Source organism: Pinus tabuliformis, chromosome 9 (genome assembly GCF_031772625.1).
Source record: "Pinus tabuliformis cultivar Carrire ecotype Pingquan chromosome 9, CPIR1, whole genome shotgun sequence".
In the NCBI taxonomy this organism is placed as follows: Eukaryota; Viridiplantae; Streptophyta; class Pinopsida; order Pinales; family Pinaceae; genus Pinus; species Pinus tabuliformis.
In genome coordinates this window covers 1,143,113,597-1,143,185,685 of record NC_142307.1, presented here as the reverse complement: position 1 = coordinate 1,143,185,685, position 72,089 = coordinate 1,143,113,597, and positions in this window count along the sequence as shown.

Genomic DNA, 72,089 nt, shown 5'->3' with positions numbered 1-72,089 from the left:
GACACTTTCACTCCATCACCATGATTGCGTCAGGTTGGGTTATTCCATTCACCGGTCATATCGCCATTGGTCCTCCATACAATCCATCTTTTGGGGCTAACGCTACAAATCCATCTCAGTGTTGCTGATATGTTTAGGAGAAGTCATTCAGAGAATTCACCATCCAGTCAATGCCTCATCCACTGCAATACTTTCACCCTCCATTTTTCATGACCACCATTCCTGAACCTTGTATCATCAGATTGTTTTCACCTCCAAAAAATCATTTTCTTCATTTCAAGTCATAGATGTGGGATACATTAAGGCTCTTCTATGACGGGTCACTTCTTGTCGACATCAACTCATTATCTAACAAGTTGACTTAGAAACAACCCTTTCAGTACTTTGAAGCTTTCATGCCTCAATGGAAAGTTTCTCACTTTCGCTGACAGGTTTACATCAATGGCCTTCGACCGAAAGATTTTGCGTGGTGTTCGACATCGGATCATATATTCACACCACATGAATTGTATTGTAGTACCTTGATGGTCATTATCATTATCGGTGATTCCTCTTGTGCTTGTTAACAGCTTACATTATTGGCTGGTAATCAGGCGATGTCCTTCCATGTTCGAATTCAAGACATATTTTCACATGGATCGACTTGTACATCGAGCGAAGATGGAATGAGTTTTGAAGACCCCGGATCTGGTTTCATCCATCTGGGTTGCGATATATTCAGGAACATAAAGACATCAAATGTACACAGAAGCTGCACCGATAGTCATCTAAGATAAGGAAGATGACTCTTCATATGAAGAGTCACCAGTCTGCAACTGCAAATGATTATCTGTCCTATGTACATGAAAATGAGTTTATAAAGTTGAGCACGGGAATGCCTGCCTTAGCTAGATCATGAAAATAATATGATGATGATGTATAGTATTGTATCTTATGCAGATCACCTTCCAGTTCGAATACCGCGGATCCTCATGATAAAGCATTTCACCCGTCATCAAAATATTTACAACTTCATGCTTTAGAGGGCAACTTTTATAGACATATTTGGGCACTACAGCCCCAATATTATATGTCGATAAACCAAGGGCTCTTTAACCCATAAAAGTTTTTTTTCATACCCTAAATGACTATGGTCAACTGATTACATCATTCCCCAAAAGCTCCACCTGAAAAACCACTCAGAACTGGCCAAAACTGGACCATATTAACTGCTCCAATGTCAGGGTGAGATGCATACTGACTTCTACACTAGCAAGGCGCAATGCATACTGAAGAGGCCTTCTATGGGGTGCGATGAGTGAGGATGGACAAATGTCTGAGACAATTTGCTAAGTGGAAGCTCATGGAATCTTCCAGAAGCTTCTCCTATGACACTTGCCTCTCTGAATTTGCTCAGGGATGAGTAAGAGATCCAAGAAATCTCCAAGTGGAACCAAGAACAACAAGTGGAATGTCACTAATCAAAAACCTAGAGATGACTCATGCCCTTGCAGACATCTATAAATGGATCCCTCATCTGAGAGAGCTAGAGGCTGCAATTTTGTAATTTGTAAGGAAGCACTGATAGTTTGTCATTGAAAAATAGCATTGTATTGTTGGGTGATTTTGCTTTTCATGAGGTGAAGAGGGCTTTGATGCTGGGAGGATGATGTTGGATCAGACAGCTGGGTTGTAATTCTCCCTTCTATTTTAATAAAGTTCTTTGAGTTTTCCTCCATACAATTGTGTATTTATGAATGCTATTGTATGTTCAATGTATTTCTGATTCTGCATTGTTTATGATATAATAGATTGAGATGCTTTGATGGTGTTTTGTTACTTTGTTTCTACAAGTATTCTCTAAGCGGGACAAGTAGGAGAGGAGTTGCAAGCTCTATAAAGGGGGAGAGAAATCAAGCAAGGAGTCAAACAGAAGATCCAGGTTGGTCCCTTTGCTTCTCTCTTATCTATCATACATAGAGGAAATCGCAAATTACTTTGATTGTTTGTTTCTAGGATAGCTGCCAATCCTAGTGGGACTAGCAGATCGAAAAGACACTAGATTTCCCGGAAACAATATGGATTTCAATTTTGCATTAGAGAAAAGGAAGAGATATTTGTCAATGAATAAAAGCATGAAAAATTCATATTTAATGGGATGCATGCAATCTACATTGTCAGGTTATGATTATCATGTTGGGTCTTTATTGATCTGTAGAAAGGATTTCAAAATGTTTCATTCAATGGGTAATTTTCTTCTGTCAAGAATCCAAGAAAATTTGGAAAAGGTTCCCACATTTTATTCAGAAGTACGTCATAAATGATAGTTTGGGCCATTATCAAATACTGCAATGTCATGGATGAAAGATTTTTTTTTCAAAGCATAGAGAGTATATGCCAAATAGAGAGACAATACATATTCCAGATAATTTCTCAAGATGAGAAATATACAACTTAATAAAGAATATGCAGAAGGTGCTGAGGGACATGGTCGATTGATTACATATCAATATTTTGTGAAGGTATGGAAGAAATAATTCAACAATGTTTGTATTCCTAAGAAGACAAGGATGGGTATTTGCAATACACGTGCTTCTCTTAAATCAAAAAGGGATAAATGTTAAGGGTCAGAAAGAGGTAATCATTCATAACTTTAACTTTTAAAATTGCATAGTCATCAACTGTGAAAACATATTTCTTAATGACTTTCTTTTATGTTGTGTAGATTCCATTGTCAAAGAACTTCAAGAGCATCGCAAACAACAAACAAGTGAAAGGAAAAGGTTTTACAAGCATTGAAAAAAGTGTTATGATAATCCAAATAAATATTTGGGTTTGATAATTGATGGTATGGACAAGAATAAAACACTTTTACCACATTTTGTTCGCACACCCAAAAATTTATAGGAGGAAAATTTTATTCAGCATCACTTGGTCAGTTGTATGGTCTTCAATGGGAAAATGTTTCTAAGGGTGTACTACACAGCTCCAAATATTCATAATGATGCAAATTGGACAATAACCATAATTCATGATGTGCTTTCTCATTGATCTGGTAATCTTCCTAAAGTTTTGTATCACATTGAGGAGGAAGGAAGTTGGGAGCTTGCCATCATTAATTGAATGTATTAAGAAATCATACATGCCAGATCCTACTTTTGATGTATTGGAAGAAAACGTTGACATGTCAAGGTTTATTTTGGGATCACATGGTGAGGAGAAATGCATTGAACAACTTAATGACATTAGCTTCCAACATCAATTTCGTATCAAAAAAATTGATGGGAAAACACTAATATGGGGCAAGAAGTATTCAACTACTATAGAATAGGCACCATTGTTAGGTTTGGAATTTTTGAAGTTCATTCCAGATCATCTAATATTTGCATCAAATATATTGTTATTACAATCAATTGTTAAAGTTCATAATGCACACATACAAGATAGAGATATAAATTACTCTGACTACCTAGAACAAATTAAAAAATGTATTAGATATACATATGACTACTTTGATATTGCTAATTCAGTTTGGTGGTAGTCTTTTTTCATAAAATAAAAGTGATATCATTTCAAGAACAACAAATGAAGATATACCTTTGAAAAATCCATTTATTTGGCCACAAAATGTGTCAAATGAACATGAGGAAAGAAACATTATTGAACATCAGCAATCAAAAGGAATTATTAATTCATCGTAGGCAGAGGAAAGAGAGATGTATATTCGTTCTAGAAGATCTCATGCACAATGTGAAGCCATGGAAGGCCTTTACAGGGGTTCAATACAAGATATTAAGGAGGGTTGCATGATCATAGTGCTAGCAGATGGAGATCCCAATGGCTAACCATTATGGGTTTCTAAGGTTATAAAGTTCATTACAGAAAATGAAGATGTTATAGGTGTTGAAGTACACTGGTATGCCAGAAATACACACCCATTCAATGGCATGTATAAGCCAGAGATGGTAGTTGATAAAAAAAATTGGCGAAAAGAGAAAAAAAAAGTGTACAAATATAAATCGTCGCTGCACAAACCTCTTAAAATTGGAGGATGTTGACATACTTGTCTATGACTCCAATTTAACAAAGAGAGGAACTCTTTGCTTCCAGATGATAGAGATTCTGAAAAGGTTGTTACTAAAAGGAACAGTATTGAGATCAGAGTCTGTTGAAACCAGTTGTAGATCTAGAAGAATTTTGATACCTAAAATGGTGGGCATGCATGTGGACATAGATGGGGCACTAGTTGATGAAATAGAAGAATATGGAACATCTTCATCTACATCCAGTCATTCATCTGAAGATGTGAATTTTGATGGTGTGCAAGAAAATATGAGTGATTTTGAATAATTGTCTAAGACGGTTTATATAACTGATGTTTGCATCGTATCTTGAAATAAAAATTTTGATTTCCATATGGTGTTAAATCAAAAGTTATGAGTCATTTGTATGTTTGTTGGATTATATGTTTTAATTATGATGATTTTTATTATTTATAATATCTACAATGCAACAATAACTTAGAGATATAATGTATGTTTCATTCAATCTACAAATAAAGACATTTTGATTAATTTAGTCATGTAATTTGTTCTTAATGTCATGATTTTTTAATTTTATGGTTGAAAAATTTCCAATTTATTTTGTATCTTTAATGTTATGGTTGAAAACAATTAAAATTTTAGCGATCTTTAGTGTCATGTTATTATATGTTTAACAACATGGATGAAAACTAATAGAATTTTAATGTGTTTCAGATCCCATTATTTGATCTTTATCGTCATTACTAAAACATGTTGAAATTATACTTAGGAAACAAAAACGTTATTCTACCAAAAACATTAGTGTGTTTTTTCGTCAAAAACAATTGTTTTTTTCCACGTAAAAATTCGGTTTTACTGCCATTTTTTAAAAATGTTGAAAATTGACCCTAAAAAAAAACCATCGTTCCAGTATCAACACTTTTCATTTTCAAGGTGTTTTTTGAACAATGTTTGCACAAAAAAATCGTTTTCACTGCCATTTTTAAAACATGTTCAAAATTGACCCTAAAAAAAAACATTGTTCTAGTATACACACTTTTCATGTTTAACATTGTTTTTCATGTTTTTTGTAGGTTTTTTGGGCCAGAGTTCCTGTTTTGAGTTGATAGTTCCTGTTTCAAAGTTTACATTGTTATTCCATGATCAAGACAACAAAGAAAATGTGGTCTTGGAGAGAGTCCACTTTGATGTTTGTGTATCATTCTTGATAGCCTCCATTGCTAGACATAAGTACTATGTTATTTTTATTAGTGATTTCTCAAGAAAGTGTTGGATCTTCTTCATGCAGAAGAAGGACGAGACATTCTCAAAATTTGTAGAATTTAAGGCACTAGTTGAGAAAGATACTGGAAAGAAGGTGAAGGCGCTTAGGAGTGACAATGGAGATGAGTATGTTTTGAATGACTTGAAGGATTTTTGTGAGAGATACGACATTTGAAGCGAGATCATAACACTCCATAACCCACAACATAATGGGGTAGCTGAGAGGAAGAACCAAAGCAATGTGGGACCTGCGATAGCTATGCTACATGACCAAGGCTTGCCACCTCATTTGTGGACATAGGCATGTAACACAACAATGTACTTGCAAAGCCAAAATCCTCATCGGATTCTTGGTATTATTATATTGGAGGAGGATTTCTGAGGGAGAAAGACATATGTGTTCATTTTATCATTTTTGGAGCCTCTGTTTACTGCCATGTCTCCAAATATTTGAGGAAGAAACTTGAGCCGACAATAGAGTTGGAAGTTTTTGTGGGTTACATTAAAACTCCGCATAATTATCGAGTGTACTTACCTTCCTTTAGAATGACAATTATGTGAAGGGATGTAAATTTTGATGAGGAGAAATCAATGAGATTCTCTCTTTAGAGGAAGCTTCAAATCCAACCGAAAGAGGAACTTTCAGCTCAAAAGGAGGAGCCTCAGGAAGTTGTGGAGAAACCACAACTAGAGGATCAGAGAGGAGGCAAAGTGGAGATATCCATTCAAGAATAACCATCCAGAGAAGGTAGAAAAATAACTAGGGAAGTTGATAGATTGGTGAAGGATGCGAGGGAGAATGTGGGAGCTCATTCAAATTTGTGTAGGCAAAGAAGGTCACCTAAGAGGTACACTGGTTACATGGCTCTAATGACTAAGATTGTAGAGACTGAGTCATCCTATTTTGAGGAAGAAGTTGAGCAACCAGTTTGGGTTGATGCAATGGTGGAAGAATACAAATCCACCATGAAGAACAATGTTTGGGAAGTGGTCCTGAGATCGACAGATAAATCAATTGTGGGTTTGAGATGGATCTGCAAGGTTAAGCATGAAACATACATAAGTGTAGAGAAGTATAAAGCCATATTTGTGGCCAAAGGATTCTCTCAAGTTGAGAGAATTGACTATGAGGAAACCTTTTCTCTTGTAGCAAGATATTCATTCATTAGATCAATTCTTTCCCTGGTGCGTGGGGGGCGAGGAGGGTGGAAGATCTACCAGATGGATAAAAATACAACATTTCTCAATGGTGTTATTAAGGAGGAAGTGTACATAGAGAAACCATAAGGTTTTAAGACATTTCAACCAGAGTCTTGTTATCACACAGATTTTTTCCTTAGAAGTTATCCAAGAATGAATAGTTTGAGGTAACCACAAACCTAATCTTTTAGACTCAGGTTCTAGCCAACCTATGTCCAGAGAGGGCTCTCTCTTTTTAATTTAACTTTGTTTTGGGTAGATTTCAGGCTAGTTATTAGGGCTCATTATGTTTTGTTTTGATTGGGTAGTTGAATTAAGGAAACAGATGGGAAAAGCAAGTATTCAAGCCATTGGTCTATGGAGTCATTCAAGAAAGGTTGAACTGGATCTGATCTATCACTAAGGTAAGAGTCCACAGGGTAGGATAGCATAGCAAAAGCAAATCTGCAAGTTTAAATGGATGAGGCAATCCTAACCAGGGAAAAGGGCAATGAAGAATCCTTAACCAGGATTAAGATGAAGAAAGGAAGGATGATCAGTAGCAAAGGGAAATGAAGAATCCTTTACTATGGACCAAAGGGGGGGTAAACTATGGAAGTAAGGGAGTAATTAAGAATTCTTGGACCAAGGCAGTTTAGTAGAAAACATAAAGAAAGAAAACAGTTAAAACAGAGAGCACTTAAGCTAATTCTGAGATATTATTCCTTGTTCACTCAGAGTTTATAAGGGACACATATGAATATTTATAACATGAAGAGAAAACAATATTTAAACATGAAAAGATAATACTTATTTGTTCCAATTGTGCACAAGAATCCTCTGAAATGTCCTCAGCTTTATTTCATATCCAGCAAAACTAGTCCAGTCTTGAGTACAATAGCTCCTTGGCTCAAAAATGAAATGTCTACAGAAATGTATTATAATCCACCCTAATTACTTCGTTTTGTCAAGTATTTATACAAAAATATCTCATAACTACATGAGAATTATTCGAGTGAATGAGAAGATCTTTAGCAAGAAGATAGAGACAAATGGAGAACTGTATTCTTGTTGTCCCTTTTATTCTGACTGTGCTGGATATTGCAACTTGGATTTGGCTCTTTCAGTTGCTTTGTAGTTATGTGCTGGAATGAATTTCTACCTTCTACCTACTGATATTCTTTACTTGTCTGCTTTGATCTTGTCTTACCTGTTTTACCTGGCAGTTATGTTTTACCATATAGATTTACTACAGTAACTTATAGTAAATCAGTCAAATTTTTCCACCATTCACTGTCAGGTAATTTCATCATTATCATTTTCCTGTAAATTTCATCAGCTTCTGTTTACTTGGAAAAATTTGGTTTGCTTGTGAACAAGTGCTTGACTTCATGTTCTATGTAGAACAGATTCTCAAGGCCATCATAAAGCACTTTTCGAGTGGGCAAATATTTCACCCCTGAAGTCCTATCTTAGCTTTTAGCCAGCTTGTTTAACCTATCATTGTAATCTTCCTGGGTCATCAATTTATCATTTATCACTACAGGACTGGGAATTCCTTTTTCTCTTAAGATGCCATGCTTCAGCATAAAGTTGTCAATATCTGTCTGGATGCTCTGACATCTTTTCTCCAGATTGAGCATTAGGTTCCTTTTGGTGAGAACCTTTTTTATTTCTATGATTGTTGTTGTTCTATCTTCTATCTCCAGTTCATCAAGCTGATATCTGTTTTTGTTATTCAAAAAGGTGATCAACTGATTGGCTTCTTCAGGTTTGTTTCCCAATTCTTCCATTGCCTTTTGGATTGCCTTTGTAGCCATTTTGACTAATTTATTTTGTTCAAAAATAATCTGAATAGAAGGCCAAACATCATTGATGGAACCAATGATGTTGGCCCAAAGAATTTCTTTCATATCTCCTAATGGCTCTCGTAGTATTAAGTCCTTCTCAAGGGATTTTATCCTTTCTGCCATCCTTAGGTTCCTATGAGTTTCTTTTTTTGCTGTATTTGTGCAAGTTTGCAATTGGTTTCTAAATTTTTCACTTTATCTCTGATTTTCTTGAGCTTAGTTGCCTGGATACTCATTTCCTCCATGGCCTTTACAAGTTTTGTTGTTTGTTCTGTTGAAGTACCTGTGCTCGTAGATGCCCCTGTGCATGTTGATGTACCTGTTATTGGCAAGGTTTTCACTGGTGAAAGTGTTGGAGCTAAAGCAGCAGCTAATGTGCAGGGTACTGCAGTGGAGACTGTAGGAATTACAGTCTGAGGAGTGGTGGCCAACTCACTATGCTTAGACTATATCAGGTTGTCTAGCACCTTTTTAGTTTCTTTTAATTGATCACTAAGCTTTAGGACTAAGTCCATAAGCTCTTCCTCCTTTTGTGTTTCTAACACTTCAGCTGTCTGGGGATGATGTAGTGGAGTAATTTTAAGCTGCTTCTTCAATGCAGCTATATCATCATTTTTCTTCTTTATAAGTTTCTCTGCAGCTTTAACATCTTTGGGATCATGTCCCAGCTCTATGACCAAGTCCTCCAAGGACTTTATTCTGGTGTCTTTAGCCTGTGAGGAGGCCTTCTCCAATTGAAATTGTGCTGATATGTTGTTTAATGAATTTTGGAGCTGGTGGGATGTGATTGCTTTATTGGTCAATGTTGAATAAACCATTTCACTAGTTTGTTTGTGAAGCTCTATTTGATCAATAGGATGAATGTCTTCGGCCAAAACTTCAAAATCTGTTTTCGAAAAATATGCCATTGATTTAGGTTGCTATATGGTTGGCTTCAAAAAACTCATCTGCATTTTACCTTCTTTGATGTCAAAGGCCAACATTAGCCTTGTTTGGTTTGCTGGGGCCATATTCAGATAATGTGCATAACTTTTCACCTTTATCCTTTCATTCCTTACTTTGATTTCCTTGTATTTTTCCTTGATATCTAGGCTCTGTCCAGCAAGAGCCCTGAAGGAGGATACTTCCACACTCTGTTGCCTTTCCAACATTTGAGCTTGTGAGGTGAAAGGTTCTTATGTCCCTCCTGAAGGAGTAGTATGCATGCTTTCTGTCATTTCTGCTCCGGAAGTTGTTGTTGTTTCCTCAGTGTATTCCTACTTTGAAAATGGGTTTAGCCTTTGCCTCTTAGCATAGGTTTGGGCAACAGGCCTGCTGGAAGGGGTGGCCTCCTCTCTATCTCTTTTTAGGTTCCTCTCCTCATTTAGAGGAGTCTACAAGACGAGAGGATTTCTCATGATTTGCTCAGGTGGAGCAAGTTCTTCTGAAATTTCAAGTTGTTCAGATTCCTCTGGCTACTCTGTCCTCTTTGAATGTTTTAATGATTCTGGTGGCTCTGAAGGCTGCTGCTCAGAGGGACCTAGTTGCTCTCCTCTATTCTCACTATGTATTTTTGATTTACTTGCTTCTGGCACCTATATAAATGAATCCTCATCAAGCCTTCTGTCTAAATCTATCAATACATTATCAACAACAACCTTTGTACTATCCCGGTCTACCAAAGTATTTTCCCTCCATTCAAACTGATTTGCATATTGTTCAATTTCAGGGATTCTATGACGGATGTAAGGAGATAATTTATTCTTATGTCTCCTATTACAAATGAAATCACAGGGATCATATATCCAAAAGAAGCTTTGTTTTAATCTCAGTCTTTGGAGAATCTCTTCTGCTGCTTTTCCTGCTTCCCCATTATTACAAATGAATGGGCCAAATTGATCCTTTATTCTAAGTTATGCTTTCTTCTTGGCTTGGACAAAGTGCACCTCATCTGAGTTGATCATTTGTCTGTAGTACTCCAGAGCAAATAATCTCATAGGGAGGTATCTGGGAAATTTGTAAGGAGCCAGCTCACATCCATAGAGTCTTATCTCAGTGTGGTTTTGGTACAAGTACCAATCCCCCACTCTACATTGTTTTCATAGCTGAAGGACCCTGCTGATGTCTGCACTAATTCTAGGTGGAGGGCTTCCTAGCAACATGGTTGCTACTGCATGTACAAAGAGGTCCATGAAGTCATTATAAGAGTACTGAGAGTCAAACTGGTGGAACAACACAGTCCAGAAGAGCACTGACCTGGGTTTGCCTTTGGTATCAAGCTTTTGGAGGGAAATTGGAAATATATCAGCGTGATAATACAAGAATAAATGATAGAAAATTGAGGAATACTTAAACACTCTTTCATTTTCTAATCTCATGAATTGATCATGCATTTTGTTAGCAATGAATTTGGCATAATCAAACATGATGGTTGGTGGTTGCCCAGGAGAGTAGATGGACATAAATACTATGATGATTTCATCAATAAATTCACTTGTGGTATAACCTAACACATTGGAAATCATGTCTATGATGTCTCGGCCAAGGTCAGAGAATATGGTCCATAGATAAGGGGGAGAGTCCTTTGGGGTGTGTTGTTCTTCTCTGATAAAGGTCTGGAATAATTGGGCCAGTCTGATTGATGTGAGAGTAGGGTATCCATTCAACATATCTCCAATGGAAAGAGGAGTCAAGCTTTGCCTTGGTTGCAATTATAACATTTCATTAATAGATTTGGAAGTAATGGTAAATAGAATAGATTGGTCAGGGGTTTTTACTACCCTTTGGATATGATCATAATTCATGTGACAATAATGCACAATCTCTGGAAATACATGAACCCTGGGGAACTGGTACTTGGGTAATCCTAATTCCCAAAGCCCTATGTGGTCTACATGGTTGAGGAATTGGTCCCGGTACTTGCAATAGAGTTTCAAAGGGGATTCAGATTCAGAGGTGTCTTTAATCTGGAAATCTTTGTCTGCAAGTGGAAGGTGGTCTAAATCCCTGTGAGGAGTCATAATGGGCATGATATTTAATGCAATTGGGGCATCCATCCTTGGCTCTTGTGGATTCAAGGATGGGGGCAAAGGGTTTCAAGGAAATTGGGAAAAATTGGTCTATTACAACATATTTCAGGACTACCAAGTAGCTTAATTTACTAAATTACTTAGTATTTAAAGCAATTTAGCTCAGGTTCAGCAAGAAAATAGGGTTTCTCAGTGGAAATGGGGTAAATACCTGGTTTCGATTGTTTGAATGGAGTAATGGTGTTGTGCACTGTTTGCAGGAAGTGCACGGGTCTGCAAGGTAGTCTAGAGTTCAGCGGCTTTAGAAAGTTGATGGTTGGCAGCAGGTTGACAGTTGAACGTACTCAGTGCTTTGCATGGAAATCAAAATGTTCTTTTCATGATAAAAAATGAAAAAAACAATGAGTTTTTTGGTTTTATGTGTAAAGTCAACGATATTGGCAAGTATTTTTATTGGGAAAACAACAGTTGGTGCCAATCAGGGGATGTGACATTTTGGTGTGTAGCGGAGGCGGTAAGCAGAATCCATCGCACCACTTTTCAAGATAAGTGATTCTGGGGGGAGGCCGCCCAATGCCATTCATCGGGCGCCACGTAGCGGCAGGGTGAATAGTGAAACCACTCACATCAGGCGGGTAAAGGTCAGCCTTCAGAAGTCGCCCAATATGAGCGTCAGCCATTGGATCTAAAGGGGTCATATTGTACAGTGATTGGGGCAATGATTTGATCGGGGAGTCAATGGAGGGGCCCGACGGGATATTAACTGCAGATTAGGGAGGGCCTAATGACATCGGGGGTGAATTGATTGGTAGAACAGGCTATTAATTAATCACTGGTTGATTAATTAACCCGTTTTATTCGGCTAATTAATCCATTTAATTAATTTACTAATAAGGTTTATATTTCAAACCTCAGGGCGGGATATTATCATATGTGTTTTAATAAAGTATATGGGGAAGGGTCTTATTTTTGGGAGTTAAATAAATATAATGAAAATTAAAGTTAATATGGAATGAAAGCGGAAAAGTGGTTTTTTCGATAAGTATAATGTGTTTAACATTTATTCACATATTTGCACCTACACATTATAACATAGGCTAAATTCTTTTTGTGGGTTTTTTGTGAAAAGAAGGGTTTTGCGTGGGGACAATTACTTTCCCTAGGAAAATGGTGATTTCACCTTAGGAAAAGGGATTTTTTAGATGAAATTAATGTATTATGGAGGGGTGAATATTGGTAAGGGGGCTTTAATATGCAAATCTTATAAGTTATTGGGCCAAGGGTCTAGCCCCTCCAAAAGTCAGAGAAATACTTTGAGCCCCTTTAACTTAAGCTTTGAGGTACTTTTGACTTCACTTGTGGGAAATTAGTAAAATTAAGGGTGAAATGAATGGGGAAATTAACCATTTGACTTTTTGTAACTGCTTAATTATCATCCATGCTTTAGTAACTTGATGATGAAAGAAAATTGTATGATCTTAACTAATCATTCATCACAATTCTGCAACATTTCAACTACTTACCCATCTACTCATCCTACCATTTTTTCTACTCTTTATTAGGGTGCACTTAAGCTGGAAAACCCTTATCAAAACGTTTTTCTTTTCTTTTACAATGGAAATCTATCTAAGTCTATCCTTATTACATCCAAGGGCTCAGATTAAACTATTGAGCTTATTTTATTCACTCTACCTATCTTCTTATATGCGAAGATTACACTGTTTGGTCAGATTTTATTCTCTATCTCTAAACATGAAATTCAAAGCATGGAATAACCAAGATTAAATTGTTTGATTACCATGGATTGTGGCATGAATAACAAGTTGCACACAATAATTATTATGCATAAAAAGTAAATGGTAGTGGAATTTGGACTTGCACACTTCTTGGTCTTTTTCGTTTTCCTTGGGGTTTGTTTTTCATCTTTTTTTACCTTTTTCATTATTTTTTTTCCTTTGATCTTTCTTTTAGGACATACCCTCTTTACATTTTTAATTTTTATTTTTATTTTTTTGAATATGGAAAACATTTGTAGAAAGCAAATTTATGTACATATTACAAGTTTAAATCTCATCCATTCATAAATTATGACTCCTATTGGTATAGGAACCTAACAGTGGCTCCACTTGGGGATGGCATTTCCTGGTGAAATGTCAAGAACTAGTAGATCAATGGCCTTTTGAATTGTTGTGATTCTACTTTGCAACTTTCCCTTTTACTTTGTTGCTTTATTGATACTTATGATAGTGAAAAATTTGAGCTTAGGGCCTTCTCTTCGGGCTTCAACTCCAAAAATTTACCATCCAATCCACACTGAACTTTTTAGAAAAGGATATAATATGTAAAAGTGATTAGTGGAATTAGTTACTGGGATCTATATAGTGCTTTAACATTCGACCATTAATTGGTCCTCCTTCTACTTCTGCACCATCCGATTCTTTGAGAAAATAAGAATTGTTACCTCTGAAAGCATAAATAATGTAAGGGCCTTTCCACAAGAAGTAAAACCTCCCATGTTTACCTTTTTCTTCCCTTCTTGAGTCCCATTTCAAAACTTTATCTCCTAGGTAGAAATATTCTGACTTGGTTCTTTTGTCAAAAGCCTTTTTGATTTTCTCCTGCATAATTTGGGATCGGATATAGACTTCGTCCCTAGTCTGCTACAAGTGAATTGTCTAGTTGATCCTCCTTTGAATGTCATTTGGCTCAACCTGTGCTTCTTGAAGCAGTTTCATTACTAGTGTTCCCAAAGATGATGGGAAAACAACCTCCATTCCATAGACTAGTTGATAGGGACTAGTACCAATGTATTTCTTAGTGGTCATTCTATCTGCCCACAAGGCATTTACCAGCTTCGTATTCCAAGTTTTCTTGTTATCTTCCAATAGTTTTTCGATGATGTTTACTAAGCTTTTATTGGAAGACTCTGCACGTCCATTTCCTTGGGGATAGTAAGTTGTGGAGTGACCAAGGGTTATGTGATATTTGTGGCAGAAATCAATCATCCTCTTTGATTTGAAGGATGTTGCATTATCTGTCATGATCTTAGTAGGGCATCCAAATCTGGACAAAATGTTGGTCTCAAGGAAACTTATAATAACAATATCAGTGGCTTTCCTTGAGGGTATGGCCTCTATCCACTTTGTAAAATAGTTTGTAGCAGTCAAGATCCATCTATGCTGGGCAGAGGAAGGGGGGTGAATTTCACCAATGAAGTCAAAACCCCATTGCTGAAATGGTGTTCCGATCGATATAGGTTTCAAAGGTAATGGCAGTAGTTTTCTTTTCCCTCAAAAATCTAACATTTGTGGCATGAGGTTACAAATTTCTTTACATCAGCAAACAGAGTGGGCCAGTAAAAACCAGCTCTTAAGATTTTATTAGCTGTGGTCTTCTAGTAGAGATGTCCACCACAATCACCTGCATGAAATTCTTGCAATATCTTGTCAGATTCTTCCTTTAACAAACAATTAAGAAGGATGCCTTCATGCTTTTTCCAAAATAAAGCATTTTCAATTATGCAAAACTTTAAAGATTTCATTTTTAAGAACCTACTTTTAGTTCTTGATAACTCAGGAGGAGCTTGAAGGTTTTGTAGAACGTATATTATATTAGCATACCATGGTGAATCTATAAAGGCCTGGCTGATCTTTGGAGTCACCATCTCCTCTTCGTTATGCAATTCTGTAATGAAATTTATGTCTAGAGCCTGACAGTTTGATTCAGCCATGAGCTTGGCTAAACCTTGGCCCTTGATCAATTTTCTAGGTTTAATTTCTAAATCATACTCTAATATGGTAGCTATCCACTTCCCTCTCTTTCCATCTAGTCCATCCTGTGTTAGAATGTATTTGACTACAGCATTGGGAACATAAGCTACTATATGAGAGTATAAGATATAAATTCTGAAATCTTTAATAGCTTTAACTAGAGCAAAAGCTTGCTACTTTAAAGGTGCACCTCTCAGGGTTTTACTGAAAAAAGCTATTAGTTGTTCAAAACCCTGATCATTTTTTGCAGTAGGACTGCATCAATTGTATGTTCTGAGATGAAAGAAAAAATGATAAAATCCCTATCAAACATTGGACTAATGAGGACTGGTGTTTGTGTTAAGGCTAGCTTTATATCTTCAAATGACTTTTTAGCCTCCAGAGTCCATTTAATAGTCAAATCTTTCTTTAACATGTTGTTTAGTAATCTAGTTAGTTCAGCTAAGTTAGAGATAAATCTTCTCAAAAATTTTATTTTACCTAAAAATGCTTGTAGTTCTTTGATGTTCCTAGGATGCAGTATCTGCAAAATGGCTTCAATTCTAGTTGGGTCAATCTGAATTCCATCTTTGGAGATTATGTGGCCTAGTAGTTTCCCCTCTTCCTGTCCAAATAAAGATTTTTTAGGATTCAGGGAAATTCTGTACTTCCTACACTTGATAAAAACTTGCCTAAGATGATCCAGGTGTTGCTGATCTGATTTAGAGAATACTGTGATATCATCTAGGTATATTACTAGGAAGTCATGGATTTCTTTCACAAAGGTTATGTCCATTGCTCTTTGAAAGGTGGCCCTGTGTTTTTTAACCCAAAAGGCATTTTTACATACATGAAAGTGCCCCATGGTGTAGTGAATGCAGTCTTTTCCTGATCATTTAGGTGCACTAGGATTTGGTTATAACCAGAGAACCCATCTAGCAGTGAGATTCCAGTGGAACCTACTACCCTTTGTAATATGTGGTCCATTTTAGGGAGGAGGTATTTATCCTTCAATGAAACTTTATTCAAATTCCTAAGGTCAACACACAGTCTAATTTCGCCAATTTTCTTTCTTGTAGGTACCAAATTAGAAACCTAATCTGAGAATCTAATTGGTGCAGTGATCTTAGCTTCATACATTCTTTTGATCTCCTTTTCGATAGAACGCAATAGAATAGGGTTAATCCTTCTAAGATTTTGTCTAAAAGGCTCTTGATTTTCTTTTAATGGGACGGTGTGATGTATTATGATGGTATCATAAGACTTAAGGTCCTCATAATTCCAGGCAAAGACATCTTGGAATTCCTTTAGCAGTTCTATGTATTTCACTTTTTCATTGGGAGGCAAAGATTTTGAAAGTTTTATCATTTTGGGATCCTCTTTAGAGCAATATTACATTCTTCAATGTCCGATTTGAATCAAATAAGTCCTCCAAAGGAGTTAATCAATTGGGTAAAAAATTGTCTTTAAGGTTAATGACTTCAGTTTCTTCATCAATTGCTTCATCAATCTCCATTTGTTTTAGGTTTCGAATATCTGATTTTGTAAACTTTGTGGGTTGCAATCTATCTATCTGATCATCTTCTACTTTGTTAATTTCTACTTCATCAGTGTAGTCAAAATCTAATGCTATGTCTGTGTCTATCTTGCTATTTACAAATTCCTCATCTAAAGTCAAAAAATTGTTAATTTGTTGATCATTCTCAAATACTTGCCAATTCTTTAAGTTGTCAGGAATAGTATGTCTATGCCTAACCTCAGCAGTGTACTGATGGTCAGGCTGAAAGGGTAGCTTGCAAGTACTAGCAAACATTGCCAAATTGTGAGCTTGCATATTGTGTTTTCTTGGAATAACAGCAAGCTTGGTTTCTAAAAAATTATTTAGCATTTCTACAATTGTTCCTCTATAAAAGCCTAATCTACGATCTCTAGTCATATAAATGGCATTAATTTGTTTTATTACCAACTCACAATCTCCCATAATAGAGACTCTTATGGCTCCTAACCTTTTTACCAATTTCAGACCTAACAGGAGTGCTTCATATTCTGCCATATTGTTTGTACATTTAAAGTTAAATCTATAGGCATGACCCTTTGAATGATCATTTTCTAAGTTGTAAATCCATACTCCTGCTTTTGCACCTAGTTTGTTTACTGACCCATCAAACTCAAGATGCCATAGGATTTCATGCTCATGATTTTCATCTGGGGGAATGAAATATTTTTTGACTGAAGTATCTAGGTCATATTTATTATCTGATATTTCATGAATTTGGACATTTTGATTTTCTTTTAATACTGCAATTTCTTTTGCGTCTACTGTTATTCTGCTTGAAGTGTCTTCTTGATTAGTTACAGCATTGTAAAGTATGAAAGAATCAATATCAGAATGTATTGAATATATAGGAAAGTTTTGAGGCCTCGCCTATGTACTCACTACATAATTCACCAGAGTTTCTCTATACAGTTTCTTAGGATGTCCAAAGACTGAAATGGTAGCATACGACATGTCAAGTTGCAGAGATCCCTGGAGTTTGGCACCCCAAGATCTATACAACAGCATACCATACTTAGGTGGTATATCAGCAACAACTATGTCCATTAGTAGAGTCTTAGCAGGGTACTGAACTAGGGAAACACACAAATCTTTTATAAGCCCTAAGCATTTAACTTGGCTTGAATCAAAATAAAAGATGTCTTTGTAGCATCTAGTGATATCCAAGTTTAGCTTCTCCATAACAGACTTAGCCATAAGATTATGTGAAGCTCCAGAGTTAAGCATGGCATTATGTAGGATTTTATCGTGGATGTTAAGGCTAATGTAGAATGGTGGTATCCCTCCTTCCACTAGTTTTCCATTAACATCAGGTCCGAAAATTACTCAAGTTGATCATCAAATAAGTTAACGGAGTCTTCATTTTCAACAAAGTTTAAATATTTGCCTATTTGAGATCTATAACTTTCATGTTTAAGTAGTTCTGTTAAAGGAACTGAGATTTTAAGTTCGGCCATCTCTGCTCCCAAATTGAAAGGTGGAGGGGATTTATCTGTTTGAACATTTGAAATCTTCGCACCTAGGTTCTGAGTGGTTTGTTCTTCTTTTTCATTGTTTGGAGTCTTTTTAGTTGGATTTTCTACTACGATCTCTAGAGATAGTTCCACTGTTTCCTTGAGGGGAACTGAAGTGGAAGGTTGCTCCTTTGAAGGTTGGTCATTAGTTACATCTTCAATGATAGGACTAGGAGGATTTTGACTTGGTCTAGAAAGGATTTGCAGGGTTTTTGTCACTGGAGGATTTTGATTTGCAGCTTTTACTTTCTTAGGCTGATTAGGTACTGATTTTTTGTTTTGGTCTGGAACATCAATGTTCTTTTTGCTCCTCAAATTGTACTGTTTATGCACTTCGAAAATAGCATAGTCATACCCTTGCTTGTAATCGAAAGATTCTCCAGTTTGGGTCTGTAATTGTTGAAGCATGTATAATTCTTGATCATCCTGAGTTAGAAAAACAATCTCTTCTTCATCTAACCCCATTAAGTTGATTTGGGTGTCTAGATCAGGGTCTTCTTGATGGGAGGTTTCAACATAATTCTCTTGGAAAGGTGGTCTAATGTTCTGATCAGGCCCATTTTTACCACTGTTTTGGTTTTGGTTCTTCCTAAAGTTTGGATTCCTTACTAGAGGTGCCTGTTGGCTATCCCACTGAGATTTTCTTTCAATGACTTCTATTATTTCCATCAAATTTTCCATTCCTTTAGCTAAAGCACCCAGTTTTTGATCAAAGGGTGAAGTTCTCATCTTACAGGGGTGTTCTTCTTTCGTTTCTAACCCTAGCTCTTTTAGCTAGCAGATTGGCTTCTACGCTTACTGCAACACTTTGCATATCTTCTAGTGTAGGGGGATTCCTTTCTCTAAGTTGAAAAGCCATATCTGTGTCAAATCCATCTGGAAACTTAATCAGGGCTAAGCCAAGTGGAGGTCTAAGGTCAAGTGTTATTACATTATATACATTGTTAAACCTAGTGCAGTAATCGTGAATGGTCTTGTTTGGTCCCCTCTTAAGGTTTTCATATTCAGAAATAATTTGAAGAGGGTTCTTTTTCTTCTCCCACCTATGTAAAAATTGTTGGTAAAAAAGTTCTAAACTATCCATACTATTAGGAGGCAAAGATATAAACCATGTTCTCACTTATATAGCTAGAGTTTGGGCAAAGATTCTCATTTGGACATCTCCTATGTCAATCTCATGCAGTTCGAAATAATCTGTCATTTTCTTTGTGTGCTGCTAAGCAGTGTAAGTTCCAATTCCATCAAATAAGGTAATTTTACTCTGATAATCAGCTGGTAATACACCCTGAGGTGAAGGCATGTTAAGAGGGGCATATCTAAGTGCCATAGCTCTAAGTTGGACAGGATTGAGAATTAGAGTTAGGGTAACTAGGGGATTTGGGACAACAAGGGCAGTTGGGGAAACAGGGGTAATGGGTGTTTGAATGGTAATGCTAGGTTGATGGGGGAGTGAAGGTATGAATGGTGATGAAGAGCGATCTTCAGAAATGTGGGGAAATGATGGTGAGCTAAAAGAAGTCGAAGCAGTTTCAAAAAGTTCAGGGATTCTATCAGAAGTCAGGGATGACTGAGGGGAATTCAAAAGGTACTGATCAATTGACAAGTTGGCTCGTTGGACTTCAAGTTCTCTTGTGAATTATGGATCTAGGACTGTGTCCACAAGTTCACTCTCAGACTTGGTTCTAAATAGAGAGAAGTCAAAATATTCATCGAAAGGGATGTCTTCAATGAATAACCACTCAGCAGGGCATGAATTGGATCTAAAAATAGGTCTAGGGCTTACTGAACTTTCTTGTCTTCTGATTATTCTCAGAATAAGGTTGGGATTGTCAAATACAGGGGGAGGATTTGGATCAGGATTAGCCCTGGTATAATGAGTTCTCCCTGAAGCCAGATTTCGAGCTTTTTCTACTTCTTTTCTTTTATGAAATTTTGAAATAACTTCTAATAACCCGTTAAGATGCTTAAAAATAAAAATTTGAATTTCTTAAAGGTTTATTAACACTAGGGTTTTGAGTCCCCAGTATGGTCGCCACTATGTTATCACTCAGATTTTTTCCTTAGAAGTTATCCAAGAAAGAATAGTCTGAGGTAACCACAAACCTAATCTTTTATACTCGGGTTCTAGCCAACCTAAGTCCAAAGAGGGCTCTCTCTTTATAATTTAACTTTTTTTTGGATAGATTTCAGGCTAGTTATTAGGGCTCATGATGTTTTGTTTTGATTGGGTGGTGGAATTAAGGAAACAGATGGGCAGAGCAAGTATTCAGGCCTTTGGGCTATGGAGTTAGTCAAGAAAGGTTTAACTGGATCTGATCTATCACTAAGGTAAGAGTCCACAGAGTAGGCTAGCACAGCAAAAGCAAATCTTCAAGTTTAAATGGATGAGGCAGTCCTAACCAGGGCAAAGGACAATGAATAATCCTTAACCGAGATTAAGATGAAGAAAGGAAGGATGATCAGTAGCAAAGGGAAATGAAGAATCCTTTACTATGGACTAAAGGGGGGGTGGTGGTAAAGTACGGAAGTAAGGGAGAAATTAAGAATTCCCAGACCAAGGCAGTTTAGTAGAAAACATAAAGAAAGCAAATAGTTAAAACAGAGAGCACTTAAGCTAATTCTGAGATATTATTCCTTGTTCACTTTCAGAGTTTATAAGAGATGCATATGAATATTTATAACATGAAGAGAAAACAATATCTAAACATGAAAAGATAATACTTATTTGTTCCAACTGTGCACAAGAATCCCCTCAAATGCCCTCAGCTTTATTTCATATCCAACAAAACCAGTCCAGTCTTGAGTACAATAGCTCCTTGGCTCAAAAATGAAATGTCTACAGAAATGTATTATAATCCACCCTAATTACTTCATTTTGTCAAGTATTTATACAAAAATGTTTACATAAATATCTCATAACTACATGATAATTATTCGAGGGAATGAGAAGATCTTTAGCAAGAAGATAGATACAAATGGAGAACTGTATTCTTGTTGTCCCTTTTATTGTGACTATGCTGGATATTGCAACTTGGATTTGTATCTTTCAGTTGCTTTGTAGTTATGTGCTAGAATGACTTTCTACCTTCTACCTACTGATATTCTTTACTTGTCTGCTTTGATCCTGTCTTACCTGTTTTACCTGGCAGTTATGTTTTACCATATAGATTTACTACAGTAACTTATAGTAAATCAGTCAAATTTTTCCACCATTCACTGTCAGGTAATTTCATCATTATCATTTTCCTGTAAATTTCATCAGCTTTTGTTTACTTGGAAAAATTTGGTTTTCTTGTGAACAAGTGCTTGACTTCATGTTCTATGTAGAACATATTCTCAAGGCCATCATAAAGCACTTTTCCAGTGGGCAAAGATTTCACCCCTGAAGTACTAGCTTGGCTTTTAGCCAGCTTGTTTAACCTCTCATTGTAAACTTCTTGGGTCATCAGCTTATCATTTATCACTATAGGACTAGGAAGTCCTTTTTCTCTTAAGATGCCATACTTCAGCATAAGGTTGTCAATATCTGTCTAGATGCTCTAACATCTTTTCTCCAGATTGAGCATTAGGTTCCTTTTGGTGAGAACCTTTTTGATTTCCATTATTGTTGTTGTTTTGCCTTCTATCTCCAGTTCATCAACCTGATATCTATTTTTGTTGTTCAAAAATGTGATCAACTAATTGGCTTCTTCAGGTTTGTTTCCCAATTCTTCTACTGTCTTGTGGATTGCCTCTGTAGCCATTTTGAATAATTCTGTTTGTTCAAAAATAATCTGAATAGAAGGCCAAATATCATTGATGGAATCAATGATGTTGGCCCAAAGAATTTCTTTCATATCTCCTAATGGCTCTTGTAGTGTTAAGTCCTTCTCAAGGGATTTAATCCTTTCTACCATCCTTACGTTCCTCTGAGTTTCTTATTTTTGTTGTATTTATGCAAGTTTGCAATTGGTTTCTAAATTTGTCACTTGCTCTCTGAGTTTCTTCAGCTCAATGGCCTAGATACTCATTTCTTCCATGGCCTTTACAAGTTTTGTTGTTTGCTCTGTTGAAGTACCTGTGCTCATAGATGCCCATGTGCCTACTGATGTCCCTGTTACCGGCAACGTTGTCATTGGTGGAAGTGTTGGTGCTAAAGCAACAACTAATGTGGAGGGTACTGCAGTGGAGACTGTAGGAATTATAGTCTGAGGAGTGGTGGCAATCTCACTTTTCTTAGACTGTATCAGGTTGTCTAGTTGCTTTTCAGTTTCTTTTAACTGATCATTAAGCTTTAGGACTAAGTCCATAAGGTCTTCCTCCTTTTGTGTTTCTAACACTTCAGCTGTCTCGGGATGATGTAGTGGAGGAATTTTACGTTGCTTCTTCAATGCAGCTTTAACATCTTTGGGATCATGTCCCAGCTCTATGACCAAGTCCACCAAGGCATTTATTCTAGTGTCTTTAGCCTGTGAGGAGGCCTTCTCTAATTGAAACTATGCTGATATGTTGTTTAATGAATTTTGGAGTTGGGGGGTTGTGATTTATTTATTGGTCAATGTTGAATAAACCATTTCACCAGTCTGTTTATGAAGCTCTATTTGATCAATAGGATGAATTTCTTTTTCCAAAACTTCAAAATCTATTTTCAAATAATATGCCATTGATTTAGGTTGTTGTATGGTTGGCTTCAAAAAACTCATCTGCATTTTACCTTCTTTGATGTCAAAGGCCGACATTAGCCTAGTTTGGTTTGTTGGGGCCATCTTCAGATAATGTGCATAACTTTTCACCTTTAGCCTTTCATTCCTTGCTTTGATTTCCTTGTATTTTTCTTTGGTATCTAGGCTCTGTTCGGCAGTAACCCTAAAGGAGGATACTTCCACACTTTGTTGCCTTTCCAACATTTGAGCTTGTGAGGTGGAAGGTTCTTGTGTCTCTCCTAAAGGAGTAGTATGCATGCTTTTTGTCATTTCTGCTCCTGAAGTTGTTGCTATTTCCTCAGTGTATTCCTGCTCTGAAAATGGGTTTAGCCTTTGCCTCTTAGCATAGGTTTGGGCAACAGGCCTGCTGGAAGGGGTGACCTCCTCTCTATCTCCTTTTAGGTTCCTCTCATCATTTGGAGGAGTCTGCAAGATGGGAGGATTGCTCATGATTTGCTTAGGTGGAGCAAGTTCTTCTAAAATTTCAAGTTGTTCAGATTCCTCTGGCTGCTTTGTCCTCTCCGAATGTTTTGATGATTTTGGTGGCTCTGAAGGATGCTGCTCTGATGGACCTGCTTGTTCAAAGGGACCCAGTTGCTCTCCTTTGTGTTCATTGTTTATTTGTGATTGACTTGCTTCTGGCACCTGTACAAACGAATCCTCATCAAGCCTTCCCTCTAAATATAACAATACATTATCAACATCAACCTACATACTATCCCAATCTACCAAAGTAGTTCTCCCTCCATTCAAATTGATTTTCATATTGTTCAATTTCAAGGATTCTATGATGGGTGTAAGGAGATCATTTATTCTTCTATCTCCTATTATAAATGAAATCACAGGGATCATATATCCAAATGAAGCTTTGTTTTAATCTCAGTCTTTGGAGAATCTCTTCTGCTACTTTTCCTACTTCCCTATTATTACAAATGAGTGGGCCAAGTTGATCTTTTATTCTAAGATGTGCTTTCTTCTTGGCTTTGAAAAAGTGCACCTCATATGAGTTGATCATTTGTCTGTAGTACTCCAAAGCAAATAATCTCATAGGGAGGTATCTGGGAAATTTGTAAGGAGCTAGCTCACATCCATAGATTGTTATCTCAGTATCTCAGTGTGGTTTTGGTACAAGTACCAATCCCCCACTCTATACTATTTTGATAGCTGAAGGACCCTCCTGATGTCTGCACTGATTCTGGGTGGAGGGCTTCCTAGCAACATGGTTGCTACTGGATGTACAAAGAGGTCTATGAAGTCATTATAAGAGTACTGAGATTCAAACTGGTGGAACAAAACAGTCTAGAAGAGCACTGACCTGGGGTTGCCTTTGGTATCAAGCTTTTGGAGGGAAATTGGAAATCTATCAGCTTGATAATACAAGAATAAATGATACAGAACTGAGGAATGCTTAAACACTCTTTCATTTTCTAATCTCATGAATTGATAATGCATTTTGTCAGCAATGAATTTGGCATAATCAAACATGATGGCTGGTGGTTGCCCAGGAGAGTAGATAGAAATAAAGGCTATGATGATTTTTTCAACAAATTCACTTGTGGTATAACCTAACACATTGGAAATCATGTCTATGATGTCTCGACCAAGGTCAGAGAATATGGTCCCTAGATAAGGGGGAGAGTCCTTTGGGGTGTGTTGTTCTTCTCTAATAAAGGTCTAGAATAACTGAGCCAGTCTGATATGTGTGAGGGTAGGGTATCTATTCAACATATCTCCAATGGAAAGAGGAGTCAGGCTTTGGCTTGGTTGCAATTGTAACATTTCATTAATAGATTCGGAAGTAATGGTAAATAGAACAAATTGGTTAGGGGTTTTTACTGCCCTTTAGATAGGATCATAATTCATGTGACAATAATGCATAATATTTGGAAATAAATGAACCCTAAGGAACTGGTACTTGGGTAAACCTGATTCCCAAAGCCCTATGTGGTCTACATGGTTGAGGAATTGGTCCTAGTACTTGCAATAGAGTTTCAAATGGGATTCAAAGACAGAGGTGTTTTTAATTTGGAAATCTTTGTCTGCAAGTGGAAGGTGGTCTAAATCCCTGTGACGAGTCATAATGGGCATGATATTTAATGCAATTAGGGCATCCATCCTTGGTTCTTGTGGATTCAAGGATGGGGGCAAAGGGTTTCAGGGAAATTGGGAAAAATTGGTCTGTTACAACGTATTTCAGGACTACCAAGTAGCTTATTTTACTAAATTACTTAGTATTTAAAGCAATTTAGCTCAGGTTCAGTAGAAAACAAGGTTTCTCAGTGGAAATGGGGTAAATACCTGGTTTCGACTATTTGAATGGATTAATGGTGTTGTGCACTATTTGCAGGAAGCACACGGGTCTGCAAGGTAGTCTAGAGTTCAGCAGCTTCGAAAAATTGACGGTTAGCAGTAGTTTGATAGTTGAACATACTCGGTGCTTTGCATGGAAGTCAGAATGTTCTTTTCACGATAAAAAACGAAAAAACAATGAGTTTTTTGGTTTTATGTGCAAATTCAATGATATTGGTAGGTATATTGGGAAAATGATAGTTGGCGTCAATCAGGGGATGTGACATTTTGGCATGTAGCAAAGGTGGTAAGAAGAACTCCATCGCACCGCTTTTCGAGCGGGTAAAGGTTGGCCTTCACGAGCCGCCCGATATGAGCGTCAGCCATTGGATCTTAAGGGGTCAGATCGTATGGTGATTGGGGCAATGATTTGATCAGGGAGTTAATGGAGGGGCCCAACGGGATGTTAACTGTGGATTAGGAAGGGCTTAATGACGTCGGGGATAAATTGATTGGTGGAACATGTAATTAATCACTGGTTGATTAATTAACCCTTTTTATTCAGCAGAGGGTTATGGTCCTTAATTAATCATTGATCGGCTAATTAATCCATTTAATTAATTTACTAATAAGGCTTATATTGCAAACCTTAGGGCAGGATGTTATCATATGGGTTTTAATAAAGTATACGGGGAAGGCTCTTATTTTCGGGAGTTAAATAAATATACAAAAAATTAAAGTTAATATGAAATGAAAGCGGAAAAGTGGGCTTTTGCGATAAGTATAATGTGTTTAACATTTATTCACATATTTTCACCTACACATTATAACTTGGGCTAAATGCTTTTTGTGGGTTTTTTGTGAAAAGAGGGGTTTTCCGTGGGGGCAATTACTTTCCCTAGGAAAATGGTGATTTCACCTTAGGAAAAGGGATTTTTTAGATGAAATGAATGTATTATGGAGGGGTGAATATTGGTAAGGGGGCTTTAATACTCAGATCCTATGAGTTATTGGGTCAAGAGTCTGGTCCCTCTAGAAGTCAGAGAAATGTTTTGAGCCCCTTTAACTTAAGGTTTGAGTTACTTTTGTCTTCACTTGTGGGAAATTAGTAAAATTAAGGGTGAAATGAATGGGGAAATTAACCAATTGACTTTTTGTAACTGCTTAAATATCATCCATGCCTTAGTAACTCAATGATGAAAGCAAATGATATGATCTTAACTAATCATTCATCATAATTCTACAACCATTCAACTACTTAGCCATCTGCTCATCCTACCATTTTTTATACTCTTTATTAGGGTGCACTTAAGCTGGAAAACCCTTATCAAAACTTTTTTCTTTTCTTTTACAATGGAAATCTATATAAGTCTATCCTTATTACATCCAAGGGCTCAGATTAAACTGTTGAGCTTATTTTATTCACTCTACCTATCTGCTTATCTGCCAAGATTACATTGTTTGGTCAGACTTTATTCTCTATCACTAAACATGAAATTCAAAGCATGGTATAACCAAGATTAAACTGTTTGATTACCATGGATGTTGGCATGAATAACAAGTTGCACACAATCATTATTATACATAAAAATTAAATGGTAGTGGCATTTGGACTTGCACACTTTCATGGTCTTTTTCTTTTATCTTTTTTGACCTTTTTTCATTCTTTTTTTCCTTTGATCTTTCTTTTAGGACATACCCTCTTTACATTTTTTAATTTTTTTGATTTTTATTAATATGGAAAAAAATTGTAGAAAGCAAAGCTATGTACATATTACACATTTAAATCTCAGCCATTCACAAATTATGACTCCTATTGGTATAGGAACCTAACAAGTCTAATGTGTGAAAAAACAGATGAGCATTGTACAGCCTCAAACAAGAACCCCGAGCTTGGTGCACTTGGATCAAAAATTATCTCACTGGATTGGGCTTCACCAAAATTGAAGCAGATGTGAATCTCTATCATATTTTGGTAGAAGGTAAATTCCTTATCATTGTTTTATATGTTGATTATTTAAAATTGAGAGGTGATGAGAATTTCGTCAACTCTTGCAAGGGAAACTTTTATGAAATACATGGGTCTCATGCACTACTTTCTCATTAGCTATAAGTATGGCTAGGTGATGGGGAATTGTTTGTGTCTCAAGGAAAGTATGCCAACGAGATATTGTAGATATTTCACATGCAGAGTTGTACTCCCATGGAGGAACCTCTAATGACCAACTGGAGGAAGGAGAAGTCCACTTCACGTGAAGAGGTTGACACTACCATTTATCGAATGGTAGTGGGTTCACTGATGTATCTTGTGAAGACACGACGAGACATGTGCTATTCAGTCAACAATATTTTCCAAGCTATGGTTAGGCCAACCAAACTATATTTAAAGGAAGCTAAGAATGTTTTACGGTACCTCAGAGGCACTACCCTATATGGATTATGGTACAACCAAATAGAAGGAGTGAAGCTATGTGGCTTCATATATGCAAATTGGGTAGGGAGTCCATCCAAATGAAAGAGTACATCAGGTGGAATTTTCAGTGTTGGGTTCGCAACAATTTCCTAGCACAACGAGAAGTAGAGGTTTGTGGCACGTAACTCAGCATATGTTGAATACATTGCTACAAGTCAAGCAACATGTGAGGTGATCTGGATGAGAAATATACTTGTGGTAATGTTTGGTTAAGAGAGGGATCTAACTATGATCTATTGTGATAATAAAAGTTCCATTAAGCTCTTTGAGAATCTGATATTTCACGATCGATTTAAGCATATAGATATCTGGTATCTTCATTTACAGGACTGTGTGTAGAGGAGGATAATGTTGCCACAATACATTTTGACAGAGGAATAAGATGTTGACATCTTGACAAAGGATTTGTCAAGAGGGAAGTTCAAATTCCATAGGTGTAGGATAGGGGTTGTCAAAAATTCTTTTCTTGCTAAGAGGGAGTGTTGAAAAAATGTAGCAAGAAAGGCTTAATTTGACTTAGCCTTGGTAAAATTGAGTAAATACGAAATTTCCACATTAACAGACAACTTGGAGGAAATTAACTGAGGTGACATGGCTCTTTTCACTCAGTTAGCTTAGTAAATTCGAGTTGGAGGACTTGGATTTCAGTTATGCATGTGTGATTTCTAATTTGTAGCAATCTAGTTTATTTATTTCTAGTTCTATTCATTTAAACTACTTCTAACTGTTGATAGAACTAGTTGGAGGTCATTTGTGTAGTGGGACAACTCTCTAACTCAATGATAATCCATTTCACTGATCAATAAACCAAAAATAGCTCATTCGTGCAAGGAATTTGAATTTCTCAACTGTAGTGGAGATTTTTGGGTGCAGTAATTGCACTTAAGCAAACTCCTCAACACTTAATTGTCAACCCGGGGGATCCGTAAACTTAGAGACAAAGCACAGGCAATTCCAGAGATGGTATGAACCTTTCTGATGTAAATTCCTACTTTCTTAAATGGGAACTTGCATAATCGAATTGGAACAAGTAAAATAAAACTGAGTCATCAAAGTAATCTAGTGTTGGAACAAGAAAGAATGCATTTGCAAAGGAATCAAAATAAAAAGACAATCACTCCAACTGATCAATATTTAATCACTGAGTATATGCTTATATTCCTCTTTAGTAGAAATGCTTTAGAAGTCTTGTAAAGTGGGCCCTTAAACATGCTTTCTCAAAGGTTTCTTTCTTGCAATAGTCAGTCCTGCACACTGGGATCCTATGACAAGAAACCAGCTCTTGCACTTGAGCATAGTTCCTTTCACTTAGTTATCGATTCTAGAAATCAGAGTTAACTATTGCAAATGAAACTTAATTGCGTAAATAACTTGCACATGTAAAAATATATGTTTCCAATCTTAACTGCATGTAAAATGAAAGTAAATAACCATAACTGGAAACAACCACTAAAAAATTAATCTGCCATCTGCATATATATTACTTATAAGAACGGAAAAGAAACATTGCATGAAAGAGAGTAGAAATACTTGTTGCAACACACCAATGTGCACTGGTGCAAGTTCATTTCTCCTACTTTGACCAGGCGAAGAAAACCAATCAAAAGGAATTGCATGAAAATAAATTGCAGGAAAGGGAAAAGGATTAATCACACCAATGTGCACTGGTGCAGGTTCATTTCTCCTGCTTGGACCAAGAGTAGAAAACCAACTGAAATAAATTGCATGAAAGGAAATTACAGGAAAGTAAATCTAACTAATTCACATGACATATCCACTCACACTTTGACAGGAATACATGTGCATGGAAATAGAATTCAATTAAATCACACTTTAACAATAAGAACACATAAATAAATACAAAATCTAAAATAGGGTAAACGAGCTGGGTTGGCTGGGCCCTAGCCAACCAGCTCGTTTCCCTTCTAAGAAACAACGCTACACAGGAATTCAAATCAGACGCATTGGCTTAAAAGAGTAGATAAGATTTGAAAGGCATGAGGCGAAGCTCCTTCTTTCTATTAATTCACAAAGGCAAAGTACATTGTGGTATATAGAGTCCAACCCAGATTTTGGCGATAACAAAATATACAATATGTTTGGAACACAATTTTGTTATCTCTTCTATCTGTCATCCTCCTAATTCTATCTACATTTTGTGATTTATAGACTGTCAGCCCAAGGCCGTAACTACTAAACTTAGTACAGGCCATTCGGTCAACTGTTTACATAAAAAAATGTAGATTTTAGCCTCTCGACTTTTAAATATAGACAACTGAACTCGTTGGTCGTGGGCCAAATATTCATCTTCCATTCAATCAATCTGCAACTTCAGTCTTGTCTTCGATTGATCTGGTCTTTGTGGCCAATGATGCACAAAACGTGGTGGTGGTTAGGGAAGTCCGGATCTGCTGTGTGGATTCGCGGCGCTGGCAATAGTGCGAGATCCGATCTTGCACTTAAATCAATAGTCACGTTAAGTGGCTTTATTTACCAAGTATTTATCAGAGATAAGGATAAGTTACAAAAGTGCATTAAAAGTAAGAAATCTGAATTAAATAATTAATTAAATTCTAAATTGAAATAAAATATGAAAAATAAAGTACATGTGAATAATATCACCATGCTTGGACTAGTGCAGGATGAGGGTATGTGAAAAGGGTAAAACATAGGCAAATAGATGTGGTTTATAAAGGAAAAGAGCACAAGAATGGGGACAATTAAGGGGACTAACATCCTCCCATCCTTAATTTGTGGTGTGTCCTCACACAACTTTTTATCTGCTTCAAAAAAACCTCAAAAAATTGAATGCTTCACTTCAATATTGTATTGTAATATTGATGTCGTCCTGCACTGTCTTAGACTTCTTCTCTTTGATCTTCAATTTCTTTATCGCCTTCTTGAGACACTTAAAATACTGCGAAGCTCAATACTTCCACACCCTGACTTCTCTTTTCTGCCTCTTGACCTCCGCGGTCAATTCTTCCTTACTATGCTGCTTATCATCCTACTCTTTAACCACAAGCCCTTCTAAATCCCGAACTTGGTGTTCCATCTCAGCTATACGACTACTAAAATGAGAGACTTGTGTCTTCGACTCGTCAAGTGGAGGCATTTCAATACCCTGTGCTTCCTTCTCTTTAATTGCTATCGCAGGGGATTCAGTACCCTCTCGAAATGGGGACTGCACCATATCAGCATCCGACCCTTCAACCAAATCCTTACTTGCACTCGGTTCTTCTTTCTTCTTCTGAGGTTTCCAGATAAAATTCACTAGCAAGGCATCATTTTCAATTTCTTCAAATTCGGTTCCTTTGGAGTGGACCACCATGTCCATAAGGACTAACAAATTATGCCCTTCAGAGGCACTTGTATGCACTGGAGAGGTAGTCTGAGGGGAGGGGTTCTTCTCAACGGAAGCGTAGGTCCCCTTCTTCTTCGGAGATGGGGCTTCCTCTTTTGCTATCTCTATGGGTCTCTTTATTTTTGTACCAGTGCAAGAAGAACTTCCCACGTTGTTGTTTTCCCAACGTGTGTCTTCTTATGTAACTGCTCTAATAATGCTTCCCAGGTCATGCCTTTGGCCTCCAACTCCTTGACCAAGATCTTGATTAACCTGTGATGGTATAATTTTTGGTTGGTCTGGTCTTCCCATCCAGCTTGCATGCCCTTGGCCATCCTCTCTAAACTCCTGAGAAAGAAGTGGGGGAAATTGATTTTCCGTCGAAAGTGTCGGCCCGCTTTGAAATGTAGCAATATTCTAAAATGGTAAACAAATGTGAAGGAATAGCATCCCTCGCAGGTCAAAAACTTCTGCAAAATATAAAGGAGATCTCGCCATTGATCTAGCAGGGCGCTGCGGGCAATGCCCTTCTTCCAATTCACCTGCATTTCCTTGTCAATGACAAATCGGCGCCACTACTTTTTCTCTAATTTTTTATTCTTGAACAATTGCTCGCCAGTGTTCTCCAACCCTATGGCCTCTGCAATGAATTCTTCTATGACCTCAAACCTCAAGGGGCCAATTTTGACTTGGTCGTCCTTAAAACTCTTGGAAAATTGCAGGGCCACCTCCCTATCGTGCCCATCAAACCTCTGTAAAAACTGAAGAAACCCTGATTCCTGCAATAGTGCAAGACTATTGTGGTATTCAGCGATTTTCTCTACTTTCCCGAGGGATGACGACTCACTTCTAATGGGCGATATTGTTGCTTAACAACTGTGAACAATCCAAATCTCTTCTACATGAAACAAATGAGGAAGATTGATTCTTATGGATAAGGGCCCAACCATCCACCTCCCTTTTCATTTAAATTATCACTTAATACATCCCTTAAATCACCATGGACGCGTAGCATCCTTTGAAAGGTGTGTCAGACTGATTAGGGGTACTTTGCGGTTGTGATTTAATGATTGGGTAAGGTAATTATTTCAAATGGAGGACATAAAGGGTCATTTCGCAAGGGGTGTAATCATAGTCAAGCAATGGTTACATAATCCACATCATCTTCATAATTCATTAAAAATACCTTTAGCATTCATTAAAATGATCACAACTTCTAACCATAAATGCTTTGTACTTAAATAATTTTCTCCCTAATTAATACATGATAACATAAATTACTTAATGATCGAATGAAAAGACTTCTTTAAATTTTCATAATAACCACTTCTTTATGACGCACGCTATATTGCATGGAAAAAACAAAATGCATTATATCTCTGACAGGGTGCGTTCTTGCACTGATCTGCTTGCACCTCCTATATTGTGCTTCTCTAGTTGCAATATTCTACTTGCACTACAATATATTGTAACATGCTTGCACTGGTGCAAGCAGAAAATCTGTTGAAGAAGAAAAAACGGGAAATTTTGCTAGAATATAGGCTGGACTTTAACATGTCTTTCCCAATCATATGGAAGGTTTGCTTTGTCATTTCTTTGATGTTTCTAAGCACATCCTTTTGCTCTTTCTGCACTATATCCTGCAATAAGCTCATAGGGAACAAAGAAGTGGGAAAAGGGAAAAAATTCAGAATGGGAAGGAAGTTTATGACAGGGATTCTAGGAACAATACCATCAAGAGGGCGTAAACAAAAGTGGCATAGGGAAAAAAAATTCAAGGGATAAAAGTGGGATTTATGAAACGGATAGGGTGAATTCGGAATAATATGGAAAGGTAATCATTTTGGGATTGAAGAAGAAAACTGATGGGGAATTACAAAAATGGGATATGAAGAAAGGCAGGAAATTTTCTAAAAACTCTGTCTGCACTGGTGCAAGAAAAAATAACTACAGTGAGAACTAAATGTTACTTGAATAAAAATATCCATGCTAGTTACCCCAAACTTGTGTAAGGGTTGGTTCTGTTGGACCTGCTTCTTCTTGGTGGCAGCTAGCACATCTAAAGATCAAGAAACATTCTCCTTTTATTAGAAATTTTTTATCTTCCCGCCAGCAAGCTAGTTTTTAGGTTGGTCCTTTTGCAATCATGTCAGTAAACTGATTTTCGTAATTACAGGAAAAGATTTTTTTTTCTTTACTATATATATATATATATATATATATATATATATATATATATATATATATATATATATATATATATATATATATATATATATATATATATATATATATATATATATATATATATATATATATATATATATATATAGATAGATAGATATAGATATATTTTCTTTTTTACATTTTTTTTTTGTTAGAAGAAGAAAAAGAGTTCATGTTTTCAACAGGTTGATATTAACATCCATCACTATTGTACCAAATTTTTGTTGGACTTGCTGCGTAAAATCCTTCTTGGCAAGTGGCTGAAAATATTTCTTTATTCTATGTCCATTCACCAAGAACACTAAGCTCTGTCCATCAATAGTTTTAATCTCTACCGCTCAATTCTCAAATACTCAGACCACCTCATAAGGTCCCACCTAGCGTGTATGGAATTTTCCTTTGAAATATTTAAATCTAGAATCATAAAGGAGTACCCAATCACCTGGGTGAAACTACGTTTTCTTAATAGACTTGTCATGCCACCTTTTGTGTTGCTGTTGAATCAATATGTTCTGCTGAACAGCATCCCTTTGAAATTCATCCAGCTCACTCAATTGAAGGAGACGTTTTTGTTGCACTTCAGAGAGATCTAGTCCCAACTGAACTACAGTTCTGAAGGTTTTGATCCGCAATTCGATTGGCAACAGGACTTGTTTGCCATATACCAGCTCATATGGTGTATGTCCCATGATATTTCCCCAAGTGGTTTGGTATGCCCACAAAGCTTCCAATAATCTTTCAGCCCAATCCTTTTGATGCATATTTACTATTTTTGTGAGGATGGACTCGATGACTTTGTTCGTGGATTCCACTTGGCCAATTGCTTGTGGGTGATATGATGTAGATTTCCTATGTCGGATCTTATATTTCTCCATCACACCCTACACCAGATTAGAAATAAATTATAGACCATTGTCAAAAACAATCTCTCTAGGCACGCCAAATCTAGTAAAAATTTCAGTAAAAAGGAAATCGACAACAACCCTTTTTGTAGCAAAGGAAACAACTTTAGCTTCTACCCATTTTGTAACAAAATTTGTACAAACCAAAATATGCTTTTTACTTAATGAAGTTGGATTTATTGGCCCTATAAAATCAATAGCCCATTTTTCAAAAGGCTCAATCATAACTTGAGGGCATAAAGGCATCTCATTGGTTTGATTAGGCTGGCCCATTCGCTGACAACTATCACACTGCCTGACATACTGTTTGGCATCCTTAAACAAGGAAGGCCAAAAGTAGCCAGCGCACAATACCTTATATGTAGTCTGCTTATCAGCGAAGTGGCCTCCACAAGGTTCATCATGGGTAGATTTTAAAATGTCAAACACTTCTTCCTCTCTTACACATCTACGGATAATCAAATCTGGACCAGTGTAAAAGAGATCTCCTTGAATCCAGGAGTATGCAACACTTTTCTGAATAATATTCCGCTTTTCACGAGCGGACAAGTGGGGTGGTGTCTTTCCAGTGACTAAATAGTTAGCAATGTCAACAAACCATGGGGATTCTGTTGACATAGCAAAAAGATGTTCATCAGGAAAATCATCATTAACAGGAGTTACTTCACTAGGATTATTCAATCTTGAAAGAAAATCTGCTACCACATTAGATTTTCCTGGTCTATCAACAATAGTAATATTAAATTCCTGCAACAATAACAACCACCTAGTCACTCTACCGCTAGTCAATGGTTTATTCATCAAATATTTAATTGCGGAATGGTCAGTATGTACAAAGACTTCATACCCTGTAATATAGTGCCTGAACTTGTTAATTGCAAAAATCACAGCTAAAAACTCTTTCTCTGTAACTATATAATTTAATTTAGTAGGAGACAAATTCTTACTAATAAAATAGATGGCATAGGATCATGCAAAATTTTAGGGGCTAATTTTGCACTTGGGCTAAATTAAGGGGTTCTATATTTTTATTGGGCAAATATTTTGTATTATAGTACATTGTTACAAATCGCCTCAAATTTATTTTATAAAAAAATTAGATATGGAGGTTAGCCCACCTTATTTTAAGGGAGAAGGTAAATAAATAAACCCCCTCATTTTCAAGAAAATGTATTTATGATAGTTATAAATAAAAATATAAATACAGTGGAGGTATGGTAAATAAATAAAAATAAAAATAAACTAGAGGTATGGTAAATAAATAAAACCTCTTTTTATATTTAGTCCATAAGTGTCTTTCTATTTAAGAAGGCTCAAAAATGAGGTTTCATTTAAGTGAATCCTATGGGCCAAATACCATATTTATAAAAGATGTATGGTAAATTAATAAAAATATAAATAAACGAGAAGTATGGTAAATAAATAAAACATTTTTTATATTTACTCCATATGTCACCTTATATTTATGAACACGCAAGCGTGTAAATAAATAAAAATATAAATAAACAATAGGTATGGTAAATAAATAAAACCTCTTTATATATTTAGTCCATAACACTCTTTCTACTAAAAATATAAATAAACAATAGGTATGGTAAATAAATAAAACCTCTTTATATATTTAGTCCATAACACTCTTTCTATTTAAGAAGGCTCAAAAAAGAGGTTTTATTTAATTGAATCCTATGGGCCAAATACCATATTTATAAAAGAGGTATGGTAAATTAATAAAAATATAAATAAACGAGAGGTATGGTAAATAAATAAAACATTTTTATATTTACTCCATAAGCCACCTTATATTTACGAACACTCAAAAAAATGTGTTATATTTAGGTGAAGCCTATGGGCAAATACCATGGGCCGAATTATTATTAATACCATGAAAAAAAACATTATTAACCCTAATATTAGTATTAATAAAAATAAAGATGGCACATGGTATTGACCCATGGTATTCACATGGAATGCAACCTATTTAAAGGGGGGAATTAAACTAGCATAGATCTATCTTTACTCTGGATCAAATATCGTGATATGCAAACTAACATAGAGTGAAAAAATATTTGATCCCTCTCAGGGCTTGGTAGATTAAGAGTAAAAATAGATCTTGTAATTTAATGTCACTTAAACATTTTAACTTGGTTAAAATAAAAAAAAAAAAAAAAAAAATCAATAATTAATACTATTAATTTTTATAAATTACTAATAGTAGTTTTTAAGCTCTAGGTTTATGATAACCCATGGTATTGACCCATGGTAATACCATGGTATTCATGTGAGCATAGGCTATTTAAAGGGGAAATTCTATCAGCTTAGATCCATCTTAATTCCAGGTCTACCGGAGGGATAAATAGATTTCATCCCTCTAAGAGTGGTAGATGTGGAGTTAAGATGGATATAGGTTGGTTTTTATGATAATGAAGATATTAAATAGACTTAGGAAATTATATTGTAAAAAAAAATCTTAAGGTGAATGGTTAAAGCTACATTTAGTCACTTTACAAAATTTAGTAAAAAATACTGATATCTCCATTAATATTGTTTTTTTATTTAACAAAAAAAAAGTCAAAACAATGAAATCTTAACTCTTTCCGCATCACCCTCGCAGAAGAGAGATAGTCGCTGCCCAAATTTCCCACCATTTTTCAAACATTCTCAATATGATATCTTCATGAAAAAGTTAAGGTATTGATCTTGGATTAGTTGTCTGCATCACCCTCACAAAAGAGAGATAGTTGTTGCCCAGATTTCCCACCATTTTTCAAACATTCTCAATATGATATCTTCATGAAAAAGTTAAGGTACTGATCTTGGATTAGCTATTTGAAAAATATGTCGGTTTCTACAACCTTTCATCTTCTCTGCTATTCTTAGTTTGTCGTAATGATTTGTAGGGGTTGGGTCACTACACCATATTGTCCTAAAAGACAGAGATTGTGCACCAAAAAGGAAATTAATCCACATGTTACAACACTATTAAAAATGGTATGAAGGTAGTGAATTATGCTAATAAAAAAATTAGATTGGGAGATACATAATTAAATTTTATTATTTAATTGAAGATTTCCAATTAAAATAATAATAAATCTACATTTATATATTTATATATTGATTGGAAGGCTTCGTTGTCACTTCTTTCCATTAGATCCCCTTCAGGCCTCTGGGATACCTACTACTTCATTATATTATATATATGGGGCTTGCTACTTGTTGGCATGTTGGGGTAAACAAACTTGATGTTTTTCTTTTTTTTATCTCGTAGTTGGATTCTATGGAATAAGAAAGAAATTTGATAGCTTGGCAAAAGTGGTAGCTTGAAAAAAGTGGTAGAGAAAACATTAATCTCTCCTACCATGAAAAACATGGCCACTAAAACTTGCAACATTGTTTGTAGGAAGTGAAAATTATATTTCTTTTTTCCAAACATGTATGTTAGTATATTACAGTTTAATGAATATGTTTTATTATTATCATATATGGTTTCATACTTTAAAAAAACATTCGCCGGGACTTCACAATGTTTTATTATTCAATGAAATATTTTCCAAGATCTTACAAGATTTTATAATTAAGTGAAAGATTCGCCATGACTTTACAAGATAATATAATCTGGTGAGAGATTCACAAATATATATATATATATATATATATATTATATTAGTGATAAAATCACCTCCCATTTTTCCTATGTATCATGGGGATTCGCCCATTTATTATACATATAAATTTAGGGTGGTTCTTAAAATTTTCCCTGCATAGGATTGCTTTTTTTCCTCCTGTCCTAAAGCTGCACCAATAGCCAAATCTGAAGCATCAGAGGAAATGTGAAAAGGTAGGGACCAGTTTGGACCTCTCAAACTGGTGCTTGTACTAACTTTTCCTTCAATGTTTCAAAGGACTATTAGCAAGCTGTGGACCAAGAAAACTCACTATCCTTAGCTAGAAGTCGAAAAATAGGGGTAGCTATCCTAGAAAAATTTTCAATGAATCTCCTATAGTAACCATCGTATCCTAAAAAACCTCTTACTTCCCTTTGAGTCTAGGGTGTAGGAAGACGTAGAATGATCTCAATCTTAGCTAGGTCAACCTGGATACCTTTATCAGAAATAAGATGGCCAAGCACCACTCCTGCCTTGCACATTAACCTACATTTCTTATCACTCAAGGCAAGATGGGATTCTTGGCAGCGAAGAAGTAATTTTTTCAGATTTTTGAGAGCCTCCTGAAAAGAGTCACCAAATACAGAAAAGTCATCCATATAAATTTCTACACATTCTAGATCAGTAAAAATATCCAGGACTGCCCTTTGAAAGGTAGCTGGGGCATTACATAAACCAAAGGGGAGCACTCTATAAGCAAATGTTCCCCAAGGACATGTAAAAGTAGTTTTGTCCTGATCTTTGGGTGCAATCTGTATCTAGTTGTAACCACTGAAGCCATCCAAAAAGGAAAAGTATTTCTTTCTTGCAAGGGTATCAAGCACCTGGTCAATAAAAGGAAGAGGAAAGTAATCTTTGAGAGTGGCTTTGTTTAATTCTTGATATTCAATACAAATATGCCATCTCCCATCTTTCCTAGGAACCAACACTAATGGAGAGACCAACTGGCTGTCAGAAGTAGGATAGATGAAACTCGCATCTAAAAGTTTTTGTAATTCTTCCTTCACAACATATTTCAGAGCTGGATTCGTACGGCTTTAGGGCCTGTTGAAAATAGCAACAAGAAATGCTAAAAATAGAATTTAGTATATTCCAATTTTAATTTGTCCTTGAATTAAAATTGAGAATCAAAATTCGAATTTAGTCTCACCAGTTGCTTGAAAAATAATTAATTAATTCATTATGGATTAATTAGTTGGAGAAATTCAAGTTAGAAGTCTTTGTGAAGTCATGCAATAGTTATCCCTTAAATTAAGGAGATTATCCATTAGTGAAGGAGATAAGGATGAGTTGTATTTGAGTTGTAATTAGTTAGCTTAGTTAATTGATTTAAGTCCAGTTAAATTAGTTCCAAATTGTTCGAGGAACTAATTGTGAGTTCAGTTAGTTAATGCATGCATGCATGCAACTAGTGTACTCCAGATAACTGAAGATTTTCTCTTAAATAACTCATGCATGTCTATTCTGAGAAAGACCCAGTTGGGACTAAATATAGGGACATTGTACTATTAGTTGGAGGAATTTTCCTATAAAGGAAACTCATCCATGCAGAAGGAAAAAGGTTCCTTGAGGATTGCGCAATTTTACAGGGTGTGAGATCAATGTGAGTGATCAGTGTTACACTTGGTAACAGTAGGATCACCCATGAGAAACAGTGCAAGGAAATAGGAGGCTTGGAGGGCAGAGGAGAAGGTTTGTGAGAAGCCTTGTTTGCCTATGAACATCGAGGAGGATTGTACTAAGAGCTAGCTAGTTGTGGGAGCTAAGGCTTTGTGTAATCTTGATGTATTTCCACCTTGTATGATAATACAGATAGCGGAGTTTTTTAGTTGAGCCTTTCCCCAGAGTATTTTTCTATTTTTCATGTGTATTGATTCTTCTTCTTATGGTTATATTTGTTTAGCTTTGGTTCAACTCAATTTTTAAGCTTCTGCAAGTTTGACAGTAGAAGTAGATTATAGTATTTTGCTTTGGTATATTGCATTATTGAGTTAATCTACTGCCAGATTTTCTACATAGTTCTCAAAGGTAGATTTGTGGAGAATTTGAAGGAAGTTCTACAGGGCTATCGGACAGGTCAGGCTCCTTCCTGAATGTAAATATAATTTGTACAAGTTTTAGGAGGAATGCCTTTCATATCCTCATAACCCCATGCAAAGGCACCAAGATGGTTCTGCAACAAGTTTACAAGCTGCTCTTACTGAGATAAGTCTAGATCTGAACTAATATGCAATTATTTACCAGGGCTAATCTCAACAAGAGTAGTATCAAGCTCAAGAACACTCAAGGAAGTGGTCAAAGGCAGCGGTACAGAAGAATGAGAATCGTGATTTTCTTGAAAATCTAGGTTGAAAATTTGGCTCAATGGCTCAAAATTAGGCATAGTCTCTAGATCATTCAGGAAATCTTGAATCTCACCTACTTGTAAAGACCCAGTATAATGATGTATAAGAGAAATAGATTGAGTCTCCTCATCACTGCTTTGATCCAACCATAAGGTATTTCGGAGGTCCTGAATGGATCTGGCAGGAGGATATAAGGTAAATTTCTTCCTAGAATCTCCATGAGAAATATACATGTCACCGAAACGACATCCAATATATGCATCAGTTGTGGCAAGCCATGGTCAACCCAAGATCAAGGGATCCTCCTACTGGGTTCTTTGCCTAAAGCACAATGAAATTAGTAGGATACTCCCAAGAATCTAATGCAATGATCACATCATCCAATACTCCTTCTGGCTTGATCTTAGATCTATCCGCCAATTCAAGCACAGTGGGAGTAGGACGAAGATGAGATAACCGAAGTTGATCCATGGTTTGTTTAGCCATGACATTAATGGCTGGCCCCAGGGTTATAAGAACATTATAGACAAGGACATCACCAATATAAACTGAGACAATAGGGTTTCTTGGATCAATATATTTCTCCATAGGCACACATCCCGTCATCAACTCTGCTGCCCTACCAACAAATTGAATGGTTTAGGGTTATAATCTCTTTCTCCCTAGTTTCTTGAGACAGAGTTCCTTAATGATCTTAGTACAAATGGGGATCTCTTTAATGGCCTAAAGCAAAGGTACCTTAATAAAAAGGTTCCTAAGTTCAGAAACCAAGCTAGTCTCAGAAATAGGCTCACTTCTTTCCACAACTAGCCTTTCTGGAAAGGGAGGCTGGTTGGAAGAGGATGGTAAGGATTTAGAAGGTAAGGGAATGGGTTGCTTGGTGACAACTTCCGTATAATGGTTAGGAGTCTCCTCCTCTCCTTTCTCTTCAACAATCACCATAGGTTGCTTCTGGTTTTCTGAAGTTACAGTCCTCCCCGATCTCAATTGGATATCATGAACCCCAACTGGAATAGACTGGTACCCGAATGGTAAAGGCGGGTTCATTGCATGGATCATTTGCACCACTTTATTATTATTAGTATTGGGTATAGGTTGAGTAGGCAATTGAGGAGGTCGAAACGGTGGGGGTAAAGGCAAAGGTGGAGTAGACTGATTCTGAGGTAAAGATGGTTGAGGCATTGGATAAGGTGGATATGTTGGTGGATATGACTACAAAGGTGGCTGGTAGGAATACTAAGAATGATTTGGCCCTATCCAACCTTGTTGCCATGGTGGAGAAGGTTGTCCATGTTGATAGTGATTCCCATACTGCCACTGCTGAGAATGATTAGTGTTAGGAAAAGATTATGCATGTGCATTATAACCAAAATAGTGTGGAGAGAATTTAGGAGCCATACCTACACTTACCTGAGGCCAATTCCTTCTTGCTCCCATGGCGTATAAGTATTCAGCTTCAGGTTGTCCCCCTTTGATTACAGCTTTAAGTCCTAGCATAGAGGGACACTTTTCTGTGGTATGGTCTTCTGCACAAATAGCACACTTATTAGTTTCCTTCAAATTAAGAGGACACTCTTTAGGAGGATGCTTATCTCTACATTTAGGATAGAAAACACATAATGGCTCTTGTTCTTTAATACGTTTTTGCTGAAATTTCAAAGATTCTAACTGTTTGATAATAGTATTCATTATATCGATCTTCATATTTTCCATTTTATTTTATAGTCCAATAATCATAGCATTAGTAGATTCGGTTTTTCTATTTCTACTCCGAATTCCTCTACTAGATCTATACTGATTCCTTGAAAATTTCCTGCACAAATCACAGATCTGATCAAAAGTTTTCTGAGAAATATCACCTTGCCCTAATAGGTTCAAATTATTTCTAGCATCATCAGTACGTCCAAGTAAGAACAAAGTTCTAATAGTACTAGAATCAAACTTAAGCTCCGACCTTTGTAAAATATACATAAATCTTTCTAAGTAATCCTCAAGAGTTTCATCATCATTCTGCACAATTGTAAATATTTCATCTTGCGTGTCCCGAGTTTTGCAATATCTTGATATTTTGACAAAAAAACTCTCTTCATATGATCCCAAGAAGTTATGGTGTTCCCTCCTAACCCCATAAACCAGCACAAAGTTGAGTCTTTGAGAGTAGCAGGAAACAATCTCAACCTCTGAGCTTAAGTTGAATAGTAATAACTTCTACACAAAATATCAAACTAAAATAAAAAGATTCAGGATCTTCATGAACTTTACCATGGAAATGAGGGAGAGTTGATGGTGGAATATTCTTCATCTGTGCAATAGTATCGGGATCCACAATTAGAAACTCAAAATTGGATTGTTCCTCATTTACCTTGTTTTCGCCAGTTCCTTCCGCATGTTCTTCACGATCTGCCATGGTTTCCCCTTCACACGAACCACTCTCAACAGGCTGAGAAGATTGACTATTAGTAGTCTCCTCCTTCCCCTCTTTGGGCTGAACCACACCTGAGCTACTATCAACAGAGTCCAGGTGGATTGTTCCTACGTGATGGGTTTGAATTTTGGACTTCCTTCCTGTAGAAGAAGACCCAATATGAAATTGTTTTTTGGATTTATCAGCTTTGGACCCCTACCTCTTCTAAACATTCATCTCAAAAAAGAATAACAAGGAAACTTCAAATAAAATGCTGCAAATAATACTCAACACTAGTAAAATTCCTTAAAAAAAAAACTCTCCCAAACAATAAAAGCACACTGCAGAAAAAGATAAAAGCAAACTTACCCCTATTGCATCAAATAGAAAATTCTTACCAAATCAAATCACCTCCCTGGCAATGGCGCCAAAATGTTGGGTATAGGAATTGCACTTAAGAAAACTCCTCAACACTTCATTGTCAACCCGGGGGATCCGTAAACTTAGAGACGAAGCACAAGCAATTCCAGAGATGGTATGAACCTTTCTGATGTAAATTCCTACTTTTGTAAATGGGAACTTGCAGAATCGAATTGGAAAGAGTAAAAGACAACTGAATCATCAAAGTAATCTAGTGTTGGAACAAGAAAGAATGCATTTGCAAAGGAATCAAAATAAAAATACAATCACTCCAACTGATCAATATTTAATCACTGAGTATATGCTTATATTCCTCTTTAGTAGAAACACTTTAGCAGTCTCGTAAAGTGGGCCCTTAAACCAGCTTTCTCAAAGGTTTCCTTCTTGCACTAGTTAGTCCTGCACTTATCGCAATCTACTTGCACTAGTGAAGGCACAAAGATTTATGCAAGAGGTATAAGTTGTGTCTTACCAAGGATTCTTGACTTCAAGCAAGGGCTCGAACCTCAAGGGTTCTGAGCACTCGGATCCTGTGACAAGAAACTAGCTATTGCACCTGAGCAGAGTTACTTGCACTTAGTTATCGATTCTAGAAATAAGCATTAACTATTGCAAATGAAACTTAATTGCAAAAATAACTTGCACATGTAAAAGTAAATGTTTCCAATCTTAACTACATGTAAAATGAAAGTAAATAACCATAACTGGAAAAAATCACTAAACAATTAACCTGCCATATGCATATATATTACTTAGAAGAACAGAAAAGAAACATTGCATTAAAGAGACTAGAAATACTTGCTGCAACACACCAACATGCACTGGTGCAGGTTCATTTCTTCTGCTTTGACCAGGCGAGGAAAACCAATCAAAAGGAATTGCATGAAAGTAAATTGTGGGAAAGGGAAAAGGATTAATGTTGGGCATGGAATCCCCCCACAGCATTTTTTGGGACTCAAAGCCCAAGTTTTGGTCAAATATGTTGTAAGACTCTACAAATTGCGGGCGCGGAGTGCAAAATATACATTGAGTCATAGGGTTGTCTACCCTAAGTTTTGTAATGTAATGTAATGTCATGTCAGCCTGCCCATGGTCCGTGGACCATGGGATTGTATAAATAGAGCGAGGCTCTAAATTAAAGTAGGGATAGAAGAAAAGGAATGGAGTCTAGAAGATAGCGAGCATAGAGAAGAAGTGTAAGTATCTTGGGTCGTAGTAGTAGGAAGAGGCTCTACAGCTAAGTGTGCAAAGGCCTAGTAGAGTCTGTAGCTGAGTGCACGGACCCCTGTAGTTGAGTGTGCAGGGCGGAGTTGAGTCTGTAACCCAAGAAGAAGAATAATAAAGAGAAGTTTGATTCCAAATACTGTGTATCTACTTTTGTATTACTTTCTATGCATTTAAACTGTTTTGTTTATCGTGCGCACTCATATAAATACTGAACACGGTTAAGTATAATTGGGTTCACCCAGATAAGTTAAGTAATTGGATAATATTGGGTTAATAGTAAGAAAATTGGGTAATAACATGAATCACACCTCGAGTAGGGTTGTGTGAAGACAACATTACAGGCTGCAAGGTACCAATATATGCGCATAGCGACGAGCATAAGGCAAATCTACGGACCACCAAAAAACCATCAGACATATCTAGGGTGCGAAACCTGGTATTGGCACCCTCCCATACTACTTCGAGTGAGACCTCAGTCCGCGCTCCAAGGACTATTGGCGAAAGGGCCAGTAGTACCAGGATTTGTTTGGCTAAATCATCTTTGAACCTGGATCAGGGCTCTATAAGCCAACAAATGGTTATGTTGCCAGGACCGGGATCTGCATAAGGGATGTCTGATGTCATGTCACTGAAATCCAAGAAAGAAAGAAATTGAAGGGTGGTTGGTGTTAGCTACCTATACCAATAGGTTTCATATTTCATGATTGGCAAATGAAAGTTCCAAATATGCTCTGCTTTGGTGATTCAAAGATCCCATATTTCCATGAGAAGACAATCTGTGTACATAAGCTTGATGTTGACTCAATTTTGGATGGATGGTCCAACAGCCTACTCTGGATCATGCCACGTTTGAATTTTCTGTTGTAGAATAGAGAAACAAGTCTGTCCAAACTGTTTAATCTTGGCAGACCAGTAGTTAGGTAGAGAATTAAGGTTCCCAACTGCTTAATCTGGGACCTTGGAAGCAATAAGGGTAGTTCTAGATAGAAAATTAAAAGAAAAAGCCAAAAGAAAAGAAAAGGCACATGAGGGTCTGCAAGTCTAAGTGCACCCTCCATGAAGAAAACAAAAAATGCTAGGCAAGTAGATGGGTAGGTAGAGGGGGTTGCAGAAATGTCATTCCTTTCAACTGAATTTTGCTTGGCTAACATAAAGGAAGCATCAATGGATAGGAGGAGCTCCTCTTTCCTATCATTTGCAGCAACACAATGGAGCATGTCTAACTTCCTAATCTCCCCCCTCACATTCATTGCTAACATCCCATTGCCAGCCATGTTCATGGAAGAATTCAAGGTCTTGTGGTGGTTCTTGTTTCTTTAAAAGCCACATTTCTTGTCTAAAATTCTCTTCATTTTGATCTACTTCCTAAACTAAGTTGATTTCATATAAAACTTAGTGTTTCACCCTCTCACCCCCTTCCTCCCCTCATATTAACCCCTAACTTCTTAGTATCTAAATCCCCTATGTTCCCCTTTTCCCCTACTATTATGAACACTATGGTGTATAAACCCCAAGCATTCTATAAATATTCCCTTCCCCTTGGCATTATAGCTATATGTCCAAAGTCAGGGATTAAATTGACCTCTGGTCAATTTAACAGCCTAAGCATTACCCCTCCTTTCCCTTCAGAAATCACTTAAACCATTTGCCCCTTCATTTGCAAAAGAACCTTGTAAAAAACCCCATTTCCACCCCTAACCCGCTTTATTTGCAAAAATACATCAAAACCCACTTTTCGGCTTTATCCAAAGTTTGGCGCAAATGCGCGTTTTTATAAAAAATACATTGAAAACCCATATTTTCCGCCGAAGTCCTAAGTCCCGCCGGACACACATTTCAAAGACAAATATTATTTTATTCCCGGCCCCCTTCCGTATTGTCCTGGCACTTTAGTGATCCGTCGACCGTCGGATCCGGGTCTTTTCATCGGACGGCCCACATGCATATCAAGTCGGGCCCTACGTCTGTAAGATAGCACCCGAGAAACTGTCAGAGGGTGACGTCAGGCCTCTGCCACGCGTCGCCCCCACAATTTCTCGGGTCGCCTTCTGACAAAACCGCGGCCGTATCTAAGGCGGTCCGAGAAAATCCACTTACCGCTTATGGTTTTCTGCTGCTCACGTCACCTCCTCATCACTGCCACGTCGTGCTCGCGTCATGCCACATCGCCGCCGCGTCAGCGCCCCTGTCCGCCACTGCTCCGACCTGTCCGCCACCTCATCATCCCCGTGGACCACTCACATGCCGCCACGTCACTCGATGACGTCATGCTGACGTCATCCGACCTTGACCCCACCTGATGACATCATGCTGACGTCATCCATAAAAAGCGCCAAAATCCCAAAAGTCCATATTTTTGTCGAAAAACGCGGTTTTTCTCACTTTTTGCAAAAACAAGAACTATTTTGCTCTGCATGCAAACTACGTTCATTCGTTGCCAACCCGCAGAAATCGACCCAGAGACAGCCGGCGCTTCCATTCCACCTGCACTTGTAGCCATTGCCGACAGTTTACCAGGTATTTATCCAAAGCATTCCTCTGCGCCTGGTTTTGTATCCATAAATTGTCCGAAGCTAGCTTAAAAGAGTGAAAAACACAGTACCTACCAGCAAATCCCGGTGGCTAGCCTCCATTTTCAATTGTTAAGTCGAAAACTCCCCTGCAGAACCTGCATTTAGCTAAATTTACCTAAAAACACAGTCTGTCCGCGCATTCGTGGACTTAAAACCCGAACTGCTCTAATTCACCGTAAAGAGAGTTTTTCAGGCCTGACATTTGCTCTGGCAGTCCTCTGTGCAGTATTTCAACTGCTGCTGTTACAATTTACCCTCTGCTCCTTGCAATTCACCTCTCTATTGTAAAGATACCCCTCTGTGTTGCTCTGTTCACTCAAAACCACTTCACATACAAATCAGAGGCCTTATTAACCATGGAGACACCAATAGCCCTGAATATTCAACCTCTGAATGCCCCACAAAGAGAATTAGAATGGAAGCCCCTGGGGGATAAGGATTATCAGATGATAGACTCATTTTCAATGAATTCCAAATTTAACATCCATCTGCTGAATGAGTTAAAGGCCCAACACCTCAGTGGAGCTGATATTTTAGGGATTTGGGACTCCAACTTGCCCATTTACAACCTCCCTCAAGTCAATGCCCTTCCAGACTTAATCCATAGATGATGTGAATGCTATGATCCATGTCAAAGAGCTGTTCTCAATCCCTCAGGTGCAGTCTTGTTCCATATCACCCCTGAGGCCATAAATCAAATGCTCAACTTTCATTCTGCAAGACCATTGACTCCTCTCTCCACGCTAGATTTATTAAAGAAGGGAGGGAACCTTTCCAGTGCCCAGATCATCAAAATCAATCAGTTATTTGTACAGCCAGGCTCTAAAGCTATGAGAACGCCTCCTATTGGAAATCCATACCTCAACGACTTGGGCAAAATGCTTGTAGATTTGATCAGCTATGTCTTGGGCTACAAGGGAACTGAGGATGTTGATGACACCATTATGGCTATGCTGTCCATATTTTCTCCTGGAAAGCCTCCTGCTGTGCACTATGATTATGCTACATACATTGCAAACAGGATTCACGAGCAACTGATGAATCTAGAAAGGGAAAAGGTGTTTAGATACACCAGATACATATATCATCTGTTCTTATTTTATCAACCTGACAGTTTCCCTATTCCTCTCAAGAAACTTGATGCCCAGGGAAATCCAAGGTCAGTTGTGTTTTGGACTTCAGTTTTTCATCACACCTCTTGCTCACCATACACATACTCTGAATTCATAGACCTTTTCATTCATCCAGCTTTGACCTTGTTATATGGTGTTCCTCCTCCAAGATTAACAGATGGAATGCAAATAATTCTCCATCTTTCTAAGTCCTACAGCATTGGTGATTGGTACTTTTACCAACACCACACAGTAATCAGAGTTTATGGCTGTGAGCTGGACCCTTACAGGCTGCCAAGATATGTCCCCATGAGACTATTTGCCTTGGAATATTTCAGGCAGTTTGGAAATGCAGACCACATCCATTTCCATAGTAAAAACAAAAAACTGCAGCTAAAGGTCAGGAACCAGCTAGGCCCTTTTCTTTACAACATAAGGGAGGAGGGATGGAAGGAAGCAGATGGCATGCTAGAGGCCCTCCGATTTGAAACTAGTTTCAAATGGATACCTTATGACCCTAATCATTTCATTTCTCTCAGAAGGGTAAAACATAAACTGGGTGGCTATCCTCATGTCAGACTGCCTCATATTGAGAAATATGCCAATCAACTAAGTTGGAAAGAGGGCACCCTAGAAGAGCCAATGACTAGAGAGCAAATACTAAAAAGAGAAGCAAAAAATATTGAGAAAGAGGCTGACTTGGAAACTTGTGGGCAAGTTTCCTCTTCATATCAAAGGCAGCTTGGAGCAGCTGCATCATCTTCAACAGCACATTAGCAAGCAGCCAGAACTACTCATCAAACTTCCAGCAAAGGCAAAGAGAAACAGATGGAGCCAGAACAGCTAGCTCCCACAGAAGAGCAACAGCAGCAGGAAGTACAACAGCAAAAGGAACAGCAACAAGAGGGGCAGCAAGAAAAAGAGCAATCAGGGCAGCAAGAACAAACATTAGAGGCCCCAATATCCAGAGGGCAGCAAGCACAGGACACTCTGCCTCCTAGGCAAGAGACTACAGTGGAGACCTCGGTCCTCCAAACTCCACAAAATGAGGACAGAAATCGGAAGAGGGACAGAGAGACTCCCCTCACCACCTCCACAACTCATGGGGAGAAAAGGCACAGAATGAATCCCCTCTCTGAGGAGGAAATGCCTATTGGGCAATCTTTGGGCATGGGCCCACCGAGTATGGAGGCATCTGCAAGTTCCTTTCAGCAGGAACAGGAAAGGACAGTTGGAGGAGAAGTCAGCTCCTCAAGCCACCAAAGGGGAGATGAAGCAGGCATCAAACAGCAATTTATAGATATTAAGAAGAGGAATGAACCCCTCAAGGTGCAGCTCTATAATCATTTGTTAAAGATGGCTCCCACTAACCAGCAAAGATTGATGTCTGCCTATGATGTACATGAGGGCAAAATGATCATGAGCCACTTTATGCCAACCATGTTGCAGCCACAGTCAGCTGCAGACTACTTAAGGACCAATCTTGAGGTCCTAGCCAAAGACATCCACCCTATGGATCAAATAGAATTGCACAAGCAAACGGGTGAGATGGTATATGCCACCCTGGCAGATAAAACATTGGTGAACTACAGGCTGGAAAATAGCCTAAATAACACAGCTGCCCAACTTGAGTTGGAAAAGGCTTCTTCCCAAGCAAAGGACAACCGAATCAAGGCGTTGGAGGATATCATCATAGAGCTTGGGCATGATCCCAAGGACATCAAGGCTGTTCAAGCACTATTGAAACTAAGGGATGCAGACATGGCAGCATTGAGGAAAATGATTAAGATCCCAGCAACTATTCACGCACAAACAGAAGAGGTTGCTCAGCTGAGACATGACCAAGATGCAGCAGCTATGCTGGTATCGTTATACAAACAGCTGATCCAGACACAGGAGAAATTGGGAGAATCAGAGGCTGCACTGCAGGCAGCATTACAACAGAAGGAAGGAGGCCAAACTTCTCAGCCCCCTCCAGAGATAATCAATCTTGAGGAACCTCCTCAAACTACTGCTCCTCCCACAGAACAGACAGCACCCTCTACATCAACACCAACACCAACAACAGAGCAGGCTCCAAGCCTGGACATGCAGAAGCTGAAGAGTGAAATCCAAGCCCTGGAAGCCCAAATGGCAGAACTAAATGAGGCCAGGGAGAGTCTAGCTAAGCTAAATGAGAAATATGACAAGTCAAAACAAAGCATAGCTGAGAAAGGAAGAGAGATAAAGGCTCTCAAAGAGAAGATAAAGGAGCTGGAAAAAGAGCTCACCCTGGACAAAGTGGTGGCTCAGCTCAAGACAGTTTTATGGGCCAACATTGGCCAATCAATCACAGATCAGTGGCAATACATTGAGACCATTCATGAGCAAATAGAACTCATAGGAAAAGCACACAGAGAAATCCAGAGAGCAAGGGCATCTCTAGGCAACATGCCTGAGGTAGCCAATAGAATGATTAATGTGCTCAATAACCGTACAGGTCCTCAGCTGGCAGCAATGGGAATTACCAGCAGAACTGAAACCATTTTGCTAATAAAGAGGGTCCTTACATTAAGAAGCCTGGTACAAACACTGGAGAGAAGAATCCAGGACATGCAGACAGAAGTGAACAAGTTCATGGACAAATTTGCAGTACTACAAGGCAGAGGCCTTCCTGGCTTACTGAACAGTGCAGGTAGGCTACTTTCGCATGAGAACTATGCAAAGAGGGTCAACACATTTGCTACAAATCAGATCACTGTAACACCAAGTACTTCAGAAGAAACAGGGCCAGCATCTGGGCAAAATCTCTATGATAGAGTAGAGAATTTATTTTTCATTATGAATGAGATCAAGCATTTGTTTGAGGTGCCTCCAAACTTCTATAAATATACAGAGGCAGATGAGACCTTAGATGCAATTTTGAGACATCAACTGCCCACACAGGAATGGTGGACCAAAATGATACAGATGATACTGTGAACAAGAGGCTCTCATTAAGTTTTTTCATCGAAAACATAAGTCATCATGTACAGGAAAATGTGATACAGTCAATATGATTGAAAAAAGATGGACTGAGCCAACTCAGCAGAAAGATTCGGCCACTACAGCAATACTGACAGCTGCAAATGACAGGGCCTAGAAAGCTACAGGATGACAGAGCATAAAGACACATCATTCAGCATTTATAACAGAGCGTTCAACCGACTCAGTGGCCTCCAAAGGTCAAAAGGGACTTCTGACAAAATTAAAGAGCATTCATTTTGTATTTAAGAGCACTAATAACTTCTTTATCTGCTATTTTGTAAAGTTGGTGAGCGTATTTAATTATCAAAAGGACTCAGCGGTTCAGATATTTGTAGAACCGATTGTATATATTCCCCCTCGCATAAGCTTGCAGGGGTTGTTGTTACTGGTTCAGAAAGAGAACTCGGCTGTATTTTGGAGAGATAATACAAAGAAGCTTTTGGAATTTCAGAGATTGTCTTTTCTGGTGTATACTGTGTTGGAACCATTGAATGCTGCAGAATTCTAGTGCTATATCTTGACACAATAAGTTTTTCTATCTCTGTCTATGTGTTATTTTTGTATTTCATTTCTCATTTATGTGATCTAGTCTTAACAAGAAAGTAGAAGAATAATTCAGGATTTGTCCATGGAGGCACCCTGAATTCAATCTTTCATTGTTATAAATGTTTTCTTCAGGTTTATCTGTTAAATTGGAATTCTTAAATGCTCCAAATTACTATAAATCTTTGACAGTATATGTGCATTAATTCTTAAATGCTACTGAACACATTCTGCCCTTCCTCGACATACAGTCACACTATATATAAGTTTCCATTTCACTCTGTTTCATTTATCAACCAAAAATTTGTATCATGAATAGCTGTCTAGCTCTACAGTAAATCCTTCTCCATCACAGACATCAGGACCTGCTCAAACTCTGACTCCATAAGCCCAATGGACTAGAAATCCCTCAAACATTTCATGCCCTTCTCAATCAACAGTTCACAACCAAAACCTCAAACAAAAACTGAACTCATAACTAGCCTAAAATCTTCACAAAACAGAGATAAATCTTAAAGAGAGAGCCCTCTCTGATTACAGTTTGGCTAGGATCTGTAATCCAAAGCTTGGTTAGTGGTTACCCCGGCCGTATTCCCTTGGGAGTAAAAGGTAACAACCTGAGAGTTAACATAATTGGCGACTCCACTGGGGAATCCTCAGGATTTTCTAATTTCTGTATATTTCTTAAAGCTGCTTCAGTCAATCTTCATGCTAGCTTTAAGATATACACAGCCATTCCAAAATCTTGTCTGGCCCTTGTAGACACAAAAATATTCCAAAAACATACTCAAAAAACAAGTTCAGAAGCTGGCTCCCAAGAAGAATCCGCGATATACAAGGTCAAATCCTGACCCCAATCCACCAACTGTTTTTGAAAATCCTAATACAATCCCTAAAATCATTAGGAAGCAGCAAGGACAGGAAACTCTTACTGATTTGAGTCCTGAGACAGCTTATCCAAACCCTGTTCCAACTCCAATCAAGGTTCTATTTCGGTCTACCCCTGATTCCCCCAGTTCACCATCCACATCTCAAAGCCCTCCTTTCACACCTCCATCCACTGCACATATTCCCTTGACCAACACTCTAGTTTCTACCGTTCCCACTACCCCTGTTGTACCAGTCGTTCATGTTATCCCAGTTATCCCTGTCAATCCTATAAATCCTGCAAATATGGCTAATAGATATGCACCCCTGCAGTTGCCTGCTAATGTTGCAGCTCTACCTCAGGACTACCAATCCAAGATCTCATATTTTGACTCCACTGGCCCTTTCACAGCAATTCAGCATGCCAAAAGGATGCAAGACCATTTTGAGAACTATGAAATAGATGATGACAGTGTGAGAATGAGAATCTTTGTTCAGAGCCTGACAGGGGATGTAAGAACTTGGTTTAGATCACTGGCTGTAAATACCATCACAACTCCTGATGAGCTTTATCAAGCCTTTACTAACAGATGGGAGAAAAAGAAAGATCCCCTGCACATACTTGGCGAATATGATACAATCAAATGAGGTCCTCAAGAGACCGTTTTGGAGTATTGTGCAAGATTCAACAATGTATATAACGCAATACCACAGAATTTAAGACCTCCTCCCGATTTAGCCTTGTACAAATTCCCTGATGGTTTTGACCCTGATATGGCGTATCAGTTGAAGGAAAGAGCCCCTGAAACCCTTGAAGATGCCCAAAAGGTTGTTGTCACAGTAGAGGCTAACCTGATTGCCAAAAGAAACAGGGCAAGATTGGAAAAGAGAACCACCTTCAAAGAAGAACCCTCAGCCTTTGATCAAAAACTGGATGCAATACTCACTGGTATGAAGAGATTGGGTGATAGAGTAGAATCAGTTGAAAGAAAGTCATCATGGGAAGCACCACAAAATAACCCTATCAGGAATCCCAATTTTAGGAGAAATCAAAACCCAAACGTTGGCAAGGCCGATTCTGATCCAGACATAAGACCTCCTTTCCAGGAAAACTATACTGAGGCATCCACTTCGAATGAGCAAACAGATGACACCCACATTAACCTGATGGGCCTGAATGATGAGCAGCAAGTTTTTCTGAGTCAAGAAGATCATAAGGATGATGACATTCAGCAATTCCAAACCAGGTCAGGTGAGTCATTTGACTTTAAACAAGGCTATGACACAGCCGTTTATGAAGTTCATAAGCAATACAAGCTAAGAAGCAGAACTATAAATATAACACAGCCTGAAAAAAAAAAGGATAGCCAGCAGCCCAAAAGAGCCATAATCACAGAGCCAAATGACACAACTGATTCAATTACAAATGAAGTAACCGTTCAAGAAGTCACTGAACCATTGCCCTCAAAACAACAGCCTATGGCTACATCACCCTTGCAGCCTAATCCAAGTAACACTCCTCAAGAGATGAGTAAGAAGGACAAGCCTCAAGATCAAGAAAAGAATCAAGAAGAAGACTTAGTGAACAAGGAAAAGGTTGTCACCCACAACACCAAGATCCCATCTGAAAGACCCTTTGACTTAGAAGCTGAAATTGGCAAATTGAAGGTAGCTATTCCTCTTTCAGAACTAGCTAAGCATGACATTTATAGACAACAAATCAAGAAGTCCCTTCAACTTACTCATAATAAAGATAATGTCAATGTGTTGGATGACACCCCAGAATTTCTTTTCGGTCCAGAGGTTGATGGAAAGACAGCAGTTACAGGGATCTTACCTTTCTATGTCAGCCTGCATGTTCATGATAAGATACTACACAATGCAATGTTTGACTCAGGTGCCTCTCACAACTTGATGCCTAAATCAATCATGGAAATATTGAATCTAGATATTACAAGACCATATAAGGACCTATTCTCATTTGACTCCAGCCAAGTTAAGTGTTTAGGCTTAATAAAAGACTTATGTGTGTCCCTTGTTCAGTACCCAAACAAAACAATTCTAATGGATGTTGTAGTTGCTGATATCCCACCCAAATATGGGATGCTCTTATCAAGATCATGGGGGGCTAAACTCCAAGGTTCCCTATAATTAGACATGTCATATGCCACCATCTCAGTCTTTGGTCAACCCAAGAGGTTATATAGAGAGTCAGTTATGAAAAACATGGTTAGCAGTGAAGAAAAACCTCAAAACTTTCCCATATATGCTGTCCATTCTGACATAGACTCCTATATTCTCTTCAATGATAATACAGGTCCCACAAATGATGAACAAAACCAGACACTCAAACAAGATCAGCATATAAATGAAGAAACTGTTGTTCAAGAAATAATGATTGAGAAATCAATTAACAAAACTATTCAAGAAGGAAAACCAAATGTAAGCCAAGATCTCAAGTTGTTGTTGCCAACTCCCATAACAGTTGACAATTCTTCCCTTAACCAAGAAGTCCTCTGGTTTCTTGAATTCGATGGGTCAGTCAACAAATTAGGGGCAGGAGCAGGGGTTTGGATACATAATAAACAAAACAGTCATGCAGAAGGTCGAGCCTATAGGTTAAACTTCAGGTGCACCAACAATATGGCAGAATATGAAGCTCTCTTACTAGGCCTCAAGCTAGTAAAATCCTTACAAGCCATAAAAGTTTCAATCCTGGGAGACTCAGACCTAGTTATCCAACAAGTAAAGGGTAATTTTGTCACCAATGACAAAAGACTGAGATCTTATAGATCTGCTGCTGCTGAACTACTACAGTCCTTCACTGAATTTCAAATTACCAAAATTCCTAGAACCCATAACCTGCATGCTCATAGTTTGGCTACATTTGCAAGCACTTGTAAACTTCCTTTTGAACCCCAGCATTGCTTTACAACCGAGGTAAAACACAGACCTTCTGTCCCAAACAATGTCAAGGACTGGCAAGTGTTTGACGATGATACCCACATAAATCAATTTTTGACTTTGCAGCAAGAATTTTCAGTGCTAAACATTGATATGGAGGCTGCAAGTGATTCACAAACACCAGGTGAACAGCACCAAACAAGTATTTCACCCAAAACAGCAAACCAAATGTTACATCCAACCATTTTTAACAAAGAAAACCTACAAGAACTTAAACAAATCAGTAGTGAGGAGATAGCTGATAATGAAGCTGAAATTATACAACTGAAAGACAACTTCCTCCCAACAGGCCTCACTCCCTTGGAAGACATTTTCGACTCAAATGATATTCTCAGGAAGCCAAAATTGTAGCCCCTCAATACTACCATAGAAGAGTGTAACATTGGAACTGCAGAACAACCTAAGATAATTAAATTGTCTACATCTTTACCACCTGATCAGAAGCCTAAATACATTGACCTCTTTAAAGAATTCCAAGATGTCTTTGCATGGAGTTATGAGGATTTAAAATCCTATGACACCTCTGTTATTCAACACACTATCCCTCTCAAGCCAAATCAAAAACCCTTTAAGCAAAAATTGAGGAGAATCAATCCTATGCTTCTCCCAGCAATGGAGCAAGAGGTACAAAAAATGTTTAAGGCTGGCATCATAGCACCAATCAGATTTTCTGATTGGGTTTCAAATTTGGTTCCTACCAGAAAGAAAACTGGTGAAATAAGGCTTTGTGTTGATCTAAGGAACTTGAATCAAGTGTCCTTGAAAGATAATTACCCCTTACCCAAGATGGATCACATCTTGCAAAGAGTAGTGGGGGCCTCAAGAATTTCCTTACTTGATGGATTCTCAGGTTTCAACCAGATCCTAGTTCACCCTGATGATCAAGACAAAACAGCGTTTACAACCCCATGGGGAACCTTCAAATATGTAAAAATGCCTTTTGGATTGAAGAATGCAGGGGCTACATTTCAAAGAGCAATGGATATTGCTTTTGCTAAAGAGATTCATGACTTCCTTGTCATTTATTTAGATGACCTCACACCATTCTCAAAATCTGACCAAGAACACTTGAAACATCTAAGGCAAATATTCATAACTTGTAGGAAATATGGAATTTCTTTAAATCCCAAGAAATCCCTGTTTGGTTTAGAAGAAGGTAAGCTGTTAGGTCACATCATTTCAAAGGATGGCATTAGAATTGACCCAGATAGGATACAGGCTATCTTGCAAATGCCCCACCCAAGAAACATCAAAGAATTACAAGCCTTCTTGGGAAAGATTAATTTTTTAAGGAGGTTTATCCCAAACTTAGCAGAATTGATCAGATTACTGAATAACATGCTAAAGAAGGATTCAAAAGTGAAATGGATGGTAGAAGCAAATCAAGCTTTTGAAGGTATAAAATTGGCCCTTACCCAAGCTCCAGTCTTAACAAATCTTCAATTTGATAGAGAATTCATCATTTTCTCTTTTGCCTCCCAGCATACCATTGCTGCTGTCTTATTACAGAAGGATGACCAAGGAAATGAGAAACCCATTGCTTTCTTTAGTAGAGCTCTTAGAGATGCACCTCTGAAATATCAAATCATGGAGAAGCAAGCTTATGCTTTGGTCAAAGCCATCAAAAACTTTAGGATTTACATCCTATACTCCCATGTTATAGCTTATGTACCAAGTCCCATTGTGAAAGACATACTTACTCAAGAGAACTTAGAGGGCAGAAGAGGAAAATGGATTGCCAACATCTTGGAATTTGATATTGAAATAAAACCTACAAAACTGATAAAGGGGCAAGGTTTGGCCAAACTAATGACAGAAGCAAACTTTCAAGCCTTAGACATTAACCAACTGGACAATGAACCGGAGCTGGCGACTCCAAAGATCAATGTAGCATTTGAACAATCCTCTTGGTATTCTGATATATGTTATGTGTTACAAAACCTGTGTGCTCCCCCAGGATTGTCCAGAACTAAATGTAGGTTCTTAATAATGAAAGCTTCAAGATTTTGTGTCATGGATGGCAATTTGCTTTGGAAAAACCATGAGGGTATACTGTTAAACTGCTTGATTGAGAATGAGACTAACAATGTCATGAAAGAATTTCATGCAGGTGATTGTGGTGGACACTTGTATTGGAAGTCCACTGTGGATAAGATATTGAGGGCTGGTTATTATTGGCCCACTGTCTTCTCTGATGTTAAAAAATTTACTACCTCATGTCATAAATGCCAAGTGTTTGAGGGAAAGAGAAAGTTACTGCCACTTCCCTTGAGGCCTATTGCTACAGAGAGACCTTTTCAACAATGGGGCTTGGATTTCATTGGGGAAATTCATCCCTCATCCTCAGGCCAACATAGATGGATTCTAACAGCTACAGACTACTTTACTAAATGGATTGAAGTTGTTCCTTGTAGACAAGCAAATGATTCTACTATCATTCAGTTCCTGGAGACCAATATCCTTTCCAGATTTGGTTGTCCTGATAAGATAATAACAGACAATGTTGTTGCTTTCAGATCTAAGAAGATGGTGAATTTCTGCCACAAATTTCACATTACCTTGGGCCATTCTACTGCATACTATCCCCAAGGAAATGGCCTAGCTGAATCATCAAACAAAAGCCTTGTAAACATCATAAAGAAGGTGCTGGAAGAAAATAAGAAGAACTGGCATAAGAAGCTGGTCAATGCCTTATGGGCAGATAGACTAACAACCAAGAGATCAATTGGGGTCAGCCCATATGAATTAGTCTATGGATTAGAGGCCAAGTTTCCTTCATCACTAGGGGTTCCTGTTATGAAACTACTTCAAGAAAGTCAAGCTGAGCCCAATGACATGCAAAGAAGGATCAATCAAATAATATGTTTGCAGCAAACTAGAGACCAAGTTTATAGCAGAGTTCAAGTTTTACAAGAAAAGTTAAAGAAAGCTTTTGATAGGAGGACCAAGGCGGAAGATTTCAACATTGGTGACAAAGTCCTCAAGTGGGATTCAAGAAGGGAAGATAAAGGAAAACATGGAAAATTTGATTCCCTTTGGAGAGGACCATTTGCTGTTCAAGCAGTACAAGGAAACAACACCTATTTCCTTAAAAGTCTTGATGAAGCTGATTTGGACGAAGGTCCTGTGAATGGCAGGATGTTAAAGCACTATTTTGACTACCATCCATGAGTGCAGCCTAAGTTTCCCTTGTACATATTCGGGTGTATATATTACTTTCTGTTAACATGTAAAAATGCAGTTTCCCAAGTTTTGTGAGTTATCAGCAAAAGGCAAATAAGTTCAGAGACCTACTAAGATGGCAAGAGCACAATTTTGAGATTTCAAAGAACAATAATCCAAGTTTTGATAAAAGAAGCCAAGGGCCAAGGCATTCTGACCTGCTGTTCTTGGTCTTTCAAATAGAAAAACCATCCCCATGTGGAGCCACTGTTAGCTACCTATACCAATAGGTTTCATATTTCATGATTGGCAAATGAAAGTTCCAAATATGCTCTACTTTGGTGATTCAAAGATCCCATATTTCCATGAGAAGACAATCTGTGTACATAAGCTTGATGTTGACTCAATTTTGGATGGATTGTCCAACAGCCTAATCTGGATCATGCCACGTTTGAATTTTCTGTTGTAGAATAGAGAAAGAAGTCTGTCCAAACTGTTTAATCTTGGCAGACCGGTAGTTAGGTAGAGAATTAAGGTTCCCAACTGCTTAATCTGGGACCTTGGAAGCAATAAGGGTAGTTCTAGATAGAAAATTAAAAGAAAAAGGCAAAAGAAAAGAAAAGGCACATGAGGGTCTGCAAGTCTAAGTGCACCCTCCATGAAGAAAACAAAAAATGCTAGGCAAGTAGATGGGTAGGTAGAGGGGGTTGCAGAAATGTCATTCCTTTCAACTGAATTTTGCTGGGCTAACATAAAGGAAGCATCAATGGATAGGAGGAGCTCCTCTTTCCTATCATTTGCAGCAACACAATGGAGCATGTCTAACTTCCTAATCTCCCCCCTCACATTCATTGATAACATCCCATTGCCAGCCATGTTCATGGAAGAATTCAAGGTCTTGTGGTGGTTCTTGTTTCTTTAAAAGCCACATTTCTTGTCTAAAATTCTCTTCATTTTGATCTACTTCCTAAACTAAGTTGATTTCATATAAAACTTAGTGTTTCACCCTCTCACCCCCTTCCTCCCCTCATATTAACCCCTAACTTCTTAGTATCTAAATCCCCTATGTTCCCCTTTTCCCCTACTATTATGAACACTATGGTGTATAAACCCCAAGCATTCTATAAATATTCCCTTCCCCTTGGCATTATATCTATATGTCCAAAGTCAGGGATTAAATTGACCTCTGGTCAATTTAACAGCCTAAGCATTACCCGTCCTTTCCCTTTAGAAATCACTTAAACCATTTGCCCCTTCATTTGCAAAAGAACCTTGTAAAAAACCCCATTTCCACCCCTAACCCGCTTTATTTGCAAAAATACATCAAAACCCACTTTTCGGCTTTATCCAAAGTTTGGCGCAAATGCGCATTTTTATAAAAAATACATTGAAAACCCATATTATCCGCCGAAGTCCTAAGTCCCGCCGGACACACATTTCAAAGACAAATATTATTTTATTCCCGGCCCCCTTCCGTATTGTCCTGGCACTTTAGCGATCCGTCGACCGTCGGATCCGGGTCTTTTCATCGGACGGCCCACATGCATATCGGGTCGGGCCCGACGTCCGTAAGATAGCACCCGAGAAACTGTCAGAGGGTGACGTCAGGCCTCTGCCACGCATCGCCCCCACAATTTCTCGGGTCGCCTTCTGACAAAACCGCGGCCGTATCTAAGGCGGTCCGAGAAAATCCACTTACCGCTTATGGTTTTCTGCTGCTCACGTCACCTCCTCATCACTGCCACGTCGTGCTTGCGTCATGCCACATCGCCGCCACGTCAGCGCCCCTGTCCGCCACTGCTCTGACCTGTCCGCCACCTCATCATCCCCGTGGACCACTCACATGCCGCAACGTCACTCGATGATGTCATGCTGACGTCATCCGACCTTGACCCCACCTGATGATGTCATGCTGACGTCATCCATAAAAAGTGCCAAAATCCCAAAAGTCCATATTTTTGTCGAAAAACGCGGTTTTTCTCACTTTTTGCAAAAACAAGACCTATTTTGCTCTGCATGCAAACTACGTTCATTCGTTGCCAACCCGCAGAAATCGACCCAGAGACAGCCGGCGCTTCCATTCCACCTGCACTTGTAGCCATTGCCGACAGTTTACCAGGTATTTATCCAAAGCATTCCTCTGCACCTGGTTTTGTATCCATAAATTGTCCGAAGCTAGCTTAAAAGAGTGAAAAACACAGTACCTACCAGCAAATCCCGGTGGCTACCCTCCATTTTCAATTGTTAAGTCGAAAACTCCCCTGCAGAACCTGCATTTAGCTAAATTTACCTAAAAACACAGTCTTTCCGCGCATTCATGGACTTAAAACCCGAACTGCTCTAATTCACCGTAAAGAGAGTTTTTCAGGCCTGATATTTGCTCTGGCAGTCCTCTGTGTAGTATTTCAACTGCTGTTGTTATAATTTACCCTTTGCTCCTTGCAATTCACCTCTCTATTGTAAAGATACCCCTTTGTGTTGCTCTGTTCACTCAAAACCACTTCACATACAAATCAGAGGCCTTATTAACCATGGAGACACCAGTAGCCCTGAATATTCAACCTCTGAATGCCCCACAAAGAGAATTAGAATGGAAGGCCCTGGGGGATAAGGATTATCAGATGATAGACTCATTTTCAATGAATTCCAAATTTAACATCCATCTGTTGAATGAGTTAAAGGCCCAACACCTCAGTGGAGCTGATATTTTAGGGATTTGGGACTCCAACTTGCCCATTTACAACCTCCCTCAAGTCAATGCCCTTCCAGACTTAATCCATAGATGCTGTGAATGCTATGATCCATGTCAGAGAGTTGTTCTCAATCCCTCAGGTGCAGTCTTGTTCCATATCACCCCTGAGGCCATAAATCAAATGCTCAACTTTCATTCTGCAAGACCATTGACTCCTCTCTCCATGCTAGATTTATTAAAGAAGGGAGGGAACCTGTCCAGTGCCCAGATCATCAAAATCAATCAGTTATTTGTACAGCCAGGCTCTGAAGCTATGAGAACGCCTCCTATTGGAAATCCATACCTCAATGACTTGGGCAAAATGCTTGTAGATTTGATCAGCTATGTCTTGGGCTACAAGGGAACTGAGGATGTTGATGACACCATTATGGCTATGCTGTCCATATTTTCTCCTGGAAAGCCTCCTGCTGTGCACTATGATTATGCTACATACATTGCAAACAGGATTCACGAGCAACTGATGAATCTAGAAAGGGAAAAGGTGTTGAGATACACCAGATACATATATCATCTATTCTTATTTTATCAACCTGACAGTTTCCCTATTCCTCTCAAGAAACTTGATGCCCAGGGAAATCCAAGGTCAGTTGTGTTTTGGACTTCAGTTTTTCATCACACCTCTTGCTCACCATACACATACTCTGAATTCATAGACCTTTTCATTCATCCAGCTTTGACCTTGTTATATGGTGTTCCTCCTCCAAGATTAACAGATGAAATGCAAAGAATTCTCCATCTTTCTAAGTCCTACAGCATTGGTGATTGGTACTTTTACCAACACCACACAGTAATCAGAGTTTATGGCTGTGAGCTGGACCCTTACAGGCTGCCAAGATATGTCCCCATGAGACTATTTGCCTTGGAATATTTCAGGCAGTTTGGAAATGCAGACCACATCCATTTCCATAGTAAAAACAAAAAAGTGCAGCTAAAGGTCAGGAACCAGCTAGGCCCTTTTCTTTACAACATAAGGGGGGGGGGATGGAAGGAAGCAGATGGCATGCTAGAGGCCCTCCGATTTGAAACTAGTTTCAAATGGATACCTTATGACCCTAATCATTTCATTTCTCTCAGAAGGGTAAAACATAAACTGGGTGGCTATCCTCATGTCAGACTGCCTCATATTGAGAAATATGCCAATCAACTAAGTTGGAAAGAGGGCACCCTAGAAGAGCCAATGACTAGAGAGCAAATACTACAAAGAGAAGCAAAAAATATTGAGAAAGAGGCTGACTTGGAAACTTGTGGGCAGGTTTCCTCTTCATATCAAAGGCAGCTTGGAGCAGCTGCATCATCTTCAACAGCACATCAGCAAGCAGCCAGAACTACTCATCAAACTTCCAGCAAAGGCAAAGAGAAACAGATGGAGCCAGAACAGCTAGCTCCCACAGAAGAGCAACAGCAGCAAGAAGTACAACAGCAACAAGAGGGGCAGCAAGAAAAAGAGCAATCAGGGCAGCAAGAACAAACATTAGAGGCCCCAATATCCAAAGGGAAGCAAGCACAGGACACTCTGCCTCCTAGGAAAGAGACTACAGTGGAGACATCGGTCCTGCAAACTCCACAAAATGAAGACAGAAATCGGAAGAGGGACAGAGAGACTCCCCTCACCACCTCCACAACTCATGGGGAGAAAAGGCACAGAATGAATCCCCTCTCTGAGGAGAAAATGCCTATTGGGCAATCTTTGGGCATGGGCCCACCGAGTATGGAGGCATCTGCAAGTTCCTTTCAGCAGGAACAGGAAAGGACAGTTGGAGGAGAAGTCAGCTCCTCAAGCCACCAAAGGGGAGCTGAAGCAGGCATCAAACAGAAATTTATAGATATTAAGAAGAGGAATGAACCCCTCAAGGTGCAGCTCTATAATCTTTTGTTAAAGATGGCTCCCACTAACCAGCAAAGATTGATGTCTGCCTATGATGTACATGAGGGCAAAATGGTCATGAGCCACTTTATGCCAACCATGTTGCAGCCACAGTCAGCTGCAGACTACTTAAGGACCAATCTTGAGGTCCTAGCCAAAGACATCCACCCTATGGATCAAATAGAATTGCACAAGCAAACGGGTGAGATGGTATATGCCACCCTGGCAGATAAAACATTGGTGAACTACAAGCTGGAAAATAGCCTAAATAACACAGCTGCCCAACTTGAGTTGGAAAAGGCTTCTTCCCAGGCAAAGGACAACCGAATCAAGGCATTGGAGGATATCATCATAGAGCTTAGGCATGATCCCAAGGACATCAAGGTTGTTCAAGCACTATTGAAACTAAGGGATGCAGACATGGCAGCATTGAGGAAAATGATTAAGATCCCAGCAACTATTCACACACAAACAGAAGAGGTTGCTCAGCTGAGACATGACCCAGATGCAGCAGCTATGTTGGTATCGTTATACAAACAGCTGATCCAGACACAGGAGAAATTGGGAGAATCAAAGGCTGCACTGCAGGCAGCATTACAACAAAAGGAAGGAGGCAAAACTTCTCAGCCCCCTCCAGAGATAATCAATCTTGAGGAACCTCCTCAAACAACTGCTCCTCCCACAGAACAGACAACACCCTCTACATCAGCACCAACACCAACAACAGAGCAGGCTCCAAGCCTAGACATGCAGAAGCTGAAAAGTGAAATCCAAGCCCTGGAATCCCAAATGGCAGAACTAAATGAGGCCAGGGAGAGTCTAGCTAAGCTAAATGAGAAATATGACAAGTCAAAACAAAGCATAGCTGAGAAAGGAAGAGAGATAAAGGCTCTCAAAGAGAAGATAAAGGAGCTGGAAAAAGAGCTCACCCTGGACAAAGTGGTGGCTCAGCTCAAAACAGTTTTATGGGCCAACATTGGCCAATCAATCACAGATCAGTGGCAATACATTGAGACCATTCATGAGCAAATAGAACTCATAGGAAAAGCACACAGAGAAATCCAGAGAGCAAGGGCATCTCTAGGCAACATGCCTAAGGTAGCCAATAGAATGATTAATGTGCTCAATAACCGTACAGGTCCTCAGCTGGCAGCAATGGGAATTACCAGCAGAACTGAAACCATTTTGCTAATAAAGAGGGTCCTTACATTAAGAAGCCTGGTACAAACACTGGAAAGAAGAAGCCAGGACATGCAGACAGAAGTGAATAGGTTCATGGACAAATTTGCAGTACTACAAGGCAGAGGCCTTCCTGGCTTACTGAACAGCGCAGGTAGGCTACTTTCGCATGAGAACTACGCAAAGAGGGTCAACACATTTACTACAAATCAGATCACTGTAACACCAAGTACTTCAGAAGAAACAGGGCCAGCATCTGGGAAAAATCTCTATGATAGAGTAGAGAATTTATTTTTCATTATGAATGAGATCAAGCATTTGTTTGAGGTGCCTCCAAACTGCTATAAATATACAGAGGAAGATGAGACCTTAGATGCAATTTTGAGACATCAACTGCCCACACAGGAATGGTGGACCAAAATGATACAGATGATACTGTGAACAAGAGGCTCTCATTAAGTTTTTTCATCGAAAACATAAGTCATCATGTACAGGAAAATGTGATACAGTCAGTATGATTGAAAAAAGATGGACTGAGCCAACTCAGCAGAAAGATTCGGCCACTACAGCAATACTGACAGCTGCAAATGACAGGGCCGAGAAAGCTACAGGATGACAGAGCATAAAGACACATCATTCAGCATTTATAACAGAGCGTTCAACCGACTCAGTGGCCTCCAAAGGTCAAAAGGGACTTCTGACAGAATTAAAGAGCATTCATTTTGTATTTAAGAGCAGTAATAACTTCTTTATCTGCTATTTTGTAAAGTTGGTGAGCGTATTTAATTATCAAAATGACTCAGCGGTTCAGATATTTGTAGAACCGATTGTATATATTCCCCCTCGCATAAGCTTGCAGGGGTTGTTGTTACTGGTTCAGAAAGAGAACTCAGCTGTATTTTGGAGAGATAATACAAAGAAGCTTTTGGAATTTCAGAGATTGTCTTTTCTGGTGTATACTGTGTTGGAACCATTGAATGCTGCAGAATTCTAGTGCTATATCTTGACACAATAAGTTTTTCTATCTCTGTCTATGTGCTATTTTTGTATTTCATTTCTCATTTATGTGATCTAGTCTTAACAAGAAAGTAGAAGAATAATTCAGGATTTGTCCATGGAGGCACCCTGAATTCAATCTTTCATTGTTATAAATGTTTTCTTCAGGTTTATCTGTTAAATTGGAATTCTTAAATGCTCCAAATTACTATAAATCTTTGACAGTATATGTGCAGTAATTCTTAGATGCTACTGAACACATTCTACCCTTCCTCGACATACAGTCACACTATATATAAGTTTCCATTTCACTCTGTTTCATTTATCAACCAAAAATTTGTATCATGAATAGCTGTCTAGCTCTACAGTAAATACTTCTCCATCACAGACATCAGGACCTGCTCAAACTCTGACTCCATAAGCCCAATGGACTAGAAATCCCTCAAACATTTCATGCCCTTCTCAACCAACAGTTCACAACCAAAACCTCAAACAAAAATTGAACTCATAACTAGCCTAAAATCTTCACAAAACAGAGATAAATCTTAAAGAGAGAGCCCTCTCTGATTACAGTTTGGCTAGGATCTGTAATCCAAAGCTTGGTTAGTGGTTGCCCCGGCCATATTCCCTTGGGAGTCAAAGGGAACAACCTGGGTGTTAACAGTTGGAAAAGAAGATTTACGAGTTTGTGGCGCAGGAAAACAGGAACCCGTGAGTATCTAAGGAACAGTGGTTGGAGCACCACTTATATACGGAAATCCACGAAATTTTCTTTGCATCCTTTCCTTCTGAGCTGTATGAGTGGATCGCGAAGCTAGAAAACAGTTAGGGAAGGTGTAGGCTTGACAAACCAGTCGTGTGGACTCTGGAATTAGTGCGCAGACTAGAAGTGTCAGGAGATAAGATCACGAGCTGTGGACCATTGGCTCGAACGAAATATAGGAGGATTTATCACTGAGTTTGTGGTAGATATGACTATCAGCTACAGTGAGGTGGAGCGACACTTCCTCAAAGGACCGTAAGGTAAATATATTAAATCTTTGAACACTTGGATTAATATGTTATTGTGTGGAAAGTGGGTTATGCGAATAAATTAATGTTTGGTAGTACACGAAGTTGGAAGATCTACAGAAGCGGAGGTAGTGAAGAATTAGAAACTAGTCCCTTAATTTCACCCTCACGGGAAAGTGAGGAAGAGCTCACGAGAGCTTCTCTGAGAAGCGTGGTCAGTCTGATAAGGCAGTGAATTCCGCACTTACCACCTCCACCTACACCACCACCTATCTCACCCTCTTCACCTCCATCTCCACCCACCCCACCTCTGCCACCACCACAGTTCAGTATGGCAAGTGCGATCAAACTGCCGGTATTCAAAGGAGTAGGGAATGAAGATCCAGACCAATTCTTGTTCGTGGTAAGGGTGGTATGGGAATCACAAGGAGTCGTGGATGACAATACAAAGAAGGCTACATTGGTAAGCGTGTTGCAGCATCGTGTATTAACATGGTACATCAAGCATTCCAATGACCATCGAAACGTAGGAATCACAGAAATCCAAACCGCGCTGAACAGGGAATTTAGCAGGCCAAACTCGGAGACACAATCAATTATCAGATTTAAGAAGATCATGATGCTCCTAGGCGAGACCCCCTGGGATCTAGACCAAAGACGGAAGAGTATTATTCGCGAGGCCAACATGGCTTTAATGTATGGACAACATCGCGCATGCTTTTAGTGTCACTAACACCGCATTTAAGGATGGCATTGTCATAACAAAAGCTTTCCACCTAGGCTGAAGCTTTGGAGATGGAAATGAGATTGAATGAGACCCCTCTACAAGACCCCGGTTTGGGAGTTCAACAAATCCACGTGCAACTGCAAAATCTGTGTCTGGAGATGCAAAGTTTGAAACAGGACAGGACACCTTGGCCAAAGGCGCTTGAGGAGGTATGGTGCATAAAATGCAAAGGCCAGGGGCATGACAAGGACCATTGTCCAGTTTTTGTGAATTACTTTGTTGGAGGAGGGTCGATGTCATTAAGACCTGAGGCACAAGCGGGACCAAGCATGGCATCTACACTATCATGCGCGATCTATCAGATAAGAGGAAAACACACTACAGATAATTGTCATCTATTGCAGAAGTATACACAGACGTCCCAACAATTGTTTTGTAATTTCTGCAGGTCGGTAGGCCATGATGAATGCACCTACAGAAGCTACAAACTAATGATGGATCAGACTCCTACCTACAGGGTGCAAACCGAAACGCGAGCCCTTGACCCAAATATAGGAATGGCGTGTACTGGATTTCAGGGGCGCGGACGAGGTCGAGGGGGAATGGGACTAGGAAGGGGTCGCAAACAACTAATTTTTTTACAATTGCGAAGGGTCAGGGCACTATGCCCGCAATTGTACAAACCCAACAAGGACATCATGTTTGTATTGTACTAAGTTTGATCATGAGGTAGAAGGCTTCCCTACATTAATATCGAGGCTGCGCAAAAAAGGGGTACTCTAGCCTCCTCTGACTCAGAATTTGTAGATGATGAGATTTGAGCCACACGAAGAAGACCCGAATGTAAACATAGTGGTCAGAAGCGATATGACCACTGGAGATGATAAAGGTAAGCAGTCAAAAGAAAGTGCATGGGTTCACAAGGCTCCTACAAAGCAACCCGATTTTGATTTAGAATGCACAAAGGAGACATTCATGGAAGCTAATAAGAGCTTCACGGAGGTCTCCACTTCAGGTAGTAAGGATCAACTAGAACCAGGGATGGATCCTTCAATGCTCATTACCTTTCTCGAGACATGCATGAAACTGCTACATGATAGCAAGGCAGTAAAATGACTACATGAACTTATCACTAGGTGTGCAGGGTTAGGAGAAATGCATGTGATCTGAAAACTTGGAAAGCATGCATTGCACACAGGAAGGGAAATGAGGTTCACTACGAAAATCAGTGAATATGAAATGGATCAGGTAATCCTGGATCTTGGATCAGATGTGAATGTACTTCCAAAACAAACATGGGAACGCATGGGCAGACTCATGCTACAATGGTCTCCTAATCAATTGCGAATGGTGAACCAACAGAAGATCTTGCCCATGGGAAGATTGCAAGGGGTAATGGTGGATATTGAAGGTGTGAGCACGTAGGCGGATTTTTAAGTGATAGAGATTGTCGATGATAGTAATCCCTATACTGCGCTACTAGGAATAGATTGGGTAACCGATATGAACGGAGTCATCAATCTGAAGAAGTGCAAAATGATTTTTTAGAAAAATTCACTATGCATAGTAGTACTGCTAGATCCAGTTGAAGGAACACGATACACCGAACTGGTGTGCGACGACGATAGTGATGACAATGTCGAGTGCATCTACAAGATAACCGCGCGAGAATAGGATTGGGTGAACCCGACTGCAGATGATAGGATTTCGTGGGAGCGCGAAAGCTCCTGCACTTCAGATTCAGACGAAGAAATAGAGAGATGGTAGAATCGGCCGCGTGAAGTAACAACGCTTAATTGCAACATGATGGTTAGATCACTGCAGTACGTGACAACAGAGGTAAGGGACCTGCCTATGTATGATGGGTTGATAGCGGTGGATGAATTCCTGAACAAATTTGAAAGCTCAGTACCAAAACAGCAACGGTTCGTTGCTCTGAAATGGGCACTACGTGCAATGCCTGCAAGGTGGTGTGGTACACATCAAGGAAGTTTTGATGACTAGCGCAGATGCAAAAGAATGATGCGCCTATGATTTGGAAAACCCCCACTGAGGATGAGAGCCGGTTATCAGGGGAAAAACAACTTGCACACCCACCTCTCGTGATGGGTACAGACATATGACAGGCAGCTCGCACAAGCGCACACCAACCCCAGAATAGAGAATCAGAACAAAACACAGCACCAAGAAAGGTGAAGCACGCCAAGGATTATCCACAAAGAAGCATTCGATAGGGTGTGCAAGGTGCTGAATAGGGTCCACTAGGTGAAACGTACTGACTAGAACCTGTGCGTACTAGCGATTCGATGGGCCTATAGGACCATCTGCAAAACCATAACTGCGAAAACAATTCTAAGGTTGAGAAACAAGGTAGAGACTCTAATTTCTAAGGGGCATGCAATGATGAATCCACACATAATAGCACCTGTAGGTGCGATAGCGTGCGAATCTCAGGATGAAGAAATCACACAGCTATGTGAGGTAGAACCCATAAGGCTTCAGGAAGCCATTTGGAAAGGGAACCTTAGACTTTGCGAACTCGAAAATGACGGGGTACGACTAAGGAAGAAAAGCATTTTGATGGACGTAGAGGTCAAGAGGCTGGAAAACGAGATCAAGCAAGCATGTCTCGTTGATAAAACAATGATGGTAAGGCAAGGTGCGGAGGATCATACCAATGCCTTAGAAGACTATCACCAAGAATTGATTAGTCTATTACCATGGCTAGGACTGCATATCGCCAAATGCAGTAACCACGAGAATGCATTGCATACAGTAGAGCACGTGGCGACAACTGTTGCGAGGGCAATTAAGGATTTTCCATGGACTATACTGGAAGGCGAGATGGAGCCTCGCACAGGCGGTGCAACCACCTAACTAACCGTAGGAAGCACAGTCTTAGCACTCCAAGTAGCTGGAAGAGAGTGCGGGATTATAAATGATTTTTCCTGGCAGCTTTGTGCTCTGACAAATGTGCGCAGGAACAGTTTCTCACAAGGTTCGCACCCATGCAGGGGGGTGTGCTACTGCATGGGTAGGTTGGGAAGTGACCTTTGGCGCCATTGTTCATGACGAGATGTCTGATTTAAGGCAAAATGGAGCGCACAGCGGGCATTTAATATGGGAGCTATGGACAAGATTTCAGAAAATATGCTGCCAAGAAAGCATTGATGGTCCGGAATTGGGGGGAACAGTCGAATTTGAATTCAAAAGGTGCTATAAAACTCCAGGGGCTAGCCACAAGACAACACTTGTTCACTTGAGACTTGAGCGGTTGAATAGAGCACAGAGTGTTGAGCGTCAAGCGATATTCGAGACCCTAAGTTCGCAAAAGACCACATATAGTACAGACAAGATGACGACTACTGGGAGAGGTTTGGGATTTGAAGAAGGAACCGCCGGCGAGCCCATGCCAACCCATACAGTACACGATGTTCCCAAAGGTACTGGGGTCGCACCAGAAATCCTGAAATCACCTCGAAAGCCGAGACCGAAAAAAGATAAGCAGGCAATGGGACCAGTCTACATGTCCCTGAGGAATCTGTGGTTCAATAAGCTATCAATGGAAGAAAAGGGCAAGTTTGTCACTATTTAGACGGATGAAGAGGAGGAGGATTTACAGGCTCTAATTGTCGAGGTAGAGGAAGAAGAAGATGTGGAGGCAAACATCCAACCGATGTGCTCTGCAGCAAAATTGCTCAAGTATGTCCCTCCATGAAAAGGGAAAGCTAACGTACGAAAGGATCTAGATGCAACGAAGAGTGCACTCCAGACCCCGCTCCTCCCTGATTGAATTACCTTTTAGGGTCCACTCCTAGGACGTGTGCCTACCCTGAAATTTGAAGATTGGGACCTCGCAAACAGTGAGAAGTTCTCACACTTAGAGATAGAGAGCCTAATGAAACAGAATACATAGGGGTCAGTGATCACATTAAAACCAAAAAAATGCCTGCGCGATGTGGAGAAGGTCGAGTTGCTTCATCTGCTGTGGATACCACACTTTCACCACGCACCCATCACCATTTTCGTCATCAGGCAACTACTTTGCCTGGTGCATGATGGGTACTTATGGTTGGAGGAGCCTATTCTCGTCACAGTGGATCTCATCCACAGAATTTCTTGGCTTCCCTATAAGGGAAAGGACCCCGCGACGATAGCAGGAAAAAGGGGTGATTTGGCTCTCGCGTAAGCCATGAAGAAAAAATATAAGCTCCAGAAGAAAAAGAAGGTGTTAGAAAATTATATATTACAAAGCAATGGAACACATAAAATATTGCAAAAACATAAACACAAAAAACGCATATAACAAGAGAGACACAGATATATGTGGTTCACCCAATTTGGGCTACGTCCAGGGAGAAACAACCAATCCTTCTTTTTATATTATCCAGCAAACCGAATAGATACAACCTATAGTAGTTCTACTCTAATTCTCTCTTCGCTCTCAATCTCCTCTCTCTTCCTCACTCAGAATACAGATATCCTAGACGCAATACAATTCCCTCATATATAGTGAGGGGTTGCCTTCTAGGGGAAAAAACCTAAATTAAACATAACTTCTACCGTCAGATCTTCGCCTAATGAACGACCCACATTGACTACGAAATTACAACATTTTACAAGGAAATTTTACATCTATTCTTAGCTTCGGGAGCACTGTCCCTGATCCCTCTGCCACGGGGGGCTCCCAAAAGTCGTAGCCGCCCCCCCCCCCGGAGCCCCCCTGCAGCAAATATTTTACGGGCAGCGTTGCCGCCCCATTACGAACTGGGGTCCAATGCGGTGATACCTTTGAAAACAGAAGATAATCAAGCTCCACACCCAACAATCTCCCACTTGGAGACTAATTATAGGAACTCCATCACTGCTTCATTTGTTGGACAATGACTCCACTTTCGAACTAGTTGTTTCTCATCTTCTTCATCATACTTGAAGACCAATTCAAACTGAGAAAATTCTCAATTTCTCCCTAGTTACAACTTTTGCTAACATGTCTGTAGAATTCCGGCTAGTGTGTATCTTTTCCGACTTCAACTGTCCATCTTCCAACGCTGACCGTATGAAATGGTACTTGAGCTGTATATGTTTAGTCTTGGAATGAAATGCAAAGTTCTTTGCAAGATGTATAGCACTCTGGCTGTCACTGTATAACTTGCCCAACTCCTGCTTCTTACCTAATTCATCTATAACCTTTGTAACTAAATCATTTCTTTACTAGCC